The following is a 72089-nucleotide window of genomic DNA, read 5'->3' as shown; positions in this document are numbered from 1 at the left end:
CACCCTCCGTCGCATGGAATCCCTGATGCGCTGATGCAGTCGTGGAGAATGGCGTATTGTATCACAGCCGTCCACAATACGAGAACGAAGAGTCTCTACATTTGGTACCGGGGTTGCGTAGACAAGAGCTTTCAAATGCCCCCATATATGAAAGTCAAGGGGGTTGAGGTCAGGAGAGCGTGGAGGCCATGGAATTGGTCCGCCTCTACCAATCCATCGGTCACCGAATCTGTTGTTGAGAAGCGTACGAACACTTCGACTGAAATGTGCAGGAGCTCCATCGTGCATGAACCACATGTTGTGTCGTACTTGTAAAGGCACATGTTCTAGCAGTTCAGGTAGAGTATCCAGAATGAAATCATGGCGGTGAATCGAGGAAGTACAGTACATACTGACGAAACTAAAATGCGCTCTAACATGGAAATTAAGCGTTTCCGGACACATGTCCACATAACATCTTTTCTTTATTTGTGTCTGAGGAATGTTTCCTGAAAGTTTGGCCGTACCTTTTTGTAACACCTTCTATATGTCAATGCACTGAAAGCTGTGGGGATCTATTACAAAAATCTTTTCTTTAGATTTGAAATCGTATTTCATTAATAATATGAAGTAAGCAGCGGACTGTGTATCATAAAAATGATAATGAGAATATAATAAAAGCTATTTCGAATATCGTTTCGTATTCAATTTTTGAAATTAAATAGAAACAGAAATATTAACAACTTAAAATTTGTAAGGGTGCATGAAAATATCGGAAGTGAAATTCCTTGAGCGTGATAAAAATCTACCATCATATAAACATCATCATTGAAACTGTATAGAATTTAAATTGTGGATGAAAATAAAGATTCTATGGAAGCATAAGGAAACAACTTAAGGTAAATTAGTTTGGTAAAATTCTTTTTCATTATCACATCGACTTCATCAGACATTCCTGAATGTCGTGGAATGCTCCTGAATACCCTAGAATGTTGTGGAATGTTCTCAAATGCTCTGGAAATTTCTAGAAGGTGAAGCTTCCCAGACCTTATATCTTCAAAAGCGCTTCTTTCAGGTAAAAACGGGAACCTTCCTTATGGGTGGGGGATAGAGGGCTACCACGTCATATAACTTCCTTGATTGTACCGGGATTCATTTGTGAGTTTTAGCGGCACGCACGTTGTACACTTACTTTTATAATATTTATTGATTATTACTTCTCTTTTTAATACATGTGTAAACAGAACTTGGACGTTTAGCATCGAATACCGGTCCAGTACATAGTTTTAAACTGCGAGGAGGTTTCACAGCGGCGCACTCTTCTCTCCAAAAATGTGTTGATATTTTGTCGCCAGCACAAGGCCGTTTGTTGAGCGTTCATAAAAGAAGCCAGAAAGTCATAACGCGGTTTATTGCACCCTCGGTAGGTTTGACCCTCACATGTAATGGTCCACGCTTGATACGAGAAGTGAAAATGGAAATAATAGTTTTTCTTTCACAGAGTTTCGAAGAACCCAGCACCGTATTTTTGTGCCAAAGCCGGCAGAGAAGGACGTACGGTTTTTTCAGCTTGCCGAAATTGAAATTAGTCTAGAGCAGTGCTGTTGTTTTCTACGAGTATAATGTACAGCGTTAGTGTCGTCTGTTTAATCTGTGTTACGTTCTATTGCGTATTACGAGCTCCAAGTGTACTATAATGCGGAAATCAAGGCTCGGCAGCAACACAAATGGAGTGCTTACGGTATTTTTATCTCTGTCTTGGTACATGTAGCGCAGTTTTTTATGTTAGTGACAGGTTGCTTATACGTTGTTTGTGCACGTCTTTCCCTGGATAGCCTGGAAAATCTGGGAGACAAAACTTTTTGTTTCGTTTTAGACGATTTGGCACCAAGTACATCCATCCAGTGTTCCTGAAGGCATGTTCGCTGCTTCATATTCAACAATTAAAAAGTGGACATCTGACATCAAACGCTGCCATTACTGCTTCTGAAAACAGCTGAAAAAAGAGGGGTTGCACAAAAATGGTACTGGTGGACTGAAGCTGACAGCTGTATCAAACCGATGACGCCTCTGACGTAGCAGAAGAAAGATAGATACATTTTACATGAAGGTTTAGAGTATAAAAATCTTTATATAAGGTAGATGCGGCGTTTGTAGACTACTGACCGAAAAAAATTCCCAGAAATTTTTGGACGGTTTAAAACAAACGAAAATGATTTTGTGCACAGATTTTTTAATGTAAGATGGAAAATTGGTCCACAAATTCACGTCTGAAACGAAATGGCAATCAAAACAATGGAGTACGCTGTTAGGTCTGCACTAAACGATGAAGTCTATTGAATCCGATGGAACAAGCAAAAACTAGGGGTGGGGGAAACCGACCTCTTAAAACTGATACCAGAATTTTAGTTCTCAATAACCGGTGTTTTTTGATATGCGTTTGGTTTCGGTTACGACAGGCTTTTTTTTTTTTGGTAATAACCGAGAAAAAACCTGAATAACAATTAGTCATAGCAGCAGTAGTAACCAGTCTTTAAGTAAACCTTTTTTAAACGACGAGTAATTTTTAGTGGCAAGATTTCCACTGCTCGAAATATTGCGTTGTTATAGAAAATGGGAAAAGCGATTAGAGCTACTTTAATAACGATATATACAGAAACGAGCAACAAACACATGACATAAGAATTGGTACAGCATTGCTGAGACAATAATGTGCCTGTTATCTTGTGACATGACCTATCGGATGGTATACGTGTACATGCAATGTACGAGACTTGTCCCATCGTGTCTATACGGTAGTTTCTCGCTGTTGTAAGACATTAGTTGCATTACAGAATGGCACCATTCCTAGTCCGGAAGTTATTTTACGGAGTGCGGTATCGCTGAATTACAATCGAGCCACTACAAACTTGCGACCTCATTTAAGGAGAATACTTAAAAATTCATTAATAGTTTACAGTAAAAATAGAAAGTAGCTGATCTATTGCCTGTGTCTACATAACGTGATTTCATCTGCTTTTAGATTTTGAAAACAGACAAATTAACATGAAAAACAGAGTTCTTCAATCTCAGTTTTCGCCCTTTAGTACTGACTATATGTAATGCCCAAATAATGATATAATCCTTGGTTACAAGGTGATTTCTGAGCAAAGTTTCAAAAGATTATAATCAATAGAATATTGTAGGATATTTATGGTTTTTTTTTGTAGTAATCAACCGCGTATGACTTTTCGAGAACGGCAGCGAACAATGGGAGGACTAAGTTTTCTTTTATTAGCCCATTTAATTGAGTCTCTGTATCTTGAAACTGAGGTAGTAAAAAAAATTTTTTCCGATTTCTTTGTTTATCACAGGAAATAATAGGAATAAAAAATCGAAAATTGGTTTTATCAGGAACCGGTTATTTTGAGTGGCTTTAACAGTGATGTTAAAATGGCTTTGGAAAGAAACAATATAACTGAAAACCGATTGTTTCAGCAGCAACTTCCATCCCTAGCAGAAACAATGTTATCCTGTTGCTGCAAAACGTTCCGTGTCCAGTGGTTTTGATACTGGGGTCATTATTCTCATTCCTGAATTTGACGTGAAAAAATGTAATTAGCACTATTAAAATTATTATTATTATTATCATCATTATTATTAAAGACAGCCGGCCGAAGTGGCCGTGCGGTTAAAGGCGCTGCAGTCTGGAACCGCAAGACCGCTACGGTCGCAGGTTCGAATCCTGCCTCGGGCATGGATGTTTGTGATGTCCTTAGGTTAGTTAGGTTTAAGTAGTTCTAAGTTCTAGGGGACTTATGACCTAAGATGTTGAGTCCCATAGTGCTCAGAGCCATTTGAAGCCATATTAAAGACATTATTCGATACTCCCACCTTACTGCCGTAAATCATAACATCCACATAACTAGTTCGATCGCCGAGTACAGTGGACAGAGGTGATGATTAGCTTGTGTGGACTAGGACTGTTGATAAAATATCGATATATTGATCTATCGATATTTCTTCCAAAAGATTGTTAACGAAATGGCAATGTCGAGGGTCGATATTTTTATTTTGTATTATATTTTTTTCGCAATTTTCGGTAAATATTTGAAGCTGTTCTTTTAAAATTGTAATAGAACATAATTTTATTTTTACTCTATGGAGTCTAACTAAGTTTTGAGCTTTCATCACGTCAAATCTTTCTTTTTGACTATGTGAAGCAAGTATAGGTGACACAAAGAAGAAGTCTGAATGCACTGGAGGGTGGCGGAGTGAATGGAATAATAAGATTTCCGATGTGGAGAAATAGCACACCATTTGCGTTAAAAAGCAATTTTTAACGTGACTTGTGGTGTCACCGCTAGACACCACACTTGCTAGGTGGTAACTTAAATCGGCCGCGGTCCTGTAGTACATGTCGGACCCGCGTGTCGCCACTGTGTATTCGCAAACGTAGCGCCACCACAGGGCAGGTCACAAGACACGGACATGACCTCGCCCAGTTGTACGGACGACATAGCTTGCGACAAGACGTATCACGTCTTCCTCTCATTTGCCGAGAGACAGATTAAATAGCCTTCAGCTAGTCCATCGCTACTACCTAGCAAGGCGCCATGTGTATCATTGCTAATTGCTTACTACTATGCAAGAGATGTATTTCAACAAGAACAAGACTACATTAAAGTTAAGTATATTAACATCTCTCTTCTTTTCTTTATAGTTTTCATCCAGTCTCCTGTTTCAGAATTTACGCCCGTCTGCGTTAGTTTCGCGTGCACCTAGCCACTCATTGTGTCGAGACCTTAGGGAATCGACACAACATGACTAGTGTGCAATTTCTTCACATCAACATTCTTCAAAAACAGTTGCTGAAAATGATGAACAAAAATCGCTCTTTGCGGAGGGCGGAGACGTGTGAGGGGAATTGCTGACGTTATCAGCACTCGGCGCTACCAACAGATACTGCAGTGTTTAACTTCACCGCGCAATTACGACACAACAACTGCTAGAACGCTTGCGTTGGCAGAAATGGAAAATCAGGGATGTCGACTTGAAGAGTTCTAGAGAAATCTGATATGTGACGTAACCGAACGAAGGACCCATCGGACGCCTTTTATTGTGCCATTTATGTGCAGTTACCATTGTTAGCAAAGTGTTTAACGCTAAGCGTGAACGTGCATCGTTTTCCTTTCAATTCTTGCTCAAAGGAGGATAGTCAGGTTGGTAGTTTATTGGTGTACAGAATATCGAACGGTAATAAATATAATAAATACATACTTAAATACACAGCTCTGGAACTGGCAGTATATTTACAATGGGTGGCCGATGTGTTTATAGGCCGGTATGTTGATATTTTCCCGTCGATATATCGACACTTTTCGATTTACCGAGGACCGATGACGATACATTTTCAAATATCGATACATCCGTTTCCCGATATCACTAAAAACTATCAACTGTCCTAGTGTCCACAGTGGCGAGGGAAATCGTGATCAATGAGAGCCCGAACGATTCCACATCGTTCGTGTATGACTCTGCACTGAAAGACGAAGGTCTGTTGACGGTAATGACTACCGGAAATTTGCATTTCTCACACTAAGATGTGTAATAAAGGAAAGTAAAACCCACTATTGACCGCTCTCGAAACCACATGCGTTTCTGCAAACGCGAGTGGGCTTATTTTAAAGGCGCGCAGGAAATTAAGTAATGAATCTTTTTCTTAGGTCATCAGTCTTCGGACTAATTTGATGCAGCCCGCCAAGCGCCACGAATTCTTGATCTGTGCAACCTCTTTATCTGAGAGTAGCACTTGCTTCGTATGTCATGTGTTATTTTGCATCCAAGGTAGCAGATTTCCTAACTTTGTCTTCTTCGTGGCCCCTAATTTTGATGCTAAGTTGATCGTCATTTGTTGGACGTATTCCAATCTCTGTCTTATGCTATAGTTTTTACCCTCTAAAACTCTCTGTAATATCTTCAGTTTTCTTTTATTTTTATTCTTTTTTGGAGTCATCAGTGCTCTGGTTGGATGAGCCTATTAGGAATTCCTCTCTTGTGCCAACCTCTTCAGGTGAGAGTAGCACTTGCAGCCTGAGCCCTCAGTTACATATTGTATATATTCCAATATCTGTCTTCCCCTACAGGTTTTACCCTCTACAGCTCTCTCTGTTACCACGATGTCTTAACGCTCGTCTTATCATCCTGTCCCTTCTTCTTGTCATCGTTTTCTACATGTTTCTTTCTTTTCCGTTTCTGCCGGGAAACTTCTCATTCCTTATTATATCAGTCCATCTAATGTTAACATCTTTCTACAGCACCACATGTCAAACGCTTCAGAACTCGTCTTTTACGTTTTCCTCACAGTCCGTGGTTGACTACCGCACAATGCCGTACTCAAATCGCACATTGTCAATAATTTCTTCCACATATCAAGGCGGATGTTTGATACTAGTATACTTCTTTTGATCAGAAATGCCCTCTTATCCTGTACTAATCTGCATTTTATGTCCTCCTTGCTTCGTCCGTCATGTGTTAGATGGATCAGATGGCTCTGAGCCCTATGGGACTTAACATCTGAGGTCATCAGTCGCCTAGAACTTAGAACTACTTAAACCTAACTAACCTAAGGACATCACACACATCCATGACCGAGGCAGGATTCGAACCTGCGACCGTAGTGGTCGCGCGGTTCCAGACTGAAGCGCCTAGACCCGCTCAGCCACACCGGCCGGCCGTCATGTGTTATTTTGCTTCCAAAGTACCAGAATACTTTAACTTCGTCTGCTTTGTGACAGCCTACTTCGACAGTTAATGCTGTATCTAGGAATGACATGCAACGCACATAATTTTGTGTTGTCTTCCATTATAATGTAAAGACGGGAAGAACATATATCACCTACGACAACACATAAATTGCCAGTATTGTACTTTCGTCCATGTAATGGGCATAAAGGGAGGGGCGTGGGGTCAAAATCAGATACACGTCGGTGCTTAAAATGCTGTAAAATGGGAGAGAAAGGAAGAATAAATTACTGGAGAGTATGCGTCGAAGAAGAATCAAGCGAACCGTTAGAGATGACGGTTTCAAGCGAACATCAACAACGAACACATCAGAATTTGCGATTACGCCGTAACAGCAATAAATTCCCTCTTCCAAAATCACAGGTGGATAAGATATGCATCAGCAGGCACTGAAAGAGCTACTAGTGCAAGATATCTGCGACGTGCCTAGACAGATATCTGGCAATAAAATGCTGGACTGCAGAGCATGCTGGAGTAAATATGGATTCAGAAGAAAGCCTGCCAGGAAAGAACTGTAGCCTGAAATCAACACTAGCGAGGATCTTAGTATTTCTGTAAACCATCCTGCAGTTAGGCAGCTCTCGGTGAACTCTGATTTTTCTTGTTGTGCTAATGGGTATGGCGAGGGCGTTCACGACTTCTGTTTTTAAGAATTTACCAACATACGATAATCAGAAATGCGGCGGAATTTCATAGACAGTTATCGCGAAGCGAGGCCGTCCTTTTTAGAGCCCAAGAGGTCACGTACCTACGCTCGTGAGCCATAGCATTATGACCGTCTTCTTAATAGCCCGCGGGTCGGTCTTTGGAGCGCTGTACGACAGCGAATCAGTGTCCTTTGTCGGTTGCTGGAAGTGTGTGGAACCACATCGAGCAATTGCAGTAAATTACAGGCCTGTGCTGGCTGCGCGCGGGTCTTTCGTCCGGCAGCGACCCATATGTATGCAGATGGGTTCAGATCAAGTGAATTTATTGACCAAGACATCAAAGAGAAATCACTGTACCACGATTTTGGTCCTGTGACACGGAGAGTTATCCTACTGGAAGTTGCTACCATCGTCGAGGAAGAAGTCAAGCACGAAGTGATGCAAGTAGTCTGCAATAACATTGACGTACTCCATGGTGTCTTCTATTACTACCACAGAATCCACAGAAACTCTGGTGAGTGTCTCTCATAGCATAATATTGTTCCCTCCAACCTATGTCCATGGCGAGGCACATATTTCGAGCAGCTGTTCGTCTCGACGATGGCGCATCCCGATACGACCACGTTCCTAGTGTAATAAAAACCGTGACTCAGGCGAATAGGGGACACGTTTCCCCTAATTGCGGTCCAGTCTAGATGGTATACGAGGTGTGGCTAGAAAAAAACCGGACTAGTACTGCTGAAACAATAAAACGAATGCAATAAGGCTGAAAGTCGCGTGGCCTGTCACGTGACTCTCGCTCCGCCTACTGCTCGAGTTTCATCTGCCTCCTGCACTCAGTCTGCCCGTGGCGTCTGTTTTAAGTAGTTGACGTTTTGTCTGTGCGTCGGAAAATGTTGAGTGTACAGAAAGAACAGCGTGTTAACATCAAATTTTGTTTCAAACTAGGAAAATCTGCAAGTGAAACGTTTGTAATGTTACAACAAGTGTACGGCGATGATTGTTTATCGCGAACACAAGTGTTTGAGTGGTTTAAACGATTTAAAGATGGCCGCGAAGACACCAGTGATGACACTCGCACTGGCAGACCATTTTCAGCAAAAACTGATGCAAACATTGAAAAAATCGGTAAACTTGTTCGACAAGATCGCCGTTTAACAATCAGAGCAGTGTCTGAGTTAACAGGAGTTTCCAGGATGTCAGAACAAATCATTCTTCTGCGTTCCTTCTGTTCAATTGTGAGACACTTTGGAACCATTTTTGAACACACTTTGTTCATGTTGAAACTTTCATGAAGAATCTGCCTAACACTTTCCTTGTCAACTCCTGTTAACTCAGACACTGCTCTGATTGTTAAACGGCGATCTTGTCGAACAAGTTTACCGATTTTTTCAATGTTTGCATCAGTTTTTGCTGACAATGGTCTGCCAGTGCGAGTGTCATCACTGGTGTCTTCGCGGCCATCTTTAAATCGTTTAAACCACTCAAACACTTGTGTTCGCGATAAACAATCATCGCCGTACACTTGTTGTAACATTACAAACGTTTCATTTGCAGATTTTCCTAGTTTGAAACAAAATTTGATGTTAACACGCTGTTCTTTCTGTACACTCAACATTTTCCGACGCACAGACAAAACGTCAACTACTTAAAACAGACGCCACGGGCAGACTGAGTGCAGGAGGCAGATGAAACTCGAGCAGTAGGCGGAGCGAGAGTCACGTGACAGGCCACGCGACTTTCAGCCTTATTGCATTCGTTTTATTGTTTCACCAGTACTAGTCCGGTTTTTTTCTAGCCACACCTCGTAATGCCCGCTGCAATTCCAGATGACGATATGTGCTTTATCTGTTCTCGTCGACAGATCCTCCACAGATCGCCGTCTTTTTTTTTGGGGGGGGGGGGAGGGGGGGTCATCAGTCTTCTGACCGGTTTGATGCAGCCCGCCACGAATTCCTCTCTTGTGCCAACCTCTTCATCTCAGAGTAGCACTTGCAGCCTACGTCTTCGATTAATTGCTGGATGATGTATTCCAGTCTCTGTCTTCCTCTACAGCTTTTGCCCTCTACAACTCCCTCTAGTAGCATGGAAGTCATTCCCTTATGTCTTAAAAGATGTCCATCATCCTGTCCCTTCCCCTTATCTGGGTTTTCGATATATTCCTTTCCTCTCCGATTCTGCGCAGAACTTCGTCATTCCGTATCTTATCAGTCCACCTAATTTTCAACATTCGTCTGTAGCACCACAACTCAAATGCTTCGATACTCTTCTGTTCCTGTTTACCCACAGTCCATGTTTCACTGTCATACGATGCTGTACTCTACGCGTACATTTCTCAGAAATTTCTTCCTCAAATTAAGGCCTATGTTTGATGCTAGTGTAAGTAGGCTGTTTAGGTTTTTATGTTGGTAACGCCACGTAGCGCTCTGTTTGAAAATCACTGACTGTGCTGTGTGCAGTCTGTGGCTGGTTGGCATTGTTGGAATATTCGCTATTTTAGTGTTGGGCAGTCGGACGTGAACAGCGCGTAGCGTTGTGCAGTTGGAGGTGAGCCGCTAGCAGTGGTATGTGGAGAGAGAGATGCCAGAGTTTTGAGCAGACGATCTGGACGTGTGTTCGTCAGAAAAAGGAAATTTGTTTATATACTGGGTGATCAAAAAGTCAGTATAAATTTGAAAACTGAATAAATCACGGAATAATGTAGATAGAGAGTTACAAATTGACACACATGCTTGGAATGACATGGGGTTTTATTAGAACCAAAAAATACAAACGTTCAATAAATGTCCGACAGATGGCGCTTCATCTGATCAGAATAGCAACAATTAGCATAGCAAAGTAAGACAAAGCAAATATGATGTTCTTTACAGGAAATGCGCAATATGTCCACCATCATTCCTCAACAATAGCTGTAGTCGAGGAATAATGTTGTAAACAACACTGTAAAGCATATCCCGTGTTACGGTGAGGCATTGGCATCGGACATTGTCTTTCAGCATCCCTAGAGATGTCGGTCGATCACGATACACTTGCGACTTCAGGTAACCCCAAAGCCAATAATCGCACAGACTGAGGTCTGGGGACCTGGGAGGCCAAGCACACGATCATCATCAAACGATTCGCGCAAGAGATCTTTCACGCGTCTAGCAATATGGGGTGTTTTTTTTTTCTAATAAAACCCCATGTCATTCCAAGCATGTATGTCAATTTTTACCTCTCTATCTACATTATTCCGGTGTTTATTAAGTTTCTCAAATTTATACTGACTTTTTGACCACTATATATATATATATATATATATATATATATATATATATATATATATATATATATATATGATGACTTTTGAACATTATCAAGGTAAATACATTGTTTGTTCTCTGTCAAAATCTTTCAATTTCTAACTATGCCTATCAGTAGTTAGTGCCTTCAGTAGTTAGAATCTTTTATTTAGCTGGCAGTATTGGCGCTCGCTGTATTGCAATAGTTCGAGTAAAGAAGATTTTTGTGGGGTAAGTGATTCATGAAAGGTATAGGTTATTGTTAGTCAGGGCCATTCTTCTGTAGGGATTATAGAAAGTCAGATTGCGTCGCGCTAAAAAAAATATTGTGTGTCAGTTTAGTGATGATAAGAATAAGTAAAGAGAGAACGGTCTGAGTACGTTCGGTTTTACTTAGCTATCTTTGTATCAAATAACGTAGAAGTTTACCAGTACAGTAATTCATAATTTTTCTAAGGGGACGTTTCACTAGTAGACTTCTCTTTGCCAGGAATGCCCTATTTGCCAGTGCTAGTCTGCTGTTGATGTACTTACTTCGTATATCATTCGTTATTTTACTGCCCAGGTAGCAGAAGTCCTTCATCTAGCTCGTGACCACCAATCGTGATGTTAAGTTTCTCGCTGTTCTCATTTCTGCTACTTCTCATTACTTTCGTCTTCCTTCGATCTGCTCTCAATCCATATTCTGCACACATTAGATTGTTCATTCCAGTCAGAATCTCATGTAATTATTCTTCACTTTCACTCAGGATAGCAATGTCATCAGCGAATCGTATCATTGATATCCTTTCGCCCTGAGTTTTAATTCCACTCCTGAACCTTTCTTTTATTTCCATATCTGCTTCTTCGATGCACAGATTGAACAGTAGGGAGGAGAGACTACATCACTTTCTTACATCCTTTTGAATCCGAGCACTTAGTCCTTGGTCGTCCACTCTTATTATTCCCTCTTGGCTCTTGTACAAATTGCATATTACCCGTCTCTCCCTTCAGCTTACCCCTATTTTCCTCAGAATTCCGAACATCTTGCACCATTTTACATTGTCGAACGTTTTTTCCAGGTCGACAAATCCTATGAGAGTGTCTTGATTTTTCTTTAGTCTTGCTTCCATTATCAAGCGCAACGTCAGAATTGGGTCTCTCGTGCCTTTACCTTTTCTAAAGCCAAAACGATCATCTAGCACATCCTCAGATTTCTTTTCCGTTCTTCTGTATATTATTCTTGTCAGCAACTTGGATGCATGAGCTATTAAGCTGATTGTGCGATAGTTCTCGCACTTGTCAGTTCTTGCAGTCCTCGGAATTGTGTGGACGATATTTTTCCGAAAGTCAGACGGTATATTGCCAGACTCATGCATTCTAGACACCAACGTGAATAGTCGTTTTGTTGCCACTTCCCCTAATGATTTTAGAAATTCTGGTGGAATGTCATCGATCCCTTCTGCCCTAATTGATCTTAAGTTCTCCAAAGCACTCTTAAATTCTGATTCTAATACTGGATCCCCTATCTCTTCTAAATCGACTCCTGTTTCTTCTTCTATCACGTCAGACAAATCTTCTCCCTCATAGAGGCTCTCAATGTATTCTTTCCACCTATTCGCTCTATCTTCTGCATTTAACAGTGCAATTCCCGTTACACTCTTTGCTGTGTCTAGACAAGACAGTCTAGACACAAGGGAGGTAGCCGAAAGGGCACGCGTCAACTCAAGCCGTCTTGCGTTAAGTCTGGAACAGGATACGTTATGAATGCTATAAAAAAAAGAACGGAGCTTCTCGTATACTTAACTTTTATTCACTTCTGCGGTACATCGCTCTTGATAATACAAGTGAGACTCTCTCCAGATATGGTTAATGGCGCCTTGCTAGGTCGTAGCCATGGACTTAGCTGAAGGCTATTCTAACTGTCTCTCGGCAATTGAGAGAAAGCTTCGTACGTGTAGTCGCTAGCAATGTCGTCCGTACAACTGGGGCGAGTGCTAGTCAGTCTCTCGAGACCTGCCTTGTGGTGGCGCTCGGTCTGCGATCCTGACAGTGGCGCCACGCGGGTCCGACATGTACTAATGGACCGCGGCCGATTTAAGCTACCACCTAGCAAGTGTGGTGTCTGGCGGTGACACCACACTCTTAATGTTACAACTCTTGGTTTTAATGGCACTGAAGGTTGTTTTGACTTATAAGTTGACTCTTACACAGAAGATTACAGCAACCAGCCACTTTTTACAATGCTATTTATTTATTTAAACAGCGCCGTTACTGGTTACCAACCGATAGGTTCATCTTCAGACGGTTAGTTCACGTTTTACTTTACATTTCGTGATTTATTTCCCCACCTGACGAAACTTCCTTGGGGTGGCTATACCCTATACGTCGTTTTAATTGTAATTGTGCCTCACAACAATGTTAAGTGATGTAAACAAATTATTATTATTAAATGGAATTAATTAGTTACTTACAATGAAGAATTCGCGCCATTACGTTCCAGTGCAGGTTACTTATCATCTTGCAATATCCAAAACTGTATAATGCACTTTTGGTGTATACATCTGCACATCATGTAACACACTTAGAAGTTTCGTCACATGGAGGTATGCATACAAAGATGACAGTATTGCAAGCATAACAACGCCAAAGACTTCCACTCTCAGAGATATTTCATTATGTACATGTATGTGACAGTAGAAATTTACAAACTGTTAGTGTTACACAAGCTGCGACATCGTCGCGAAAGAACACACTGACCCGTATATGTAATAAGTTTCTTTAATTTACGTCTATGGTCACAATCTTTTTTGTTTAACAGGTTACGGGTTTCGGTCTTTAATGACCATCATCAGATCTGTTTCATAAAAAAAGTCCTAATGTACTGCAGCCATAGTGGCATTGTCAAATGTTAAATGCGGAATCAGCACCAGCATCGTCAAATATTTAACATTTGACAATGCCACTATGGCTGCAGTACATTAGGACTAAACAAAAAAGATTGTGACCATTGACGTAAATTAAAGAAACTTGTTAGTGTTACGTTACTTACTATCTACATTGAAAGAGAACTGATCAAAATTAAGATAAACAAACAAAGCAGTCAGTTACAAAGTGTTACTGCAGTGATATTACGTAAATATTATGGTATACATTGTTACAAAAGTTAATAATAGGGGCCAGACGTTCACAACCATGGACATATTATGGCAAACGTTGAAAGCACAGTAAGTGGGTTGGGATGGATGTGCATATATAAATATTGCAAATATTACAAAAGTGGACTTTTTTTAATTTTTAATTTTTTACTTTCAACTGGAAAGCAGGTGAATGAAATTTTAAAGAACGGCTGCGTTGCCTAATTCGGTTTGTTCTTTGAGGATATTTTGTAGTGATTTGCTTTTATGTACATACACTCCTGGAAATTGAAATAAGAACACCGTGAATTCATTGTCCCAGGAAGGGGAAACTTTATTGACACATTCCTGGGGTCAGATACATCACATGATCACACTGACAGAACCACAGGCACATAGACACAGGCAACAGAGCATGCACAATGTCGGCACTAGTACAGTGTATATCCACCTTTCGCAGCAATGCAGGCTGCTATTCTCCCATGGAGACGATCGTAGAGATGCTGGATGTAGTCCTGTGGAACGGTTTGCCATGCCATTTCCACCTGGCGCCTCAGTTGGACCAGCGTTCGTGCTGGACGTGCAGACCGCGTGAGACGACGCTTCATCCAGTCCCAAACATGCTCAATGGGGGACAGATCCGGAGATCTTGCTGGCCAGGGTAGTTGACTTACACCTTCTAGAGCACGTTGGGTGGCACGGGATACATGCGGACGTGCATTGTCCTGTTGGAACAGCAAGTTCCTTTGCCGGTCTAGGAATGGTAGAACGATGGGTTCGATGACGGTTTGGATGTACCGTGCACTATTCAGTGTCCCCTCGACGATCACCAGTGGTGTACGGCCAGTGTAGGAGATCGCTCCCCACACCATGATGCCGGTTGTTGGCCCTGTGTGCCTCGGTCGTATGCAGTCCTGATTCTGGCGCTCACCTGCACGGCGCCAAACACGCATACGACCATCATTGGCACCAAGGCAGAAGCGACTCTCATCGCTGAAGACGACACGTCTCCATTCGTCCCTCCATTCACGCCTGTCGCGACACCACTGGAGGCGGGCTGCACGATGTTGGGGCGTGAGCGGAAGACGGCCTAACGGTGTGCGGGACCGTAGCCCAGCTTCATGGAGACGGTTGCGAATGGTCCTCGCCGATACCCCAGGAGCAACAGTGTCCCTAATTTGCTGGGAAGTGGCGGTGCGGTCCCCTACGGCACTGCGTAGGATCCTACGGTCTTGGCGTGCATCCGTGCGTCGCTGCGGTCCGGTCCCAGGTCGACGGGCACGTGCACCTTCCGCCGACCACTGGCGACAACATCGATCGATGTACTGTGGAGACCTCACGCCCCACGTGTTGAGCAATTCGGCGGTACGTCCACCCGGCCTCCCGCATGCCCACTATACGCCCTCGCTCAAAGTCCGTCAACTGCACATACGGTTCACGTCCACGCTGTCGCGGCATGCTACCAGTGTTAAAGACTGCGATGGAGCTCCGTATGCCACGGCAAACTGGCTGACACTGACGGCGGCGGTGCACAAATGCTGCGCAGCTAGCGCCATTCGACGGCCAACACCGCGGTTCCTGGTGTGTCCGCTGTGCCGTGCGTGTGATCATTGCTTGTACAGCCCTCTCGCAGTGTCCGGAGCAAGTATGGTGGGTCTGACACACCGGTGTCAATGTGTTCTTTTTTCCATTTCCAGGAGTGTATATTTCAATCTCCTCAAGCAAATTCATAAGGCTACCTTTCTCAGCATGGTGCAATACTTGTACATGCTCTTCAATATTCTTTATTCCATGACTGTTCATAGTTGTGTGCATGGCTGTAATCTTCTGTGTAAGAAAATGGTTCAAATGGCTCTGAGCACTATGGGACTCAACTGCTGAGGTCATTAGTCCCCTAGAACTTAGAACTAGTTAAACCTAACTAACCTAAGGACATCACAAACATCCATGCCCGAGGCAGGATTCGAACCTGCGACCGTAGCGGTCTTGCGGTTCCAGACTGCAGCGCCTTTAACCGCACGGCCACTTCGGCCGGCTTCTGTGTAAGAGTCAGCCTATGTTTTGTACGCAGCCAAGGGCTCAATATGTCAGTTTTTGGCAAAATAGCATTGTTTTGACTTTCCTGTATGCTGAGTCTGTCCTTCCGACAGTCATTTCTTTTTCGATTTCTTTACATGTTTCATGGAGCCATTTCGTCGTAGCTTCTCTGCACTTCCTATTTGTTTCATTCCTTAGCGACTTGTAATCCTGTATTCCTGAGTTTCCCGGAACATTTTTGCACTTCCTTCTTTCATCTATCTACCGAAGTATTTCTTCCGTTATCCATTGGTTTCTTCACAGGTACCTTCTTCGTACCTACGTTTTTCTTTCCAACTTCAGTGATGGCCCTTTTTAGAGATGCCCATTCCTTTTCAACTGCACTGCCCACTGAGCTATTCCTTATGATTGTATCTAAGGTCTTAGAGAACTTCAAGCGTATCTCGACATTCCTTAGTACTTCCGTATCCCACTTCTTTGCGTATTGACTCTTCCTGATTAATGTCTTAAACTTGAGCCTACTCTTCATCACTACAACATTGTGATTTGATTCTCTATCTGCTACTGCGTAAACCTTACAGTCCAGTATCTGATTTCGGGATTTCTGTCTGACCATGATGTAATGTAACTGAAAACTTCACTCGGCCTTTTCCAAGTATACCTCCTCCGCTTGTGATTCTTGAACAGAGTATTCGCTATTGCTAGTTGAAATTTATTACATAACCCAATTAGTCTTTCTCCTCTCTCATTCCTTGTCCCAAGCCCATATTCTCTTGCAACCTTTTCTTCTACTCCTTCCCCTACAACTGCGTTCCAGGCCCCCGTGACTATTAGATTTTCATCTCCCTTTGCGTACTGTGTTAACCTTTCAACATTCTCATATACTTTATCTCTTCATCTTCAGCTTGCGACGTCGGTACGTGCACCCGAACTATCGTTGTCGGTGTTGGTTTTCTGTCGATTCTGGTAAGAACAACACTATCACTGAACTGTTCACAGTGACACACTCTCTGCCCTACCTTCCTGTTCATAAGAATCCTACTCCAGCTATACCATTTTCTGCTACTGTTGATGTTAGCCTATACTCACCTGACCAGAAATTCTTGTCATCTTTCCAGTTCACTTCACTGACCCCCACAACATTTAGATTGAGCCTTTCATTTCCCTTTTCAGATTTTCTAGTTTCCTCACCACGTTCAAGCTTCTGATATTTCATGCCCCGACTCGTAGAACGTTATCCTTTCGTTGATTGTTCAGTTTTTTTCTCATGGTCCCCTCCCCCTCGGGAGTGCCCTCCCGGAGATACGAATGGGGGACTATTCTGGAGGCTTTTGCCAATGGAGAGATCAGCAGAATCACATTTTTTCCAGTTACAGGCCACATATCCTGTAGATACACGTTAAGTGTCTTTAATGCAGTGGTTTTCATTGCTTTCTGCATCCTCATGACGTTGATCGTTGCTGATTCTTCCGTCTATAGGGGCAGTTTACAACTCCAGGGACAAGAGAACGCCCTGAAACTGTCTGTTCCTCCGCCCTCTTGACAAGGCCGTTGGCAGAATGAAGGTGACTCCTTATGCCGGAAGCCTTCGGCCGCCAATGCTGACTATTAATGAGGCATCTTATCCACATGGCTGTAACGGATCGTGCAGCCACATCTCGATCCCTGAGTCAATAGATGGGGACGTTTGCAGGACAACATCCATCTGCACGAACAGTTCGACAACGTTTGCAGCAGCATGGACTATCAGCTCGGAGACCATGGCTGCGGTTACCCTTGACGCTGCATCACAGACAGGAGCGCCTGAGATGGTGTACTCAACGACGAACGTGAGTGCACGAATGGCAAAACGTCATTTTTTCGGATGAATCCAGGTTCTGTTTACAACATCACGATGGTCGCATCCGTGTTTGGCGACATCGCGGTGAACGCACATTGGAAGCGTGTATTCGTCATCGCCATACTGGCGTATCACCCGGCGTGATGGTACGGGGTGCCATTGGTTACACGTATCGGTCACCTCTTGTTCGCATTGACGGCACTTAGAACAGTGGACGTTACATTTCAGACGTGTCACGACCCGTGGCTCTACCCTTCATTCGATCCCTGCGAAACCCTACATTTCAGCAGGATAATGCACGACCGCATGTAGCAGGTCCTGTACGGGCCTTTCTGGATACAGAAAATGTTCGACTGCTGCCCTGGCCAGCACATTCTCCAGATCTCTTTCCAACTGAAAAGTCTGGTCAGTGGTGGCCGAGCAACTGGCTCGTCACAATACGCCAGTCACTACTCTTGATGAACTGTGGTATCGTGTTGAAGCTGCATGGGCAGCTGTACCTGTACACGCCATCCAAGCTCTGTTTGACTCAATGCCTGGGCGTATCAAGGCCGTTATTACGGCCAGAGGTGGTTGTTCTGGGCACTGATTTCTCAGGATCTATGCACCCAAATTTCGTGAAAATGTAATCACATGTCAGTTCTAGTATAATATGTTTGTCCAATGAATACCCGTTTATAATCAGCATCTCTTCTTGGTGTAGCAATTATAATGGCTAGTAGTGTATTTTCCATAGATGCCCACGGCAGTAGCACATGAGCATTAACCAGCTGGTCGCTCCTAGGCTTCCTCGCCATAGCTATCTACCCTTTGTGAAGACCTCTTACGACAATGGGTTTGTTGCCCGTATCACCGCTAGTATGATTCCACATTCGCCTCTGGTCTCCCTGTGTAGTTTCTTTAGCGCATCTTGTGTCCGAAGTGCCACTAGGCAGTATTCAGTGCCACGGTGGGCAGTGTTTACACTATTTTCGCTCATCGGAATATGTTGGGAGGAAGAAAGGCACATATTATCCAACGCTTTTTAAAAGTAGTATATATTTTCGGCGAAACACTGTCGGCACAGTACAGAATGATGTCTTTTCTGAGCATCTGTTTCTTCTGATCACTGCATTTTGACCTGTTTTATAGTACCCATTCTCCAGAAAAACAATTAATAAGTGACTAAATTCTTCTCGTAAATGAACCTGATACCAGGTGACTCTAGCTCTATGAGCGAGTGACCTCAGCACTTTACTGAGACGGATGGAGACGACTTGTCACGTGCGGTTGTAGAGTGCAAGTGGTTCCTGTAAACTTACCTCTGTAGAAGTAAATCCAAAATAATACCCCTCATATCGTCCATACTGAAATGATCAAGGTAATTAATGCGAAGCAGAAATAAATCTAACTTAACTCTATTCTTATGACCAGGCTACAAGAATGTCATCCAGGCTACGAATTAAAAAAAAAGTGAAAAAAGTACGTGGTTAAATGATTGATTTAAGTAATACAACGGCTTACATAAACGTTTGGCGCACCTTTGTGTGATGCTCGAAATCACGTACATCAAATGTATCTCTAATCAATTTTAGTCCTTATTTTTGTATAATTCAGTCCAGAAACATTTGAGTGGTTTTTAAAAATTCTTTATTTTCAAGTTTTGCTAAGAAAGTATGAAATATAACATATTAAAATATTTTTCGGAATTCTGCTGTCGTTACGAGTACCGGTATATAGATTAAGAGAAAGGAGAGATTCCCAGTTATGTTGAAATTTGATATTTAGTTTATTTTTCAACATGACAGAGAGAATCCCACAATTTTCAAACCAGTGTAACTTTGTATGCGTAAAATAACTAGACCTTGAAGAGCGCCTTCGTATACACAGTTAGCAGCAGTCATTCGTAAAACATTTCAATTTTCCCTCAAGTGACTTATTAAGTTTCTCTTAATTACCCTGATTGCTTTCACACAATTAAATTTGTTTTTACAAAACTAGTCCTCACACTGCTCAATATGATACCACTTTTATCTATTTCCCGCTCTTTGTTTGACTATAAAAATTCCGATAAAATTTTTCACTAAAATCACTTATTAAACTATTCTTAATTCGCTTCATTACTTTCCGTAATTTGAACCTGTTTTTGGAAAACTAGATTTCACATTGGTTGGTTTTATACCCTATTTTTTCACTTCCTACTCTATGTTTGGCTACGAAAACTGGGAAAAAATCAGTTGGATAATTACTGTGGTGTTTTGGTTTAGCTACGTTCAAACATATGACAAAAAACCCTCTGAAACACTCTAAATCCGTCAGATGAACTCTTCGATGTGCATTTGCAACAGCGTCCTGTGATACAATTCCTCACTGCGGAGAGCGTAACGCCCTTTTGTCACGGAAGTCTGCAGAATATTTATAGAGACGCAGCAGTGGCTGTGTGCAGTGTTTTGTCATTCGGCATGGCACTGTTGCAAAAGAGGGTGGGGAAACCTCCGACACAAAGCAGAAGGGCCTCCTAGATCTCCACCAGCATCTTTGCACTGCGAATCATTGTAACGTACGTGGCAGAGAGTACTTCTTACTGTGACACATACACTGACGGAAGAAAATAACAACACCAAAAATTGTTAATGCAGAATAATGAAATTTTGGGAACACATTTGTCTAGGTAACATATTTACAGGGTAAGTGCTTAACATTGCAAGACCATAGCTTAATGTGAGCGCCAGATAAGCCATTGCAAATCTGAAATGTGGGTACGTTAATAACAGGTGTAACCGCCACTGTTGAATGAAGCAATGCATAGTGTTGTACAGGTGCCAGATGTCATTTTGTGGGATGGTGTTCCTTGTCTGCTGCATTTGGTAGATCAATACAGAGCCGGTAAATGCTGTTTGTGGATGACGGTGGAGTTATCGTCTGATGATGCCCTGTACATCATCGATTGGAGACATATCTGGTGTCCGAGCAGGCCAAGGTAACGTGTCGACACACTGTAGAGCATTTTGTGTTACACCAGCGGTAAGCGTTCGAGCGTTATCCTGTTGGAAAACACCACCTGAAATGCAGTTCACGAATGGCAGCACGACAGGTGGAATCAAAGATTGACGTACAGATTTTCAGTCAGGGTATGTGTAACACTCACGAGAGTGCTCCAGGTTTCATACGAAATCGCACCCTAGATCATAATTCCAGATGCAGGTCTAGCATGCACACAGGCTGATTGTAGGTCCTCAAGTCGCCTCCTACTAGCCAACATACATCCGTCACTCGCACTGAGGCAGAACCAGATTTCATCAGAAAACACACAGACATCCGTCCTGCCCTCCAACGAACTCTCGCTTGACACAACTGAAGTCGCAAATGGCAGTGGTTTGGGGTCAGTGGAATGCACGCTACAGAGCGGCCGGGGTCAGAGCTGTCCTTGAAGTAGCCCATTTGTGACAGTTCGTTGTATCACTTTGGTACTAACTGCTACTCAGATTTCTGGTGCAGATGCAGCACGATGGCCAGAGCCATACGCCGAAAACGATGGTTTTCTTGCACTTAAGAGCCACATGACATTCCGGAGCCTGATCTTGTTGCGACCGTACATTCTCATGACCGCCGCTGTCAGCAATCACGTACAGTGACTACGTTTCTGCCAAGTATTTCTGCAATATAGCAGAAGGATCATCCAGCTTCTTGTAACTCTGGTACATGACCTCGTTCAAACTCAGTGAGGTGTTGACAATGGCGTGTTCCTCGGCTTAAAGGTATTGTTGACTAACATCAGCTGACCACTTCCAGTCTCAAAAGTAAATAACGCTCATGATCGCTACAGCGTGTATTTAAAATAAATCTGATATTCATCCCCATAGTGGCGCTACTAGCGACACTCTTATGTGACTTGGAATAGACATCATATATCAGATGTAGAAACAAGCCTACAAAATTTCCTTTATGTCACATCACACCTTCATTGTGTTGCGAGTTTTTTCTATCAGTGTTTTAAGAATTCTTTCTATTACATTAATGGGTGGAAGTTCCGAAGAATGACTAGTTCTATGCTCGTGAGTGAACTGCTATTTACCAAAATTTTTTTGCACTATACCTACGTGGTACATACGCAGGAGGTTGAAAAATGTTTGTGGTCAGTGTTGTGGTAAATGGTTCTCGCAGCTTCGATAGCAGGATCTTACGAGATGTACGGCACGTTTCGTTGAATGTATGCCAGTGCAAGTTTTCCAGCATTTCTATTATATTCTCTCGCCTGTATAATAAGGCTATGACCATTAGCACCGTTATTCTCTTGCTTACGCCCCCGTTTCAAAATGGTTCAAATGGCTCTGAGCACTATGGGACTCAACATCTTAGGTCATAAGTCCCCTAGAACTTAGAACTACTTAAACCTAACTAACCTAAGGACATCACACACACCCATGCCCGAGGCAGGATTCGAACCTGCGACCGTAGCAGTCGCGCGGCTCCGGACTGCGCGCCTAGAACCGCGAGACCACCGCGGCCGGCCGCCCCCGTTTCTGCTAGTCCGACCTCATACGGCCCCACACACTTCAGCATGAAAGTTTTTTTGTAAGCGGTCTCTTTTGCAGACAAACTGCGGTTTCCCAGTATCATACTTTTGCATTTCCCTACATTGAGAGCTGATTGCCAATCTTTTCCACGTGACCTTAATTCCATCAATGTGGAATAACATGAAGCAAATGGACGTAGGAACGACAAATTTTTATTTGATTTTCAGGTAATACGTCCTACAGATTTTCGGTGTCAATATTTATTTAAAGTACGTATCTAAGAAATATTTTATTTTAAATTCAATTTTGCATTACCTGCAGTATGAGGAACTTTGTTGTAATCATCAGTAATGAATGAGTAAGGGAATACAGAAAATACACTGACTGACAACAAAAGTCAAGCGTTCTGAATTGGAGGAGGAAACGAAGTGATACTTCACGAGTTGAGAGCATACATGATATTAAAACGATTACAAAATGAAGTGAAAATTACACAGAACTTGGCGGTGTGAGCGCATTCATCAGTGTGACGTTGCACAATGTTTACCTTGGATGCATGTACTACACTACTGGCCATTAAAATTGCTACACCACGAAGATGACGTGCTACAGACGCGAAATTTAACCGACAGGAAAAAGATGCTGTGATATGCAAATGATTACCTTTTGAGAGCATTCACAAAAGGTTGGCGCCAGTGGCGTCACCTACAACGTGCTGATATGAGGGAAGTTTTTCTCATACACAACAGCAGTTGACCGGCGTTGCCTGGTGAAACGTTGTTGTGATGCCTCGTGTAAGGAGGAGAAATGCGTACCATCACGTTTCCGACTTTGATAAAGGTCGGATTTTAACCTATCACGATTGCGGTTTATCGTATCGCGACATTGCTCCTCGCGTTGGTCGAGATCCAATGACTGTTAGCAGAATATGGAATCGGTGGGTTCAGGAGGGTAATACGGAACGCCCTGCTGGATCCCAACGGCCTCGTACAGGGTGTCCAGAAAAGGGCTCCCTGATTTCAAAATTAAATATCTCGAAAACAAAGATCGATAGAGGAATGCAGTAAACGGTATGTTTATTGTGAAAGCTGTAAGAAGTTTATACAGCAGTTTGAAATAATAGTTACAAAAGCTGCTAACAGATGGCGATGTACGCTGTACAGCTCATATCAGCATACATAAGTGAAATAATCGTATGAAAACAATCTTTGCAAACAATCACATCACAATGTTTTCAAAATGTTCACCATTGGCACTACATTTCGTAGTGTCTCAACCGAAATGGATTCACATGCCACAGAGATCGCCGATTCAAGCTCGTCCAGCGTGGCGGGATGCTTCGGGTAGGCCATGTCTTTCACTGTGCCCCACAAAAAAAAGTCACAGAGAGTCAAATCTGGCGAATATGGAGGCCAATCCATGCCTGCACCAGTAAATTTGGGATATTCCAGAGCAATGACTCGATTCCCGAAGTATTCCTCACGAAAGCAAAACACTTGTTCGATCCGATGTGGTCAGGCTCCATCTTGTATAAACCATTCAGTACCTGGTCGATCCTCAAACGCTTGCTGTGTGGCGACAAATTGTTCCAAAATTGCAACGTAACGTGGACCAGTGACCGTTTCTCGAATAGAAAAGGGCTAATAATGCCTCTGCTGCATACTGCAGCCCACACAGTAACTTTAGGAGAATACAGGGGTTTCGCTTCAGACCAATATGGCTTTTCGGAACACCAAAATCGCCAGTTGTGCTTATTCACGTATCCATTCAGGTGGAAGTGTGCTTCATCTGTAAACCAGATGCAGCCAACATCAAATCCTTCACTATCAATCATTGTGAGCATCTGATTAGCAAAGGCAACCCTTTGTTGCACTGCTCGTACGGGTATGGCCTGGTGCGTTTGAATTTTGAATGGAAACGTGTAGGCTCTTTCTCAGTATTTTCTGCGTGCTGGAACGCTTCAAACCAGTCTCAGATGCAATTCTACGGACGGATGACATTGGATTTAGCTGAATAATTCCAGAAACTGTGGCGATATTTTCGGGAGTAACTGCGGTTTGCTTGCGGCCAACATGCCCCACTAGATCGTCAGTTACGCTGCCTGTTCGTCGAAATTTTGCGAAGAGCGTACGAATGGTTTTCGCATCGGGTCCTTTTGGAACATTAAACCGTGCTTGAAAACTTCGCCTTGTTGCCGTAGGACTCTCTTCTAACCTGTGGTAATCTAGCACCAGAAAAACGCGTTGTTCAATGGAGTACATGGTTTTAATCTCTTCATTCGGTACGCTAAATTCCTTTCACGTTTCAATAGTGGAACTGATCGCTCTGGGCTTCGGATCACTATTTATACTAGGCATTACGTATGGCGATTACAGCGCCATCTGTTAGCAGCTTTTGTAACTATTATTTCAAATTGCTGTATAAACTTCTTACAGCTTTCACAATAAACAAAACATTTACTGCATTCCTCTATCGATCTTTGTTTTCGAGATATTTAATTTTGAAATCAGGGAGTCCTTTTCTGGACATCCTGTATCACTAGCAGTCGAGATGACAGGCATCTTATCCGCATGGCTGTAACGGATCGTGCAGCCACGTCTCGATCCCTGGTTCAACAGATGGGGTCGTTTGCAAGACAACAACCATCTGCACGAACAGTTCGACAACGTTTGCAGCAGCATGGACTATCAGCTCGGAGACCATGGGTGCGGTTATCCTTGACGCTGCATCACAGACAGGAGCGCCTGCGATGGTGTACTCTACGACGAACCTGGGTGCACGAATGGCAAAACGTCATTTTTTCGGATAAATCCAGGTTCTGTTTACAACATCACGATGGTCGCATCCGTGTTTGGCGACATCGCGGTGAACGCACATTGGAAGCGTGTATTCGTCATCGCCATACTGGCGTATCACCCGGCGTGATGGTATGTGCTGCCATTGGTTACACGTCTCGGTCACCTCTTGTTCGCATTGACGGCACTTTGAACTGTGGACGTTACATTTCAGATGTGTTACGACCCGTGGCTCTACCCTTCATTCGATCCCTGCGAAACCCTACATTTCAGCAGGATAATGCACGACCGCATGTAGCAGGTCCTGTACGGGCCTTTCTGGATACAGAAAATGTTCGACTGCTGCCCTGGCCAGCACATTCTCCAGATCTCTCTCCAATTGAAAACGTCTGGTGAATGGTGGCCGAGCAACTGGCTCGTCACAATACGCCAGTCACTACTCTTGATGAACTGTGGTATCGTGTTGAAGCTGCGTGGGCAGCTGTGCCTGTACACGCCATCCAAGCTGTGTTTGACTCAATACCCAGGCGTATCAAGGCCGTTATTACGGCTAGAGGTGGTTGTTCTGGGTATTGATTTCCCTGGATCTATGCACCCAAATTTCGTGAAAATGTAATCACATGTCAGTTCTAGTATAATATATTTGTCCAATGAATATTCGTTTATCATCTGCATTTCTTCTTGGTGTAGTAATTTTAATGGCCAGTAGTGTAATTCGGTTAGGAAGCATTGTGTCCTCTTCTGTGTACAAACTAGCCCACAGCTGTTTCAACTGGTTCTTGATATCCTGGACACTAGCACTGGGACAGAGTAGACATCCAAGCTGGTCCCCCTCATGTTTTTTGAGGGAGAGATGTGGGGATCTCGCTGACCGCGGAAGTACCTTCACATCACGCAGACAGTTCACAGAGAATGGTATCCCTTTTGAAAAATGGCGCCATAGTACTGTCGCATGAGAGGTAACATATGAAGATTGAAAATGTCCCATCATAGTTCCCTCACTCATTACCATCCGTGAATCACACCCGATGATTCCACACACCATGACGCCGATAATAACACCGCTGTGCATCTCCAAAACATTGGAAGTATGGAAGCTCTCCCCACGTTGTCACCACACTCGCTGACGAAGGTCGCTGGGATAGTGCAGGAAATCGATACATCGCTGAAAGCAGTGCGACACCATGGATGAGCAGGCCAATCTTCCCGGTCCTAGCACCACTCCAAACGCAGTCGTCTGCTGTGTGTTGTCAACGGCAGCCCACGCATGGGACGGTAAATCCCTAGTGTCGCTGCTCCTAGTGTCCGACCAATGGACTGTGATGACACAGAATGTTGCACGTAGTCCATTACTTGTTCCTAGATGGCAAGTGCAGATGCGAAGGGGTTATGATATGTGTGTCTGGTGCACAACACGGCGATCCTCCCTTATTGTGGTCAGACGTGGCCTACCGGATCCTTGACTAGGAGAACACTGGAGGACCCCTATATGAGCCATTTCACCATGTTTTGCTCATGTTAGTTTGAATTGCAGAATCATTAGCACCTCATATTTTTGGTGCATTTAGTAAATCATGACACCATAAAAAGGGAGCAGTTCAATGCGTCTTCATCAGCCATCGTCTCACATAGTTTCTGCAGCTATGCCTGTTTTGTAACTGGTTTACTGGTATTATGTAATTCATTAAGTTTCTGTGTTTCCTCTACCTTCACCACCCCTATTTATGACGTTTTAATCGTGTTTTTCTTATGTTTCTTTCCCATTCTTCCCCCCTTTGAATGACAGAGTGAGTGAATGTGTCTGTGTACTGCATTTCCAAAGGGTTTCTCTGTGGTTGTAGGTTTCATCTGCTGTTGTGAACTTTAACCAATTCTTATGTAAACCTTAATGACCCATCTGGTCGAACTGCTATTCTTTTTACGTTGACATGGTGTGGAAAGGGTTTCTCTGCGGACTTCCGCTACCTGCGACGTAGAGCCTAATTTTGTTGGTGTGCAATGATGCAGCAGTTTAAGTATGGTGATTGTGTAAGTGTCAGTCTAGCTCAAACGTTAATCAAGCCTTTTACAGCTTTAGGTCTTGCTAATCATGTGGTATAGTTTATTCAACATAAAGTGAACTAGGACTTTTGTTATTATTCGATTTTGATGCGTAGTTACTTCATTCAGTCAACTTAGAGGATTGTGGAAGCATGGTGGGCGAACCACGCTTGCTTTCGTCTAGTACTCTTGTCTCCTCATTGTGAATGTACGTGTATTTCTATTTCTTGCGTTATAATTCTTTGTTTTTCACTAGTTTCATTTTACTGTGCATTTTATATATGTTTCGTACGTGAGCTCTTGTCTGTTCGATTTTACGTTGGTTCATTGGTTGGTTTGGGAGAGCGGACCAAACAGCGCGGTCACTGATCCCATCGGATTAGAGAAGGATGGGGAAGGAAGTCGGCCGCGCCCTTTCGAAGGAACCCTTCTAGCATTTGCCTGAAGCGATTTAGGGAAATCACGGAAAACCTAAATCAGGATGATCGGACGCAGATTTGAACCGTCGTCCTCCCGAATGCGAGTCCGGTGTGCTAACCACTGCGCCACCTCGCTCGGTCGATTTTACGTGTACATGTATGGTTCACTTATCTGTCTGTTTTCTTTTGTCACTACCTTGCAGTTATTTTCTTATGTTCACAGATTTTTTTCTGGGACAACCAGTTTTCGGACACGGACAGGTCCATAATAGACTGGATAGAATTAGTGGAACAGCTGTTTCTCTTTGTTAGATAGACGGAAACTTGTAACGAGCATTTTTTGGCCGATTCGGCACTCACTCTCGCGTGCTTTTCTATCCTAACTCTCTTTCCGTTTCTCTCCTGCCTCACACAATCTCCTGAGTGCGAGGTCAACAACTTGTTGGTGTTGTTCTCGAGTTCGCTGGGGAAAATTTACAACTTCATGGATGAGGTCTGTGGGTTGCCTGTCCTTGAGAACTGTTACTGGTGCTATTTTGTAGACACCGTGTGGCAACTCGTTCATCACGTCCTGGAAGTCATGTAGGAAAACATCCCAGGTGGGGTGACGTTTCGTGCAGTAGATACGGAAGAGGTTTTCCAGACTTTTCATCGCTCTCTCTGCAGGCGACGATTATGGATGTCGTATGGAAGCGAATATGAATCTGATTCTGTGTTTCCGCAAATCTCTTTCCACTTCTCTGACCGGAACTGAGGTCCATGTCGGAGATGATCCTATCGACGGCCGCAGCGCGGTCTCAGGCGCCTTACACGGTCCTTGCGGCTCCCCCCGTCATTGGTTCCAGTCTTGCCTCGGGCATGGGTGTGTGTGTTGTTCATAGTTGTTCATAGTTAGTTTAAGTTAGATTAAGTAGTGTGTAGGCTTATGGACCGATGACCTCAGCAGTTTGGTCCCATAAGACCTTACCACAAATTTTCGATTTTTTTCCTGTCGACATGGTCGACTTGCGTGAGGAAATTCTTGCAGAATGCTCTACATACTGATTGCACAGTTGCTTTCTTGAGCGGCGTTAAAGTGACATACTTGGATGTCAGCTCTACTACCACAAGGATGTAGCAGTATCCTCTATTTGTTCGCACTAAATCTGTTGTTGCAAGGTGCTTCAACTTTGGTGGGATGATAGGATATAGAGGTGCTTGCGTTGCCACAGTGACGTGTTTTCACTTCTGACATGCTCCTCCGGATTCTTCTATCCATATTCTTGAAATGGCACAGTGTGCGTAATTTTAAGTAGCACTTCCTGGGTCCAAAATGTGCGTAACTCAGGTGCGTGTGCCATACGACCTTGTTCACTAGTTCATCTGGAATGCAAACGCGCCAGGGCGCCCCTTCGCCGTCACTTCGAAAGAACAGAATGCCTTTTCGTACCAAGTAAAACTGCCTCAGTTTTGATTCCCTCTTGTCTTTCACCCTCTGTTTTAGAGCAAATAGACCTGGATCCTTGTCCTGTTCCTTGCTGATGTCCTTGAGGCTCGAGGTTACATAATTCTCAAATGCAACCTTCTTCATATAGAACAAGCTGTAGTGTTCATCTTCCAGTGGGTTGGCCTCACTTGTTTCTAGCCTCAGAGGTGAACGTGACAGCGCATTCGCAATGATGTTCCCCTTCCCTGGTAATTGTGTGATCGAAAAGTCATACTCCTGGAGCAAGAGTGCCTATCTCGTTAGACGTTTGTTTCGGAGTTTCTCTGTGAGTTGGTTTTCTAAGGCTTTGTGGTCGATGTATACTCTTGTTTTCCTCCCATACAAGAAAAAACGAAATTTCTCGTAGCCGAAAACAACCGCCAAAGCTTCTAACTCAGTCACCGAATAATTTCTTTCTTACTTGCTGAGGACTCGGCTTCCAAAAGCAATGCTTTTGTGCACCAAGTTTCCCCCTTGCTGATATCGCTGGAAAATCACCGCAGCAATCCCAGAGTAGGAACTGTCTGACGCCATGCAAAAGTCCTCCTCCAGGTTGGGGTGCGAAAGAATTGGCGCATTAATCAGCGCGGTTTTGAGACCTTGGAATTCATCTTCCGCCGCATCGTCCCATTCCCACGGCGTCTTTTTTCCTGTGAGCTAGAGAGTAGAGAGTAGATATTATTGGCGCGTGCAGGACTCCCATGAATCATTGTTCGAATTTGAAGAACAGGTTCGGGAGGCAGTATCGGCACTGCGTATGGATGTTTCCGAGGCGAATTTAGTTGATAATGTCTTGAAAGAGATCCAGCCTGAAGATAGGTCTCGGGTCGCACTCTTTCCTCGTCCGGCCGCTCCTCATGAATTAGAGAATAACCAGCGAAATGAGTTAACCGGGGGACATCAAAGCTTATTTAACTCCGGTCCAGAGGGTAGCACGGTAGGTAGAGCGCGCAGGTCAATAAAATCAGGGGCTTGTCTTAGGTGGTGCACGTGACCATTTAGTACGAGGATGGCCGGTTGCAAGGACGCCTCGCACTGAGAAATGACGCCAGGCGGCGAAGAGGGTGGGGGGGTGGGTGAGGAGGGGGGTTGCATCCTCGGAGACAGGGGTGGTGTAGTCGTATACAGGCAGTCACCACGCATACCTTACCATTTGTTTGTGTGGCTATAGGGCATGAACCGTTGTGTGGTTTACTAGATTCAGGCAGCTCTGTGTCACTCCTTAACTACGAGTGCTTTACTGAATACGGACTCTGATGTACATTATCTCCTGCACATCTCCCGATTGGGAGATGTCAGGTGGCCAATGGCCAAGATTTACCTCTGTGTGAGAATTTTGATGGCCTGTCAAGTTTTTATTAGTTGAGAGACTGGTGCCTGATTAAATTCTAGGGCATGATTTCATCCATAATACCGGTATGGTGTTAGATTTTGGTACCCGGACCTTTTATTTCAAATTTTGCCCCAACGACCGAATGGCCTTTTGTTCATGCGCTCATGTGGTGATGGGATGTGACACCAGTGGTAACAAATACCTGCTTGGGGCAGGCCACCTCTCTAGGCACCTAGGGAAACAGTTAAGTGAACTTTTGGGAGAATTTTCTGACGTACTTTGTGACAGGTTGGAAGTCATAGACATCATTAGGTACCATATTCGTGTCGTGGATGACGTGCTGGTTCGTCAGTCTCCATATCGCTCGTCACTATCTAAGATAAAGATATTGCGGCACAAAATTGAGGCCTTGTTAAAATACTGAGTCATAAGACCGTCCACCTCCCCCTATGCTTCCCCCATTTTGTTAGTACCAAAAGATCAGGAGCAGGATTTACGACCTGTGATTGATTACAGGCTTATCAATAAAAAGGTGATCCTGGAATCGGTGCCGTTGCCTGACCTCCACAACTGTTTCACCTGGTGTTCTGGAGCATCTTGGTTTACAGTGTTAGATCTTAATCAGGCTTATTACCAGATACCCCTGACGGAGGAGTCGAAGCATCTCACAGCCTTCGCCACAGATTGGAATTTATATGAATTCAACCGAGTTCCGTTTTGTTTGTCAACAGGTGCAGCAGTTGTATCCCGTTTATTGGATAAAATTTTAGGTGATTTAAAGTTTAAATATGTCTTCAATTATTTGGACGATATGGTCATATTTAATGCCTCCTTTGAAGAGCGGAAGGTACTATCCAGGCTCACGGATGCGGGGCTGACTGTGAAACCCTCAAAGATAACCTTAGCTAAGTGCCAAGTGTCATTTTTGGGTCACTTGGTGTCCGGGAACGGAATTAGCATTGGTCAGGAAAGCGCTAAGGCGTTGAGGAATTCTCCGCAGCCACGAAATAAGGGGGAGGTTCCCAGATTTGTAGGAATGATTTCCGCAGATTTGTCTCAAACTTTGCGCAACTTGCAGCTCCGTTAAATCTGTTATACAGAAATAATGCGCAATTCGTTTGGGCTGAAAGACAAATGGTTCAAATGGCTCTGAGCACTATGGGACTTAACATCTGAGGTCATGGACATCACATACATCCATGCCCGAGGCAGGATTCGAACCTGCCACCGTAGCGGTCGCGCGGTTCCAGACTGAAGCGCCTAGAACCGCTGGGCCACAACGGGCGGCGGCTGAAAGTCAACAGACAGCCTTTGAAGTAATTAAAATTCCGATTGTCAACCAAACGGTTTTAGCAGTGCCTGACTTTAAGAAAAGATTTGTGGTCCAGACTGATGCTTGAAATACAGGTGTGGCGGCAGTTCTTTTACAGGAAGATCAAGACAGCAGGCGTCCAATAGCATTCGCTTCCCGTCGTCTAGAGGGACCTGAGCTCAGTTACTCTGTATATGATTGCGAAGCGTTAGCTGTGTTATTTGCCCTGGAAAAATTTCGGTTCTATCTCGAACATCGTGAATTTGACCTAGAGACGGATAATCAGGCCCTTAGTTGGGTCCTAGCTCGACCGAGGAAGACAGGGCGTATCGTGAGATGGGCGGACCGCATTTCGGCCTTCCATTTTAAGGTTCGGCGCGTTAATGTATCTGATAATCAGGTTGCATCAGGTTGCTGACACCCTTAGCAGGATGTTCCAACAGCACGAGCTTGATGAGGAAACGCCGGACAGTCATATAGTATGTATGATTCTTACCGAGGTACCCCAGCTGTTTAAAAATTTGAAAACTGAACAAGAACAATACTCATTGTTGGGGGGGGGGGGGCTCAGAAATACGGGATGGACAGGAATACAGTGACTATTTTCTGAAGAATTGCATTCTGTGTAACCACAGGGGTAGGTCTGGGAAAGCTAGAATTTGCCTCCCACGAACCTCAGTGACTCCAGTCTTCCGGTACTTCCATGTCTCTCCAGTAGGAGGGTATTTAGGCCTTTATAAAACCTTAGAGAAGGCCAAGGAGCAGTTGACCTGGCCGTCACTTTATAAAGATATTAGAGGTTTAGTCAAAGAATGCCGAGATTGTAAGAAGGGAAAACCTAGTAACTCCCTGGCGAGGGGATTGCTGCATTCGGAGCGGGAAAAGCATCCGTTGGACAAATTGTTGATTATGTGGGCCCGTTTCCACGGACGAAAAAGGGCGATTCGTATATTCACGTATTGGTGGACGCCTTCTCCAAGTTTGTTTGATTGATATCTAGCCGGGGTATGACCGGTCTTATTACCATCTCTCATCTTACTATTTAGGTGGTACAGGCCACCGCGGGTATTGGTTACGGATAATGATCCTGGCTGGCAAGGTAGTTTAGACAATTCTGTTTTGGTAATGGGATAAAACATGTTACCACCACAGCTTATTATCCTCAGGGTTCCTTTGCCGAAAAGATTAACTGCAGCTTGAAGTCAGCATTAATTATTTACCACCACAAATCACGCAAGAAATGGGATACCATCTTACCCTGGCTAAACTTAGCGTTTAACTCCGTGCGGCATGAAGCATCCCAAGCCACTCCAGCTAGCCTAATGCTCGCATATCCCATAAATTCCCTGCTTCCAATTTATGGGAGATAAATGATCTTTTACCTCCACCTATCACTCCGGAGGTTCTTAGGGAAAAATGGGGGCGAGCTCGGGCAAATATTAGGAACGCCCACAATTGCCAGGCCTGTCGCTATAACAGAAACAAGCGCCCCTTTCGAGGGAAGATAGGGGAACTTGTCTACATCAGGAACGTTCCTCGGCGGACTTCTCGGGATAAACGCATAGGAAAACTTGCCCCCTATTTCCTAGGTCCATATTCCGTTATCAAAATTTTAAGCCCAGTCAAACTTTCGGTCAAGTACCCGGAAAAGAGAAAGCTCTTCCGGGTTAATCTCAGTCAGATTAAACATTCCAGTGGAATGAGGGGTTCTTAGCCAGGGGAGAGGCTTGTTCAGCTTTGAGAGGGGGAGGTTGAGCCGTGGCGCCATTAAATTAGTAGACTGTTCTGTCTGGCGCCACTAGCTCAAGGGTAGTATTGACTATCCCTTTTGCGGCCCCGTTGCCAATATCTATGAGGAAGAGTTGGTATCTCTGGGTGGTGTCCTCAGAAGCTCTTTGCTTGCCTATATATATATATATATATATATATATATATATATATATATATATATATATATATATATATAATGTGTGATCTTAGGCTTTCCTGGCGAATTAACTGTTTGTACTTTTCTCGGGTCTCCAGCGAGGTGCAGTCGTTTTCAAACCACGATATTTCGACAGCGTTCCTTGCCTTCACCTTCAGGTGATACCTGCAGACTGAGCGTCTCTGCTGAATCTCCTCTCCTTTATACTATGATCGCTCCCCACCCCTTTACCCGCGTCCTGCCGCACGCGGCGCTGCGTGGAGTGGTGGTGGGGAGGGGCGGGCTGCTGGCTGCTGGATACGAACTGTGGACCATCAGATGTCCTGTGGCCTTCGTAGGGCGCAGAAGTCGCTTTGGGTCGGCGCTGTGCTTTTAGTTGGCTGAGTGCTGGGTCCCAGACTTTGCTGAGGTTGAAAAAAATGGTTCAAATGGCTCTGAGCACTATGGGACTTAACTTCTGAGGTCATCAGTCCCCTAGCACTTAGAACTACTTAAACGTAACTAACCTAAGGACATCACACACATCCATGCCCGAGGCAGGATTCGAACCTGCGACCGTAGCGGTCGCGCGGTTCCAGACTGAAGCGCCTATAACCGCTCGGCCACCAACGGCTGGCGCTGAGGTTGAACCCGGCGTCTCTGTTGATCAGCCCATCAGCTACACGTATTTCAATCGCCTCCTTCAGAACACAGTCCCAAAAAGACGAGGCCTGCCGTAAAACTTCCGTTTTCGCGTACTCCATAGTATCTGCAGTATACATGTAATGTTCCGCAACCGCAGATTTTGTAGGCTGCTTCAGTTCAGTGTGCCTTCTGTGTTCCTGGCCTCTTTCTCCGATTGTCCGTACAGTTTGCCCGATGTATGCCTTACCGCATTTACACGGAATACGGTAAACACCCGGTTTGCGGAGCCCCAGGTCATCTTTTACTGTACCTAACAGGGCACGCGTTTTCGGAGGTGGGTGGAAGACACATTTGATGTTACGCCGAGCCAGAATTCTGCCGATTTTGTTCGATACTTTGCCGGCGTAAGGCAGGTACGCCATTGTCTTCTCGTCCTCTTCGTTCTCTCTCTGCTGGGATTGTGCATTCTGCCTGAAAGCACGTTGAATTTGACTCTCGTTATGACCGTTCTTCTTGAAAACGTCCATAAGGTGGTTAAGTTCTCCCTGTAGGCTTTCCTCATCCGAAATTGCTCGGGCCCTGCGTACCAGTGTTCGCAGTACACCCTAACGCTGTGAAGGATGATGGCAGCTGGTAGCGTGGAGATACAGATCAGTGTGGGTTTCTTTCCTGTATACATTGTGTTCCAAGGTGCCATCCGCTTTGCGCTTGACTAGGACGTCCAGAAACGGGAGTTCACCATTCTCTTCCACCTCCATGGTGAATTTGATGTTAGGATGCAGAGAATTCAGATGTTGGGGAAACTCTTTTTCTCTTCCGTGTGGCCATATCACAAATGTGTTATCAACATATCTGCAAAAACACATAGGCTTCAGTGCTGCAGTTTCCAGGGCTTTCTCTTCGAAGTCCTCCATAAACCAAGTTTGCTACCACTGGTGACAGGGGACACACCATGGCAACACCATCCGTTTGTTCGTAATAGTTTCCATCGAAGAGAAAGAATGTTAATGTGAGGACAAATTCGAAATGATTAATCATTGTCGAGTTGAATTTCTCCCTAATCAACTTAAGAGTGTCATCAAGCGGCACTCTGGTGAAAAGCGAGACCACATCGAAGCTCACCGTGAGGTTCTGGTTACGGAGGCGCAACTCCTGCAGCCGTTGAATGAAATGTACAGAATTCCTGATGTGATGCTGACATTTCCCGACGTGAGGGCTTAATTCCGCCGTTAAATATTTGGCTAGTTGGTACGGTGGAGCGCCTATGTTGCTGACGATAGGGCGCAAAGGAACATCTTTTTTGTGCACCTTTGGTAACACATAGAGCCTTGGGGGTGCAGCAGCTCGAGGTCGAACCCGCACCGCTGTACTAGGTAAGGTCCTAGTGGAAGTGGTTTGCCATTGTCTTCCTCCGACCGTAAAGGGGATGAATGATGATGATGAAGACGACACAACAACAGCCAGTCATCTCGAGACAATAAAAGTCCCCGATCCCCCCGGGAATCGAACCCGGGACCCCGTGCGCGGAAAGCGAGAACGCGACCGCAAGACCACGAGCAGATCTGATCAATATACACATGAAGAAATTTTGAACATTCTGTTTTACTAGTTTCCTTTCTTCATTCTCTATTGTTGTTGATAAATGATACATTTTTCCCTAAAAAGAATTGAGTGAACTGTGTTTTTTCTGTAAGGTAATTGGTATTTCATTTACCAAGGACGAAACAATATTTTTTCGGAATATTTCATTTGTTGTTCCTTCTGTTGTTATATCTCTGTTAAATAGCAAATCCAATACTGAACTCCGTAGAGCTTCGGTAGTAATTTGTTTTCCCTAAGAAGAACAATGCATGAACTAGTGTCACAGTAAGCTTCTCATCAGTTAAACAGAAAGTGAACCACTAGCCTATTGTACCACGGCAGCCATATGGTAACTTACTACAAAATAATGTTGTTTAGAGGGTTGGTTCAAATGGCTCTGAGCACTATGGGACTCAACTGCTGAGGTCATTAGTCCCCTAGAACTTAGAACTAGTTAAACCTAACTAACCTAAGGACATCACAAACATCCATGCCCGAGGCAGGATTCGAACCTGCGACCGTAGCGGCCTTGCGGTTCCAGACTGCAGCGCCTTTAGCCGCACGGCCACTTCGGCCGGCTGTTTAGAGGGTCCAGTACGTTGACGGACCACATAAAATCTCAATAGACGAAAATTTATCATACATAGGTTGTAACAGGGAGCGCATGAAGCGCTGTATTTGCAAAGGCCCTTCTAGAATCCATATTATAAGTGACTAAGAGTCTCAACCCTGCACATTCGCTCAACTATTCCTAACCACACTATCTTTTGGAAAACTTTTTAGCAGTAAATTAATACTGAAAGTGGTTCATACTTAGTGGTATCTGTTCTAGTAAGTTTCTCAAAGAGTGGTCTAATAATAATGTATTTTAATCTTATCAGAAGGTACCTCGTGAAAGTTGTGGATAATACGAGTATATGGCTGAGTACAGTAGCTGTATCAAGACAACATGAATTATTTGGTTGTTGCTGATGTATTCAGATTCTGGATCTTGTTGCTTGTCAGACTTCAAAGTTTTCTTTCCACCACTCTCCATAGACCTCTAACTTTACTTCCAGATTTTACAGTTTCTCACATAATATCCTAGAATTTGATTTCTTATAATTCTTTTCAATAATAAATAATACCTTTTATAATATGAAACCATTTTCACGTCTGTGCTTATGCTGACTACTTTCTACACTTCTATATTTATAATGCGTGATACCTTAATGCCTTTGTCATCCAGTTTCTTTTGTACACTATTGATGCCAATGTTCTGAGTTTTAACTGGAAAACAGCAGCTAAAACTGTAGAGTTATATACTTAGAAATCCGTTAAATTTTGTATTACCTTTCGTTGTCTTATACATCTCGCTACGGTTCAGGATTCTTCCGCAGTCGTCTATTGAGAGAGCATTAAATGTTCAGTTTTTCTAGTTAACACTTGGTTTCGTGTTGTCACATTCTGTTATGGCTAACTGGCAATCATGGTCCGAAATCTTACCTATATTACCATTCAGTGGTTATCCCTGTTCATGAGTCATGATCCCAGTTGCAGGTTGCATAGCTTGGGACTTCCAGGGGGCAACGAAAGTTTTATTTTTCATATTTGATATAATTACTGACCGAATTTAAAAATTTTAAAATGTTGCCATGGTCTACACATTAAGAGTTATAAAATTACGGTAAAGATTAACACAATAAAACAATTAGTACAGTTATTAACTGTGTATATGTCTCGAGACAGCGTAATTCTCCGCGAGAAAATACCCAGATCATATTCTTCCAGTACTTGAGAATGAGAGCACTTAATGCCTTGTAACAGAGTTTACACATATTTACAAACCTTTACGAAACTCTCTATAGCACTATCTTTCTACACTCCACAAAATGAATAAAGGAAAAAAATATTTATCTATTTCTACATTTGTGCTGTGCGTGCAGTAGAACTCCTACATTAGGCATTACGATTTAATCTGTTACGTCTTTGCTACTAACTCTATTCGCAACACATTTTACAATGCTCATATACACTATGTGCTGGAATTCAGTATGGTGTTGGCACACCCTTATCCTTGATGACAGCTTCCACTCTCCCAGGCATACGTTCAATCAGATGCTGGAAGGTTTCTTGGAGAATGGCAGCCTATTCTTCACGGAGTGTTGCACTGAGGAGAGGTATCGTCGGTCGGTGAGGCCTTGCACCAAGTCGGTGTTCCAAATCATCCCAAAGGTGTTCTGTAGGATTCAGGTCAGGACTCTGAGCAGGCCAGTACTTTACAGGGATGTTATTGTCTTGTAACAACTCCGCCACAGGCTGTGCATTATGGACAGGTGCTCGATCGTGTTGAAATATGCATTTGCCATCCCCGAATTGCCCTTCAACAGTGGGAAGGAAGAAGGTGCTTAAACATCAATGTATGCCTGTGCTGTGATAGTGCCGCGCAAAACAACAACCGGTGCAAGCCCCCTCCATGAAAAGCAAGACCACACCATAAAATCACCGCCTCCGAATTTTACTGTTGGCACTACACACGCTGGAAGATGTGGTTCACCGGGTATTCGCCAGACCCATACCCTGCCATCGGATCGCAACATTGTATACCGTGATTCGTCACTCCATACAACTTTTTTCCACTGTTCAATCGTCCAATGTTTACGCTCCTTACACCAATCGAAGCGTCGTTTGGCATTTACCGGCGTGATGTGTGGCTTATGAGCAGCCGCTCGACCATGAAATCCAAGTTTTCTCACCTCCCGCCTAACTGTCATAGTCCTTGCAGTGGGTCCTGATGCAGTTTAGAATTCCTGTGTGAGGGTCGGGATAGATGCCTGCCTCTTACACAGTACGACCCTTTTCAACTGTCGGCGGTCTCTGTCATTTAACAGACGAGTTCGACCTGTACGCTTTTGTGCTGTACGCGTCCCTTCACGTTTCCACTTCACTGTAACATCGGAAACAGTGGACCTAGAGATGTTTAGGAGTGTGGAAACCTCGCGTACAGACGTATGACACAAGTGACACCCAATCACCTGACCACGTTCGAAGTCCGTGAGTTCCGCGGAGTTCCACATTCTGCTCTCTCACGATGTCTAATGACTACTGAGGTCGCTGATATGCAGTATCTAGCAGTAGGTGGCAGCACAATGCACCTAATATGAAAAACGTATTTTTTGGGAGTGTCCGTATACTTTTGATCACATAGTGTATACTACTAAATTTTCCTGCAAAATTATATCACTGTGCGACGCATAGCGCAGGTGATATGAAGTTACAAACTTTGAGATGTGTGACAAACCAGCTCTTGCTTACACCGGATTGGAAATTTCTCGGACTGCGCTAGTGCAGTGTTTGATAGTTACAGCGCTTAGCAAAGTTCCAACAAACTGGAAACATAATTTGAAATCTTTTCTGAACTTTTACGTGCTTAACGTCAAATATTTAACACATTAATTAATTTGTAAAGTAATCGGAACTTTGAAGCTGTTGTACACGAGTACAACGGTGTTTCTATTCTTTAAAGAATCGGTGGGTCATCGGTTTAAAATTGAATGAATATTACTTCGCTGACTATATTTTCAAACAGAAAAAAGGTTTTCTATTAACGTGCCAGTGTCCTGCACAGTTCTGATGAGAAAATATTTTCATATTCTCGCTCGGACACCTGCTAATAATTATCGCGCAGATGATTAATTGTTCGTTTCCGTATTGCTGCTGCGATAGAGCTCTGCTAATTTGTAATCCGCTGTTTCCTCGTGTGCATTCAGATTGATGTCTGCTATTTAAACCAAATATTTTCATTGATATCGTATTTCGAACATTTCAGTCGCAGTGACCTTTCCAAGCGGCACCACGTTCTTTCAATTCTGTCTTACACTTTCGTCATTGGACATATTATTGCTTGGTGTGAGGTTTGTGATGGTGGGTGCGAGATCATCATACTGCGTTCACGGGCTGAATAGCTGTATTCTGCACCAATTATCTTCATAATTTAGTCTGAGTGAAAAATCAACAATGAAGACGCAGAGTGAACACACTCGCATTAAAGTTTTCGTGTAGATCGTAGTAGAGCGCTCGTCTAATTTCTAACTCCCCTAATCTCAGCTGCCTCCAAACAAATCGTCTATTACAATATTCCTACTTTCTAACAATTTTTTTCTCTGCTTAGTGATTTTCATTAATCAGCTTCACCTTATGTGCTTCTGTGATTTATCTTGAAACGCTGTGATTCCGGAACAAATATAATAGCAAATAAGGATCCGGATAAACTGTAGCCAAATCCATTTTACATGTGCGCGTCTTCCAATAAAACGGTTAATAATCGTACAAAACTCGTCTTTATCGGTTTTTGTGTGACTCACGTGAAATTGACCTTTCAAGATGGCTGCCATCAAACAGTTGCCGGTCACATATATATGTAAGAGGTTAGTAACTGGCATCACGACATAACCTATAACTTTAACTCGATAAGCATTTTCAGGTACTGTAAGTACGTGAGGTCATAGTATAAATAGGTAAGCCCGCATCTCGTGGTCGTGCGGTAGCGTTCTCGCTTCCCACGCCCGGGTTCCCGGGTTCGATTCCCGGCGGGGTCAGGGATTTTCTCTGCCTCGTGATGGCTGGGTGTTGTGTGATGTCCTTAGGTTAGTTAGGTTTAAGTAGTTCTAAGTTCTAGGGGACTGATGACCATAGATGTTAAGTCCCATAGTGCTCAGAGCCATTTGAACCATTTTTTATAAATAGGTAAAACACAATTTAAGGCGACAGTGACAAATACGTTTGTCGTTCCGGATAGTATATTCGTTTAAAAAGTAAAATTGTATACGACGGTCAAAGATAATGGACTACCGCAGTGGTCACAGTTATTATCTATGACAATGCTGTACACAAATTATGCAGCTAGTAAGTAGTTTAAAACGTATAACTTGATATTCCTAATAAGGTAATATGAAAGGGAGTCTCTTATTCGTGATTAATAAGTTAGATTCTTCAAAATACACGTGTGAATCTTGGCATCCGTGATGCCCTTTGGGCTATTATACTGAAACGTCTCTTTCATGTTAGGATTTTCCACGCACAATATGTTGTAGCGCAAAATCGGTATACAGTCTCAGAAGCAGGTTAAAAAACATTTCAAACGATATCTTCTTCATCCGTGTACAATTGGTGCGTGTTAAGAAAAAGGAGGGATGTTGGCTTGAGAAATAATATATATCATTAATATCTACGACTAAATTCTACAGATATATTAACAGAAAAATCACAAAGGACAGAAAGCAAGAAGATTGAAATGAAAGTAAATAACCGGTTCGAATCTTGTTGTCGAAGAAACTTTCATCGTTAGTAGCCTATCTTACCGGAAATCGAAGGAGACGCGATATTTTAAATGTCCTTATCATGAGACTTTGCCCCAAAGTCTTGGATTAAATTCCAAACCCCTCTTCAGTGTTTTATGGAGTGAGGGCTTGTGACCCTGCTGACGGTGGTCAATCCATCGGATGAGAAACTCTTCGGCGCTGTTGGTGCTGTTCGGGAGGAATAGGTTGTGTGCTGGCACTGAGCTTCGTTCCAGTCTACATATATTAATTACATCTACCTGTAGTAAACAAATATACTTAAAACTCAGGTCACACTGTTTGTGAAGGGAAGGTGTCATTGTGCATGGAGGCCGAATACACCTGTCGTGGTCTTGCAGCCAACCATGATGTATGACTTTATTTGAGTTTGTCAATAGAAATGTCAGAAACGAAAAGTGATAGAGAAAATCCTACCTTCGAATGTATTTGTTTCCCAGCGTTTATCCAACTGGCAAGAACTATCGTTAGCAGTACTGGCACAGTTGAACAATAATTTTGGTTTATGCCGTGAAATAGCGTCTTCACAGCACGTTTGATTCCTTGCTCGCCCAGCACTTCACCCCAGAGTAGCTCATGCACCGCTGCGCGCTAGTAAACGTATTTGCTTGCCAGTGACGGAAGCGCCGCGGCAAGACGAGAAGCGTCGTGCTGGCAGAGTGAAGTTGGTCTGAAGCACCAAACCACAGCTACCACGTCAACTTGGGGCCAACACTGCTCCACCACGAACAGCTGCGCTCAAGACTCGGTTCGAGGCCAGGACCACATGGGGCGTGCCAGCTGGTCTTGCTTCTGTTGGGATTGGCCGGTGTCGACTACGAAAGAAGCAGCACCGGGGATGAAGTTTGTGTTCTGAAAGCCGGGGTAAGTCTGGCCACACCAGCAGTGTCTGGAAACAAGCACTTGAGAGCTGTCATGTGCAACACACGGTGTTTGCTGCGGCTCCACAGTGGACCAGAATACTGAAAAAGTGTCTACAAATTAAAGAAAAAAATATTCGGGGTTAAGATGTTTCGTTTAGTACGTTGGCTCGAGTAATGTTGATGCTATTGAATCACTATCTTAGAAGCGCCAGCTGTTTCTTCCGAAGGTTCAGTTTCAAGTCCAACGTGCCATTCATTTGTGAGCGGAGCACCGAACAAGCTGGGATGGGAAAGTATTGCGTCGTCCGGATGAAATATTTTAATTCAGTGAAATCCGACCATTTTTTTTCCTAAATGGAGACTTTCCCACAAGGAATGTACTTAATTACAAACCCTCATTTCATTATTTAATCATTAAGTAACAGCTGTTTTTGTTAATTAACTTCTTACAGGAATCCAAGCAGACACCGTAAAACGCGAGCGAAAGAAGGGAGGAATTTTAAATTTCACCACATTCTGCCCCTTTTTTCATCCTGTCTTTAAGTATGTACTGTATGTATCTTTGCGGACCAGCCTTAAAATCCATTAAAAGTCGCAACTCCAGCCTTGTGCTATTTAAGCAGCAGTTGCAAAATGCCATTATTTACACTAAGAAAATGGAACTGAAAATTTTACTAAAATAGGAACAAAACATATACATACACAGAATAACACAACTGTTATTTCTATAACATCGTTAATAAGCTGTTACAAAATAAAAATATAATTAGGCCTACTACGGTTTTACCGATCGGTCAGCTTTCGGAAGATGAGCAGTGACCAACACACAAACCAATAAGGCAGTATCGCCTAAGCCTTGCCCGAAAGTCTTCCCGCGTGAAAAATACGGAGGATGTCTCGCGCAGATTTCTGCCAACAGCCGCTCTCCATATTTCTTCTTTGGGGAAACCATCTCCGAGCAAAGTGAATACTTTATCGTCGGAAGCTCTTGCCTTCTTGGTACCTGCTGCGGAGGATGACGATCCATCAGATGCTGAGGATGTTCAAGGGGATGCAAACGTCAGTGAAAAAGAAATGAAGAAGGAAATGAAGCCGAAGAACAAGAAGCACAAGAGGAATAAGACTGAGTAAGACTTATGAAACTTTGAATTTTTGTTAATAACATATATTTATGTAATAAAGACAGTAATAGAGGTAGTTTTGTAATGAAGTTTGCCATTAAAATTATGAATGTTGTAACGTCCCTTCCCTCCTTCTTCACTCGCCGGCAGGAGACGCGACTCGTAACGATGTTCGTCCCCGTCGGTATGACGTGGAACAGCACCTGTAACTCTCGTGAGAACACGACTCCTTGCGTGGTTTAGAAATTTTCTGCTATCTGTCCGCAACAGTCTTCTCAGCTTGTGCGAACTGGTAAACTGCAATCGTTTATTTTTATTTTATGCCCGGTCAGTTCCGTGATGAAATAAAATCTTGATTCTTGATTTCATCATTACGGTCGTTTTTCACATCATACACAGCAAAGATGAAATTTTGCCGTCTACTATTCCGTTGCTATGCCGTTGCTACGTCCAGTTATTGACAATGGTCCGACGTAACTCCAGAGATAACTTATGTTGGAGTAAATGTTCTTTTAATACGCCGTAATATTGGTTTAAACTACTCGCTCTTCACTGTCCATTATTCATGTACTCACATAGTCACTTAAAATGTTTAAAGAGTCAATCAACTTGCATTAATACACATGGTATTGTCCGTTTAACGAGTTAGGCGACTAATAAGATTTACCTTTTGACTCAGATTTTATTGTTCTTTCTGTAGTTAATTGTTTGTCCCGACAACACACGCACACCGATATGTCATTCAAGATTAACTTATGTTCAGTTCAGTAATCGTGACGCTGACGACAACTTTTGACTAATCGGCGTACTTGTCTTTCTTCGTGTCTTCGTTTTATTGTGTCCTACTCAACTCTACGAATTGTTTTTCTGTCGTTGATCCATTGCTCTCAAGGTTTGTAACTGTTCATCAGTACGAAGGCTAAGTCCGATAAACCAATATCACTCAATTGAAGTCTAACAGTCGTCTTACTATACCGTCGCGTTGAGAACGGTAAAGATTAATTTTCTTCAGTCGAATGACTGAGCAATACTTCAATCTCTATCTCACGAATTATCAAACTTCCAAAACTGAAACAATATAATAGCGTTTGCATCCAGACAACTGTCGCAAAAGTACTCTAGAGCGACTCAAGAGCAACTAACTAACTGAACATTTCCATATCCGAGTTGCATTGTAGTCGCATTGACTTCCCTTTCGATGCGGCTACAACTCTCTTCCATGGTAAATGTTATCTTTGACTGAATTACTTTCTTGGATTTAACCTTCGTTCATATGATTTTGAATTTATTCAATAGATGTTTGATAAAGAATCTATGAAAATCCTTTCCTTTTATCTCCCCTTTTTGTACGCTTTTCTCAGTATTTGAATGATATAAGTGTTAATCAACATATAACCAGCGTAGATTTTTATCGTCAATAGTTACCGTCACTGTCAAGATGACTCACTTCCCTACTTTAAGCTTCCACAAAGTTTGTTAATTGGGGTTTTCTGTTCTTGGGGCGTTACAATGTATATCTAAAACAGTTTTTGTATACTTCGTTAATTTTATCCACATACTTTTCGCCAAAGTGTATCTGCCGTTTTCAGTTTTTCAATTCAGATGCAGAAATCGTTATCAGAATGATCAAAAACCTCATTACACCCATTTATTTAGCGATATTTGGGCCGATTTTGAAATTCTGATCAGGTTTTGAGGGTTCTGATTCACTGTGCGACGCTGAGGTCCTAACATGGGCGCACCAGCGGAGCCTGTTTTATAACACAGGGTGTATCAAAAAGAATCATCCGATTTGGAACGTCTATATTTCTGAAACTAATAAACATATATAGTGAATTTTGTTGTCTGATGAACGGGAAACTCAAAAAGATTTTTTTCGTTCCTTTTCATAGGTGTTCAATACGCCCATGAGGTGCACGGCATATGTCAATGCGGCATTGAAATTGTCCCCACATTGCAACGTGCATGTCTTCAGTTACAGCTATCACAGCTACTGTTATGCGATATCTCATTTCGTTCATTGTTGTTGGTAACGTAGACACATAATCAGAGTCCTTTATAAACCTCCACAAGAAATAATTACATACAGTCAGGTCCGATGACCTCGGAGGCCAGTAATGTAAGGCTGAATCATTTGGTCCAGTGCGACCGATCCATCGTTCAGTAATCCTTTGATTTAAAAATTCCGCACTTACAGATACCAGTGCGGCGGTGTCTCATCCTGTTGGTAAATGAAGTCGTTGGAATCAGCCTGCAACTGTGGGAAAGGAAAATTCTCAAGCATGTCGAGATATGTACTTCCCGTAACAGTGTTCTCGGCAAAGAAAAATGGACTATACACCTTTTCCCGTGAACCTGCACAAAACACATTAAATTTTGAAGAGTAAAACTCGACAGTTTGCTCTCTCCAACAGTACACTGTTCACCCCCATATCTCAAATAACGTAATAGTTATGATTTTATATAAAAATCTGATGACTCTTTCTGATACACCCTGCACATCGGCATGGCTGACCCAGGGAGCTACAGGTGTGAGAGTTTCTCTCGATAGTCAGAGGAAACGCGAATGTCGCTATAAGACAGGAGGCGCGACTGGGAAAGCAGTGAGCTGGGATACGCCGGCGGAAGTATACGGACCCTAGACACGCCGAACTTTGCCGTGGAGTCGCAGACACCATGGAGGTTGCAGTGCAGTCAACACTGGGTGTGGACTGCTGTATGGCCAAAAGGAAGTTTCCATTTTGACGATTGGCCAGCAGAGCGTAAGAGTGATTTGTGCTGGTGAGTGGTGCTCAGAACTGCATTTCTGCTTGTGTCAGTGAATGACGAAGAGCTGAATTTTCGACAAACCATGGGGCCGTTGTTGTGCCTGCGTTGACAGGACAGTGCCTTATATAAGTGTACTTAAATTGAAAAGTCACAGCAAGACTGTCATGGGCTCTGATTGTATTATACCTGTACTTGATTTGATAAAGCATTTGTATCCCAGTTATAAGCTTTAGTGAGTCTTTTGCCTTCATAGTTGTTTGTCCCAAAGCAACTGGAAAAAAGTGCAGGGGACTCCCGTATATAAGATGGGTAAACGAACGAACCAGCAAATTACAGACCAGCATCCTTAACATCGGTTTGCTGCGCAATTCTAGAACATATTCTGGGTTAGAATATAATAAATTTCCTAGGGACCGAAAAGGTTACGTCCACGAATCAGCACAGTTTTAGAAAGCATAGCTCGTGTGAAACTCAGCTCGCGCTTTTGGAAATTTATGGTAAGTTCCTATGGGACCAAACTGCTGAGGTCATCGGTCCATAGGCTTACATACTACTTAATATAACTTAAACTAACTTACGCCAAGGTCAACACACACACCCATACCCGAGGGAGGACTCGAACCTCCGACAGGGGAAGCCGCGCGAACCGTGGCAAGGCGCCTCAGACCGCACGGCTATCCACCGCGGCTCTCCCTTTCCCTATATGATTTACTGCAATCTATGGATGAAGGACAACAGGCGGATTCCATATTCCTAGATTTCTATAATGCAGTGGACTTGGTACCATACTGCAGACTGTTAATGAAGGTACGAGCATATGGTATAGTTCCTAGATATATGAGTGGCTCAAACACTTCTTAAGTAACAGAACTCGACGGTGAGTGTTCTCAGACCCAAGGGTACCGTTAGGAGTGCCCTACGGGAGTGTGATAGGACCGCTGTTATTTTCTGTATACATAAATGATATGGCAGATAGGGTAAACAGCAGTCTGCGACTCTTTCCTGATGATGCTGCCTTGTATGGGAAGGTATCGTCAGTGAGTGACTGCAGGAGGATACAAGACGACTTACACAAAATTTCTAGTTGGTGGGATCAATGATGGCTAGCTCTGTACCTAGAAAAATGTAAGTTAATGCAGATGAGTAGGAAAAACAAACCCATAATATTCGAATACAGCATTGGTAGCGCGCTGCTCGTGACAGTCACGTTGGTTAAATATCTAGGTGTAGCGTTGTAAAGCAGTGAGAAATGGAACGAGCATGTAAGGATTGTAGTAAGAAAGACGAATGATCGGCATCGGTTTATTGGGAGAATTTTAGAAAACTGTTGTTCATCTCTAAAGGAGACTGCATATAGGACACTGTTTCGACTCGCTGTTGAGTACTGTTCGAATGTTTGGGATCCACACCAGGTGGGACAAAAAGAAGAAATCAAAGCAATTTAGAGGGGGCTGCTAGATTTGTTACCGGAAGATTCGAACAACAGGCATGATTACGAATATGGTTCGGTAACTGAAATGGGAATCACTGGAGAAAAGGCGACGTTCTTTTCAAGGAACACTATTGAGAAAATTTAGAGAACCGCGCATTAGAGGCCGACTGCAGAACGATTCTACTGCCGCCAACGTACATTTCGTATTTGGATAATGAAGATAATATTAGAGAGGTTAAGGCTCGTACAGAAGGATACAGACAAGAGTTTTTCTCTCGTTCTATTTGCGAGTGGAACAGGGAAGTAAATGACTAGTAGTGGCATGGTGTACTCTCCGCCACGCACCATACGGTCACTTGCGGGATACACTTGTAGATACGTTAGTTTGTGGTATCAATGTTGATTCTGCTGTTCGTATGCGTTGTCGGTCAGTGTGTGATTAAGTTGTTGTTTGTGAACTAGTTTTATTGTTGCAGAATCTTTTCAGCGCCCCCTTCATTAACCTAGTTTCGGTGGGGTGAAGCAATATTTCTTAATATGGCATGTATACTTATGTCGTTGGTTACGTTCCCTATTGTAAATTCTTTGGTGCAGTTTTGAAGTTTTGATGATTTTATTGCTGTGAGGCGAGCAATTATTTTTAGTAAAATTACATTGTTTGTCAGAAGTTATCTAATTTGAAAATATGACTGCAATGGACTGCCTTGTGTTTTTATTCATGTGCTCTGGCACTGTTAAGTTCTTGTTAATAAACCAAAGTACGCTTGCTCGATCGTGAGCCAGACTGCGCTCGTACCTAGATTCTGCCCTCCAGGTGCTTTCATATAAATTGAGATGGTTAACTTGTAAGTAGGCTGTTTAGGTTTTTATATTGGTAACGCCACGTAGCACTCTGTATGAAAATCACTGGCTGCACAGTGTGCAGTCTGTGGCTGGTTTGCATTGTTGGAATTTGCTATTGTAGTGTTGGGCAGTTGGCTGTTAACAGCGCGTAGCGTTGCGCAGTTGGAGGTGAGCCGTCAGCAGTGCTGGATGTGGGGAGAGAGATGGCGGAGTTTCGAGAGCGGATGATCTGGACGTGTGTCAATCAGAGACAGTAAATTTGTACGACTGGATGTCATGAACTGAGTGAGGTGAGGTGAGTCACCTAACGTTACCGCTGGATATATTTCGTAAACCACATCAAATACTGACGAACCGATTCCACAGACCGAACGTGAGGAGAGGGGCTAGTGTAATTGTTCAATACAAACCATAAAAAAAATGCACGGAAGTATGTTTTTAACACAAACCTACGTTTTTTAAATGGAACCCCGTTCGTTTTGTTAGTACATATGAATATATAAACAAATACGTAATCAGTGCCGTTTGTTGCATTGTAAAATGTTAATTACATCCGGAGATATTGTAACCTAAAGTTGACGCTTGAAACCTCCGACGTTCAGTTGCGTGTTGTAACAAACACGGGCCACGGTCGGCGAGCAGCATCTGCAGGGACATGTTTACGATGACGACCGTGTTTACGAGTGTGGCTGTAGTGCACTGTTGTGGTTTGGTCTAGCTGTCGCAGTGTCCGCATGTAGCGCTTGCTGCTATTGTTATTCTGCATTCGTCTCCGCACGCACACCAACTGTAGTACACCGTGTTACCAGACGTCTGTGATAGTGTGGTGTTGTAGGAACAGTGACCATGGTGTATTAGAACTCTGAAAAGGCGGAGATGATACTCATCTATGGCGAGTGCCGACGAAATGCAGCTGAAGCCTGCAGGGTGTATGCAGAACGGTAACCGGACAGAGAGCATCCAACGTGCCGTACATTGCAAAACATCTACCGCCAACTGTATGCAACAGGTATGGTCGTAGCACGCAAACGGGTCCGTAACAGGCCCGTCACAGGAGAAGCGGGTGCAGTTGGTGTGTTAGCTGCTGTTGCCACGAACCCACACGTGAGTACACGGGACATTGCGAGAGCCGGTGGACTGAGTCAAAGTAGTGTCATGCGCATACTGCATCGTCACCGCTTTCACCCGTTTCATGTGTCGCTAAACCAGCAATTACATGGTGATGACTTTAATCATCGAGTGCAATTCTGTCAATGGGCATTAACAGAGAATGCGTTGCAGTTCTACCTGTTTACCGATGAAGCGGGTTTCACAAACCAAGGGGCAGTGAATCTACGGAACATGCATTACTGGTCCGTGGACAATCCTCGCTGGCTCAGACAGGTAGAGCGACAGTGACCGTGGACTGTAAATGTATGGTGCGGAATAATTGGCGACCACCTCATTGGTCCTCACTTCATTGCAGGGGCCCAAACAGCTGCAACATACATCGCGTTTCTACAGAATGATCTGCCAACGTTGCTCGAAAATGTCCCACTCGAAACGCGTCGACGTATGTGGTATCAGCATGATGGTGCACCTGCACATTCCGCAATTAACACTAGGCTGACCCTTGACAGGATGTTCGACGGGCGTTTCATAGGACGTGGAGGACGCATAAAGTGGCCAGCCCGTTCTCCTGATCTTACACCTCGGGACTTCCATCTGTGGGGTATAAAGGAGAATGTGTACCGTGATGTGCCTACAACCCCAGAGGATATGAAACAACGTATTGTGGCAGCCTGCGGCGACATTACACCAGATGTACTGCGGCGTGTACGACATTCATTACGCCAGAGATTGCAATTGTGTGCAGCAAATGATGGCCACCACACTGAACATCTATTGGCCTGCCATGTCGGGACACACTCTATTCCACTCCGTAATTGAAAACGGAAACCACGTGTGTACGTGTACCTCACCCCTCATGGTAATTTACATGTGCGTCAGTGAAAAAGACCAATAAAAAGGTGTTAGCATGTGGACGTAATTTGCTGTTCCAGTCTCTTCTGTACCTAAGGTCCATAACCGTTCCCTTTGCATCCTTACGTAATTTGGTGCTCTCCGATACACACGATCGAACAGCGGAGGAGTGGTACTCAAGCGTCAACTTTAAGTTACAATATCTCCGGATGTAATTAACATTTTACAATGCAACAAACGGCACTGATTACGTATTTGTTTATATGTTCAGATGTGCTAAAAAAACTAAAGGGGTTCCATTTAAAAAAACGTAGGTTTGTGTTAAAAAACATACTTCCGTGCATTTTTTTATGGTTTGTATTAACCAATTACACTAGCACCTCTCCTCACGTTCGGTCTGTGGAATCGATTCGTCACTATTTGATGTGGTTTACGAAATATATCCAGCGGTAATGTTAGGTAACTGACCCTATATATATATATATATATATATATATATATATATATATATATATATATAACGACATTTGAACACTATTAAGGTAAATACATTGTTCTTTATCAAAATCTTTCATTTGCTAACTATGCCTATCAGTAGTTAGTGCCTTCAGTAGTTTGAATCTCTTATTTAGCTGGCAGTATTGGCGCTCGCGCTCTATTGCAGTAGTTCGAGTAACGAAGATTTTTGTGAGGTAAGTGATTCATGAAAAGTATAGGTTATTGTTAGTCAGGGCCATTCTTTTGTAGAGATTATTAAAAGTCAGATTGCGTTGCGCCAAAAATATTGTGTGTCAGTTTAGTGTTGATCAGAATAAGTAAAGAGAGAAATGTCTGAGTACGTTCAGTTCTGCTCAGTTGTTTGAAAATCAAATAACGTAAGAGGTTTACCAGCACAGTAGTTCATATATTTTTCCAAGGGGACGTTGTTTCAAACTGAAGTGACCTGTCTGCTTTTTTCAGAGAGTTATTTAACGAGTTATTTAGAATTTCTAACTACCACACAACTGTAACTCAATCTGAGATAAGCAGTGTGTTTCATACTTCAAGAAAGCACGTACTTGGCACTAGTAAATTATTCGCAGCCTTTAATTAAGTGTGCCTTCTAATCACTCAGTAAGGACGCCACATCGTGAGAGAGCGAGTGGTCTCAAAATTCCCCTCGACAGTCTTCTGTTTCGCTTCTCTTATTCGCCGCCTCTCCTCTGTTTTTACCTCTCCATTTATCCAGGCCTCTTTCTAACGCCTGGATGGTAGACTAACGCCCCGACGCAGGCGTGTCACGCGTGGCGGATACGGCCGAGGCGAGTTGGCAAATCCCGCCGCTTGCAGACTTTGAGACGGACTCCGGCGCGGCGAGCTATTAATTCGTAATTAGAGGGGACGCGCGCCAAGTATGGAAACACGAGGCTGTCGGAATTATTCAGTCGGCACGGTGGGAGCTTTGTCGCGTGTTGTGCAGGCAGGCAGCGAGGCTGGATTTTGCGGACGCAGCGTGCGAGAGCCGCGGCGTTAACGAGTCTCCTGGGAGCCGTCTGCTCACAAAGGCTTGGTGGGGGCGGGCGGTGAGGGTGGGGGCAGGCGTCACTCCAGCTCCAGGTGACGAGTCCCCATTGCCGCGGCGGACTGCCGGACAACGGCGGTGTCTGCAGAGTGCTGCTCCATTCACAGCACAGTGGCTGATTATGTGAGGCTACCAGGTGCAGCACGTCACTAGCGAATTTGTTTTCATTTACTCTCAAAGCCAGGAAACGTGCAACTAACCAACACTACGGTGCAAAAACTGGCTGCCTAGCCATCATCGTTGGCTCAAATTGTGTCTCTCTGACAGGCAATGAACAGCATCAGTAGGAAAGAACATTGGATTAAGCTGTCAGTCATCATTCAACAGGGAACCATATCTACATCTACATGGATACTCTGCAAATCACATTTAAGTGCCTGGCAGAGGGTTCATCGAACCACCTTTACAATTCTCTATTATTCCAATCTCGTATACCGCATGGAAAGAACGAACACCTATATCTTTCCTTGTGGGCTCTGATTTCACTTGTATCACGGTGATCGTTTCTCCCTATGTAGGTCGGCGTCAACAACATATTTTCGCTTTCGAAAGAGAAAGTTGGTGATTGCAGTTTCGTGAGAAAATTCCTCCGCAACGAAAAGCGCCTTTGTTTTAATTATGTTCATCCCAAATCCTGTATCGTTTCAGCGACCCTCTCTCCCCTATTTCGCGATAATACAAAACGCGTTGCCCTTATTTGAACTTTTTCGAAGTGCTCCGTCACTCCTATCTCCTATCTGGTAAGGATCCCACACTGCGCAGCAGTATTCTAAAAGAGGACGGACAAACGTAGTGTAAACAGTCTCCTTAGGAAAAAAAAAAAATTGTTCAAATGGCTCTGAGCACTATGGGACTTAACTTCTGAGGTCATCAGTCCCCTAGAACTTAGAACTACTTAAACCTAACTAACCTAAGGACACCACACACATCCATGTCCGAGGCAGGATTCGAACCTGCGACCGTAGCGGTCGCGCGGTTCCAGACTGTAGCGCCTAGAACCGCTGGGTCATCCCAGCCGGCTCTCCTTAGTAGGTCTGTTACATTTTCTAAGTGTCCTGCCAATAAAACGCAGTCTTCGGTTAGCATTCCCCACAACATTTTCTATGTGTTCCTTCCAGTTCAAGTTTTTCGTAATAGTAATTCTTAGTATTTAGTTGAACTACATGTGGTACCCACTAAGGTTTCATCTTAGGACCCTTATTCTCTCTTGTGTATGTTAATGATGTATCGTCAGTAACATTATCAGGCGCTAAGTTTGTTTTGTTTGCAGCTGATGCAATACGTAGCAAATCACGTACAATTTTAGAAATTTTTATGGACATTAATAAATAGTTGATAATCAATTCTTTCTCTCTAATGTTCCAAAAAATACACAGTGTGTTGTTCAGGACTGGTAAAATGAGAGTTGGATATATTTGATCGTGTATTCTTTTTACTACGCTGTAAAACACCATGCGTAAAATGCCCGTATTTGCTATTCCTTCTTGCGTTGCAGTTTTAATGAGAGCAGTGTAGATAATGAATTCGAACTTGTATTTTTTCTGTCTTTCGATCCCAGTCACTATTTAGAGATTCAACATATCTCACAATCAATGGCGGCCAAAGATTTCCAGTACAATGAGTCATCCTTACTCAAGCAACGGCCTTGTCGAAAGAAGGCTGTGAAACGGATAGTAGTTCGAACACTTTTTGCCATTCGGGTAGGGGACAGTCCCTAATTACAGAAGAATTAGCGGCAGTCAATGGCATGAGAAAACTGAAGGCAACGGGTAGTAGTGCCTTTAAGACACATTATGTGTTTCCACGGAAAATGTGACGTTCAGCTGAAAGCAGTCTGTATGAGACCAGTCAGAAAGCTGACAAATCCCCGGTCCGACTAACCCGTGTTTTCCTACAAAACTATTTCAGCTCAGATGACATCTCGAACAGTAATTCTGTGATGTGGCTCTTCACCCTCTCTCCGCTTCATTCATGACGAAATAGTTCACTCGTGTACTGTATCGTCAGTAATTCTGTATCTACGCCAATTAAATCTATACTTACACAAGTACAAAGTATTACTCCATGAAGCGCCAGTCTAATGATTATCAAACTTTGTGGAGATGTTTATTACATAATGGGTAGTAAAAGACTAAATTTTGATGCCATTCGGGACTGATGATTGTTATCGATATCAGTATTAAGTGTCACCAAGATGGGCAGTAATAAAGTATTCTATTCATTTACATATACATCAAATACCGTAGACCCCCTAACGGTGTGTGACGGAGGGTACTTTTTGTATCACTGACTGAGCTCTCCAACCTTGTTCCACTAGCGAATAGCGCACGGGAAGAATGATTGTCGGTAAGCGTCTGTATTGGCTATAATTTCTTGAATTTTCTTCTCATGGTCATTACGCGAGACGTACAGGGGGAGGGAGGGGGAGGGGGAGAGTAATCGTTCTCCGACTCTTCCCGGAAAGTGCTCTCTCTCTCTGTGCTTCACAACGCCTCTCTTGTAACGTCTGCCAATAGAGTTCGTTGAGTTTTACCTCAATGCTCTTGCGCCGGCTAAGAGCGCGCTCGTCATTGGATCTTCTCTCTCTCTTCTGTCAGTCCTACCACATGTATATGAACAGTGCTTAAGAATCGGTCGAACAAGCGCATTATAAGTCACTTCCTTCGTGGATAACTTACATTTCCTTTCCTCCTACGAATCTGAATCTGGCATCTGCTTTTCCTACTATATGTTTTATGTGGCCGTTCCACGTAAGGTCGCTCTGGATAGTAGTCACACGTTAGCGTATTTCTTTCCCTATGTATCGCAGTAAGTTACATTTACTTGCCTGCAGGGTCAACTGCCAGAGCCTCCACCAATCATCAATTCTCTGGAGCTCATTATGCAAATCGTCACTATCTTCAGACGTTGCTACTTTGTTATAGACAACCGCATCGTCTGCGAGCAGCCTTAGAGAGCATTCGACGCTTTCCACTAGATCGTTTATATATATTGTGACGTAGAAGAAGGTCTAATTAGATGAATGACGAACACTAATTTCCCTTAACGACGGTTTATTCAGCACTTGTATAGACAAGAGCGCGGAGCGAACAGCCTCCGGCCAGAACACATACGGTATATATACAGTTACAGAACATTCCAGTACAATGATTCTTGACATTTGTGGAAACTTCTAGAATGTACGTGAACCGAATATAGAAATTAAAAATTCACAGTTCAGGTGAGTCTTGAACTCACGACACTCCGTGCAATAGTCTAGTATAATAACCACTACACCACGGTGACTGTGCTAGTCAGCTTCTTCTGCGACATTGCTCCCTCCTTAAGAGAACCGCGTATTGGTGTAACGTCGCCCTAGTCCGGAAAAGAGTCATCGGTCCGGCATACTCCGACTCCGATGACTGATGTTCGCCCTGGCAGTGATGTTCTTAGAACTTCCTTTGCCGCTACGCTCTTCGTCACCTTTCCGGTTGTTGCCTTGTAACGCCGGAAATGCATATCCTCCTATGTCCATCTATTGTACTATAATTTTTTTTCCTTATTTTGTTCCCTGAAGATATGACGTTTCCGTGTCTTTGTATATTGTAATTGTTTTGCTATTTGTATATATATGCATTTATGTCGATGTATAATTGGTTTGTTTTGTAAATATTATTTGTATTTTTACGCTGGGTCTTGCCTAGGGAAAACTATGCCCTGCTGGTAGACAACAGGGCGGTGGCTCACGTCATACCTTCGGCGATCGTTTTCTTGGGCCTGCAGCCTGCTTAGGAGACCTAACTGCCGATCTTCCTCTGCTCTGGTGAACACCTGGCCGATGTAATCGTTGTCCATGTCATCAGGATGTAACGGAAACACAGTGTCCATCGTAGTAGTTGCTTGACGCCCATGAACCAGGAAAAACTGCGTATATCCTGTGGTGTCTTGTTTGGCGGTGTTGTAAGCAAACGTCACGAATGGTAGCACCTCATGCCAGTTGCTCTGCTCAACAAAGACAAACACTGATAGCATGTCGGCCAAGGTCTTATTAAGGCGTTCAGTAACCCCGTTAGTTTGCGAATGGTAGGCAGTCGTCATGTGATGAATAATGTTGCACCGACTGTTTATCTCTGTCACATGATTCGATTGAAAAACTTTCCCTCGATCCGTAATTAACGACCTTGGGGCACCGTTTTTTTTATAAAAATGTCTTCTACGATGAATTTGGCTACCTCGAATGCTTCGGCTGTTTACACGGCTTTTGTAATGGCATATCGTGTCAGATAATCAGCGCAAACAATAATCCATCTATTGACTCTAGCAGACGTTGGAAATCGTCCGAGGAGATCAATCCCAACACGCTGGATAGGCGTTTGGGCTGGTGGAATTGGTATGCGTCGGCCAGGTGGTTTCCGAGTAACTGTCTTTCTCCTCTGGCAATCTCGACAGTGCGACACGTAGTAACAGACTCTCCTAAATAAACCTGGCCAGAAAAATCTCTTGTGGATCCTATCGTATATCTTAATAAATCCTAAATGTCCGGCCTCAAGTGTGTCATGGAATCTCTATAGGACATCTAAGGACATGTGTTTAGGTATCACTGGTAGGCCACCTCATTCCAAACGGATCAAAGTTTTTCTTGTAAAGTAATCCATTAACTACCCTAAATTGTCCTTTCACATCATCTGACCAATTCAAGGCAAGCATAATTTGAGATAGCTGGCCGTAGTGGCCGTGCGGTTCTAGGCGCTACAATCTGGAGCCGAGCGACCGCTACGGTCGCAGGTTCGAATCCTGCCTCGGGCTTGGATGTTTGTGCTGTCCTTAGGTTAGTTAGGTTTAATTAGTTCTAAGTTCTAGACGACTGATGACCGCAGAAGTTAAGTCGCATAGTGCTCAGAGCCATTTGAACCAGCCATAATTTGAGATATCTTGGCGTCCTTCTTCCGCTCAGCAAAGAGATCCTGGAGTGCAGCGAGACAGTCAATATCTTCATCAAAGTCTTGATGGTGTTGCCCAGGGTTTCTTGACAGACAGTCGGCATCTTGGTGTTTTCTTCCACTTTTGTACACTATTGTAATGTCATACTCAAGCAGACGTAGTGCCCACCTGGCAAGTCGTCCTGTTGAATCCTTAAGACCCGTCAACCAAAAAAGTGAATGATGGTCTGTAACAACTGTAAATGGCTTACCATAGAGATACTGTTGAAATCTGCACATGGACCGGATCACAGCAAGATATTCTCATTCTGTAGTTGAGTAGTTTCTCTCGGCTTTTGTAAGTGTCCTAAAAGCATAGGCTATAACCTTCTCTTTTCCATCCCAAATTTGCACCAGAACAGCACCGATCACATACCCACTGGCATCTGTGTGTAGTTATGTAGGTGCTCACTCAATATATAGACCAAGTACAGGGGCCAGTCGTCAGAGCTTTTCGCAACACATCGAAAGAATCTTGTTTAGCGCCACCCCAGATAAATTTAGCATCGGCTTTTAACAACTCTTGGAGTGGCCTGGCTTTGATAAAACGACGGTAATAATAACATAGTCCGAGGAAGTTTCTCATATCTCTAATAATTATAGGAATAGGAAATTCCATTATAGATCTCATCTTTTCTGGGTCTTGCCGCACACCTTCGTTTGAACAAAGTTTCCAAGTATTTTGATTTCTTTTGCTCCAAAGAGACACTTTCTTGGATTAAGTTTTCTGTCCGCTTTGTTGGAGACGCTTCAGAACGGCCTTCAAACTTTTTATATGTTCATCAATGTCTCTGAGAACACTATAATGTCATATAAATAACAAATACACATCGTCCATTTCAGGTGACGTATAAGATTATCCATCATTCGTTCAAACGTTTCTGGTGCATTACAGAAACCAAACGGCATTACCTTCAACTCATACAGGCCCTCAGGGGTGATGAATGCAGTTTTCTCACGATCAGCCTCATCTACTTCGATCTGGCAGTATCCCGATTTCATGTCCATGGTTGAGAGAAACTTAGCCCCCTTCAGACAATTTAGTGTATCGTAAATTCGTGGAAGAGGGTAAACCTTTTTAGTTATCTTATTAAGCATCCTGTAGTCAACAGAAAATCGCTAACTGCCATCCTTCTTCCTGATGAGGACTACTGGTGACGACCATGGGCTCTGCGAAGGCTGAAAGATATTCTTCATCATTTTCTCTACTTCGTCGCGAATCATTCGACGTTCCATTGCTGACACACGGTATGCTCTCTGGCTTATTGGTTGATGTTCTCCAGTGCTAATCCGGTGCTTCACCGTCGAATTGTTTAATTTTCCCTTCACCTGTGGACTGAAACATTCGGAGAACTTTTGAAGAATGGCAAGTAGCAGACTCGGTGTGGGAGGTTTCTATGAAGCTCAGCTGTTCTTCAATTAACGGCTCAGCGTTTGCTACGCACATGCGTCTTGTAAGGTTCTGCGGTTCTCGGCGACAGTTAACTATCCAGAATTCACCGAATCCGCTCTTAAACGAGACGACAGAGGCTGGGATGACCAAGTTATTCTTCAGTGGTATGCTTCTTTTACATTCCACCACAAGATCAATGGGTTGATGCATGGCATGACACGTGACAGTTACCTTTCTAGCGCTGACTGCAGGAATGATCACTTCATCCTGCACAAATAGTCTCCACACACTCAGTTGCGCATCTACCTGTCCACAGTACCTCATCTCGTCTAGCATAATCTTCGAGCGACCACAATCTATAATCGCCTGAGAAGCTTTCAAAAAGTCCCATCCGAGAATGTCGTCATGACTAGACTCAAGTAAGGCAGTGAATTCTAAGGGCTGTGTATGGCCACCTATACCCACACGAATGACACATCTTCCTGTAGGTTTGACATATTTCCCATTAGCCACCTTCAACAGACATGTTTTGCTGCCGACGAATACGATTTTCTGCAAATGGTGACGGTACTTCTCCGAATTGACTGAATATGATGTTCCAGAGTCCACAAGAGCTTGGTCTGGTCGGCCGTCCATGAGGGTGTCGACGTAGTTTCCTGTTATTTTTGTAGAGGTCGACGGCGGAGGATTTTTCTCTTTGGTGGCCTCAGGTCCAAGGAAGGTCGCACCCTTTAGTTTTTCAGGTTGCGGCGTCTAGGTGATCAGCTGGAGCTTCTAAAAAGTGATGGAGACCTTGATCGGCGTGTTGGAGAGCGTCCTCTCCAGCGGCTAGCTTGCGGCGATGGTGACCGACGTCGTTCTGCACCCACATCTTCTTGTTCATCTTCGTCGTCCCGGAGTTGGCGTCGGGTAAGATCAGTCTTCTGTCTTCTGGCGCGGGCATCATCAAATATCCTCCGCCTTTCTCGACAATAGCGCACCACATGTCCCGGTCGTCCCCAATGGAAACATAGTGGTTGGTTATCCTGCGTCCTCCAGACGTCAGTCTTCCTTGGTGCCCAAACAGTTTCCTCATGCGGCATTGTGGGAACGTAACTTCGCCTGCGTCTCGACTTTTTCACCGTCTTAAAGGGAAATGAAGGACAAGAGATTGGGTTCAATGACTACTTTCTCCCTTATGATCTCTTGCGGCGTCTCGGTTTTTTGCTCACCTTGAAATCCAAGTGCCTTCTGAACTTCCTCTCTCACTATCTGACGAAGAACACTTGTGAAATCAGTTCTTTCCTCCATCACAGACATCGATACGACGTTTGGAAGCCGTTCAAACCTTTTACGTGTAATTCCTTTTTGATGCATTGTCTCGATATACTGGCACCATTTTGAGAAGTCGTCTGCTGTCGAAACCTCCTTCAGAAGTAGGCCTTGATGCATGTCCTCAGCAACACCCTTCATGAGATGTGCAACCGTATCTTCCTCTTTCATTCTAGGATCCACTATTTTACACAGCTCCAAGACGTCTTGAATGTAGGATGCTGTAGTTTCTCCTTGACGCTGTGCCCTGCACTTTAATTTCTCTTCAGCCTTGCATTTCTGTCGTTGTGTGTCGCCGAAATACTTGCGCAGTTCCACGTGGAATACCTCCCAGCTTGTGAACTTCTCCTCGTTGTTCTCATACTATTGCTTGGTTACCGCCCTCGAAGTAGAAAAATACGTTAGCCAAACACACGGTGTCATCCCATTTGTTAAATTTGGCTATAAGCTCATATAACTTCAGCCACTTTTTTGGATCTTGGCCATCATCACCATAGAACCCGGAAGGATGTCTCTTGTGGTGGCACACAGTTGCTGTCATCGTAACTTCCTCTTCTCCTTCTGTCTCCGATAGATTGCGATCTGTTGATATGGCTGGAACTCGGGTTTCTCGCCACGTAAACGGCGGCTCTGTCGTGGCCTGATGGGAGCCACTGTGTCGCCGATAATGTGCGGTATCACAAGTTCCAATACCCAGCGTCTCCACCACAATAATGTCACATAGAAGAAGGTGTAATTAGATGAATGATGAACACTAACTTCACTTAACGAAGGTTTATTCAGCACTTGCACAAACAAGAGCGCGGAGCGAACAGCCTCCGGCCAGAACACATACGGTATATATACAGTTACAGAGTATTCCAGTACAATGATTCTTAACATTTGTGGATATTTCTAGAATGTACGTGAACAGAATACAGAAATGAAAGTTTTACAGTTCAGGTGAGTTTTGAACTCACGACCCTCAATGCAACAGTCTAGTATCATAACCACTACACCAAGATGACCGTGCTACTCAGTTTCTTTTGCGACAATATTGTTAACAGTAATGCACCTATCATACTTCCTTGGGGTACTCAGGAAATTAGTTTTATATCTATTGATTTAGTTTCGTTAAGAGCGACGTTTTGAGTTCTGTCTGCGAGGAAGTCTTGAATCCAGTCGCATATGTGCTCCGATACTCGTTAAGCTCATATTTTTTTCAATAAATTGCAGTGCAGGACGGTGTCAGATGTCTTCCTGAAGGTGAGAAACACGGCATCAACCTGAGATTCGTTGTTTACGGCGCTTTTGGATCACATGGAGGAACAGAGTGAGCCGATTTTCGCAGGGTCTCTGTTTGCGGAATCCATGTTAATTGTTATAGAGGAGATGTCCCTTCTCCAAGAACGTCATAAATCTTAAGCATAAACATGTTCCATAATCTTACAGCAGAGTGACGTTATCGATGTAGGTCTGTAATTGTGTGCATCTGTTGTACGGCCCTTCGTAAAACCCAGACTGACCTGCGCTTTCTTGCAGTCTTTAAGTACCTTTCGTTGCCCAAGCAATCTAGAAGAGGAGCAAATTCTTTAACGTGGTCTTATTAGAGTCTTATAGGTATCTCATTCGGTCATGACGTCTTTCCACTACTAAGCAACTGTAATTGTTTTTCTATTCCGTAATCAGTTATCTCAATGAGAATGAGATTTTCACTCTGCAGCGGAGTGTGCGCTGATATGAAACTTACTGGCAGATTAAAACTGAGTGCCGGACCGAGACTCGAACTCGGGACCTTTGCCTTTCGCGGGCAAGTGCTCTCCCAACTGAGCTACCCAAGCACGACTCACGCCCCGTCCTCACAGGCAAAGGTCCCGAGTTCGAGTCTCGGTCCGGCACACAGTTTTAATCTGCCAGGAAGTTTCATATCAGTGCACACTCCGCTGCAGAGTGAAAATCTCATTCTGGAAACATCTCCCAGGCTGTGGCTAAGCCAGGTCTCTGCAATATCCTTTATTTCAGGAGTGCTAGTTCTGCAAGGTTCGCAGGAGAGCTTCGTTAAGTTTGGAAGGTAGGAGACGAGGTACTGGCAGAAGTAAAGCTGTGACGACGGGGCGTGGGAAAACACGTGACAGTTATGTTGTGTGGGCTGCATGAATTCAGGCTGTACCACTGAGCAGGCACCTCACACTTGGCGGGAGAATCTATTCTTCTGTGTATCTGTATGTGCTCACTGTGTGCTCATAACTGGAAAGTATAATGTGACGCAATTGAGGGGCATACTGGTGATATTCCACAACACATACGTGCAAAGTTTCATCTGTTTTAATTTCGCGATCGACAGGAGATTGAAAAAAAGAAACAAAAATGTTGTCCTATAGCAACAAGGCTTATTATTTTTGCCATATACTGGCGATCATTCAGCTTCAGTCTGCCTTCAACAATTATCAAAGCAGCCTTGTTGACATATCTATCACCTTTCCAAACAATGATTCCAGGAGCTGGACAGTTAAGGGTCTTGAGACTTGTGACCTTTTAGCAACTCGTCTATGGACTCTTTGGCATCAACCTGACCGCCCCAAAGTGAAGAGATACTTGTAGCTGACCGCCGCAGGAAGCTATGCAATATCCAGAGTATGTCTGGCTATCAATCATACAAGTCCCTGTTGTAAGTGATATGGTTCAAAATGGTGCAAACGGCTCTGAGCCCTATGGGACTTAACTTCTGAGGTGACCAGTCACCTAGAACTTATAACTACTTAAACCTAACTAACCTAAGGACATCACACACATCCATGCCCGAGGCAGGATTCGAACCTGCGACCGCAGCGATCGCGAGGTTCCAGACTGTAGCGCCTAGAACCGCTCGGCCACCCCGGCCGGCTAAGTGATATGGTGTCAGGGGCACGTGACACGTAGCACTAGAGATGTCAGTTCAGTTTCCAGTGATCTGTACCCACTCTTATTGTAGTCCTCAGTCCACATTGTCACCACTAGTTCTGCAATCAATGCGCTACAGCCGACTGTGTGTGTGAACGGCAGTAAGACGCTATCATGTTCCTCGTGCCGATGTTTCGATCTTCCTCAGTGTCTGAAAGTTGGCGATAAGCAGCACATGCATGTCGTCTGAGCATGCTGTGTTACGATTTCTACCACAAAAGTTCCAGTAACGTCAGACACAACGAATAGCCATCACATACTCGCACCATTGTTCATTTTAGAAATGGCTTTTTCCTGCACAAGGATGTAATTACAAGGTCTTCTATATACTTTTACCAAATTAGCTGCAAATAATTTATTTCTTGTTGTTTTTACATACGTTCACGACAAGCTTGTATCGGAATTTGTGCCATTTTCAAGTGTTCCTGTTGAAATTACGTTTATAAAGCATTTTATTCCACATCTATGCAACAGTACTATGGGATTGTTACCTTAGATTACACTTACGTGTAGGTGGAGTGACGTCCATGAAATTACATAGGTATGTCCAACAGAACAGACACTACACACACACATGGAAAAATTCCTGTAGTAGTTGGTGTTAGAGCTGTACCTTTTTCAGACTGAAGTCACCTGATAGCTATACCTGCTTACAGGAAGTCCCTCAACTTCAGAGGACGTAATGTTTCCAAGTAGAGAAGGAATTAGCATATTTCATCATAATATAAGAGGTATTAAAGATAGAGTTAGTGAACTGCTTGTAGATGTTGACTCTGAAATTATTAATAGATAGGAGCACCACTTAAATAACTTGACAATTCAGAGGTTTTCTTTACCAGGATACAGATTAGCTGGCTGTTTTTCAAGGAGTTTCTTGTGTGGTGGCGGAGTGGCTATGTATGTAAAAACAGTATTCCATTTGAGTCCATAGACGTATCACGGCACTGCACTGAACAGGTATTTGAATGTTGTGCGGGGGCAGTTGAATTTAGTGAAACTAAACTTCTAACTCTGACTTCAGAGCATTTCTGCTCAAGTTAGAGAAAAGCATATCTGCTCAAGCTAGAGAGGGTTCTTGATTCACTTTGTAGGAAGTATCAGAAATTAGTTACATGTGGTAACTTTAATATAAATTTTGTACACGATGGTGCAAGAAAAAAGATATTGATAGATCTCATAAATTCGTATGATCTGGTGCAGACGGTGTTTTTTCCAAATAGGGTGCAGGGGAACAGTAGCACAGTCATAGAAGATATTTTTATTCATTCTTCATTACTAAAAGGGCATCTGTTAGTAAAAGGGTGAATGGCCTTTCAGACCATGATGCACAAATTTTAACACTAAAAGGCTTTTATATGTGACATTTGTCACATATAATTTCAAACGATGTCGGAAAGTTAATCCAACTGCAATAGAGAGTTTTTTAAACCTTGTCAAGGAACAAGAGTGGTAGAATGTTTATAGTACCGATAACATAGATGATAAATATAACGCTTTTCTTAATACATTTCTCATGCTATTTGAGAGTTGCTTCCCATTAGAGCGTTCTAAACGGGGTACTAGCAGTAATAGGCAGTCCTAGTGGCTGACGAGTGGAATAAGTATATCATGTAGGAAAAAAGTGGGAATTGTATCAAAATGTCAGAAGTAGTCACAATGAAGCTGCAGTAGCCCATTACAAACAGTATTGTAAGGTGCTTAAACATGTTATTAGGAAGGCAAAGAGTATGTGGTCTGCAAATAGAATAGCTAAGTCACAGGATAAAATTAAAACCATATTGTCAGTTGTGAAGGAAGTGTCTGGTCAGCAGCACAAGGGCGACAATATAAACTCAGTTCATAGTAAAAATATTTCTGTTACTGATAAATCAGATATATGTACAGTATTTAACAATCATTTTCTGAGCTTTGCTGGGGAATTAAACAAAAATTTAGTTTCTACAGGGAATCTTATAACTTCCTTGGCAAATGCGTTTCCGAGATTGGTGTCTGAAATACTCCTCTGTGATACAGACAAGGGGGAGATGGAGTCAATAATTAAGTCACTGAAGACTAAAAACTCTCATGGATATGATGGAGTGCCTAGTAGAATATTAAAGTACTGTGCTGCATATATTAGCCCTGTATTTAGACACATTTGTTATTTTTCCTTCAGGAATAGTCAGTTTCCTGAACGATTGAAGTACTCAGTAGCAAAGCTGCTTTATAAAAAGTGAGAAAGGGATAATGTAGTCAATTTTAGATCTATTTGTATGCCATCAATGTTTTGCTAAATTTATTGAAAAGGCTGTGTATGTATGGATAATTGATCATTTTATATCGCTCGATTTGCTATCAAATGTACAGTTCGGCTTTAGAAGTAGTTTAACAACTGAAAATGCTATATTCTCCTTTTTCTGTGAGGTGCTGGATGGGTTAAACAAAAGGTTTCGAACGCTAAGAATATTTTTTGATTTAACTAAGGCGTTTGATTGTGTTGATCACAAAATATTGCTCCAGAAGTTGGACTATTACAGAATACGGGGAGTAGCTCACAATTGGTTCACCTCTTACTTTAGGAATAGACAGCAATAGGTCATTATTTACAATGTTGAGAATGGCTGTGACGTGGGATCTGAGTGGGGTACAGTCAAGTGGAGGGTGCCCCAGGGATCACTGTTGGGGCCACTCCTGTTCCCTATTTATATAAATGATATGCCTTCTAATATTACGGGTAACTCTAAAATATTTTTGTTTGCTGATGACACTAGGTTGGTAGTAACCGATGTTGTGTGGAACACTGGCTCGGTTTCAAATAGTGCAGTTCATGACCTAAGTTCATGGCGAGTGGAAAATAAACTAACGCTAAATCACAGTAAGACGCAGTTTTTTCAGTTTATAACACACAGTTCAACAAAACCTGACGTTTTAATTTCACAGAATGGGTATATGATTAGTGAAACTGAACAGTTCAAATTTCTAGGTGTTCAGATAGATAGTAAACTGTCGTGGAAAGCCCACGTTCAGAATCTTGTTCAAAGACTTAATGCTGCCATTTTTACTATCTGAAGTGAGTGATCGTTCGATACGAAAATTAGTCTGCTGTGCTTATTTTCATTCGCTTATGTCGTATGGTATTATGTATTGTGGTAACTATTCCCACTCTGAAAGGACATTTTTGGCTCAGAAACGGGCGGTTCGGGCAATAAGTGGTGTAAATTCACAAACCTCTTGTCTACCCCTGTTCATGAGTCTGGGTATTTTGACATTGGCCTCTCAATACATATATTCCTTACTGTCATTTCTTGTTAGCAATGTTGGCTTATTCCGAAGAATAACTAACTTTCACTCAGTTAATACTCGGCTGAAATCATAACCTGCAATTGGATCGCACTTCCTTAACTCTTGTGCAGAAAGATGTGCAGTAAACTGCTGCATCCGTATGCAATAAGCTACCATTCGAATTCAAAGGTATTAGCAGTAATCCACGCGCTTTCAAATCGAAACTGAAGAATTTTCTCATAGGTCACTCCTTCTAATCTGTCGAGGATTCCCTTGAAAAATTAAGCTGTTTCTAGGGAACGAAGGTTTTTGCGACGGCACTTATATATAAAACATTCTCGGTATTCTTGCCGCGTCCGTTCTGGATAAAATCTCGAGCTTTCGACGATTACCTCCATCGTCGTCGTCAGGAGCTGACAGTCGTCACTGCTGATGTAGCAGCCTCTATATAGCCCGAAGACGGCTTCTGATTGGTCGGCTTATGATTGGTCGGCGATTACGTACTGCTGTCGCAGACGGTGTCACTGTGTGCGCCGGTGGCGCCACCGTTTCCGTTTGAACGTAAACCTTGGAAGGAACGTCTCTGCTGCTTCTCTGCATCAAGCGCTCGTTTCCATGCACAGCTCAGATGGTATCCGCTATGGCGGTTCAAGTTCTTTTGGCTCATTCTTTTTTCAACAGCCTCCTTAATAACAGAATCCCAGTACGTGGAGGCATGGGACAGAATTTTAGTTTCATCGAACAATATTTTATGTTTGTTCGTGAGGCTGTGCTCCGCAATTGCCGATTTCTCCAGTTCTCTATTTTTAACATGGCGTTGGTGTTCTGCGCAGCGGTCGGAAGCGGTACGAATCGTCTGACCTATATAATTGCTTCTACACTCTCAGGGTATATTATAAACTCCAGGGACCCTGAGGCCGAGATCGTCCTTAACAGGGCGCATCATCTCTTTAATTTTCTTAGGAGGACAAAAAATCGATCTTATACCTCGTCTACGCAGGACTCTTCCTATTTTGCTGGAAATCGCGCCACAAAAAGGAAGAACCACAATCGGTGTTTCATCCTGTGAGGTTGCAGCATTTTCATGTTTCCTTCTTTTGGAGAACGCTGCCTTTATATCACGTGCACCATAGCCATTCTTTCGGAACACCTTCTTCAGATGGTTAATCTCAGACTTTAAGTGGTCCTAGTCAGAAACAGTTTTGGCTCTATATACCAACGTTTTCAAAACGGCTCTCTTCTGAGCAGGATGATGGAAACTCTGTGCATTCAGGTATAAATCGGTATGCGTCGGCTTACGGTATACAGAGTGCCCAAGACGCCCGTCCGCCTGTCGTTGTACTAAAACGTCTAAGAAAGGCGGTCTCCCTTCTTTCTCCATCTCTACAGTGAACTGGATGTTCGAATGTATGCTGTTCATGTGTTCCATGAATTGTTCGAGAGCTTCTGCGCCGTGTGGCCAGGTCATAAATGTATCGTCAACGTAACGATAAAATAAAGATAGACAGAGGGGAGCCGAATTTAATGCACGTTCTTCAAAATTCTCCATAAAAAAGTTAGCCAGTGATGTAGACAACGGAGAGCCCATCGCCATACCGTCTGTCATTTCGTAAATTTTGTTACCATACAAGAAGTAGGTGGTCGTCATCACGTGCCGGAACAACTTTATAGTTTCAGGAGGAAAAAGATCGGCCAGCATTTTCAAAGTGTCCTCCACAGGAACTTTTGTGAACAGCGATACCACATCGAGGCTGACTAAAATGTCATTTGGACCAACTCTAATCTCTTTGATTTTCTCAACGAACATCTGGGAGTTTTTGATGTGATGTTCACACTGGCCGACTATAGGAGTCATCAACTTTGTTAGGTATTTGGCCAGCTTATAAGTAGGAGAACCAATTGCACTGACAATAGGTCTCATGGGAACATTATCCTTGTGGATCTTCGGTAGTCCGTACAACCTGGGCGGTCTAGGAGCTGGGATTTCGAGATTTTTTGTAACATCGTGTGGCAGCCCGGAATTCTTCAGTAACCTCATGGTTTTTCTGCTGTACGTCAATCAAAGTTGTGTCCCGTTTAAGACATTTATACGTACTGTCCTCCAATAGTGATGTCCTTTTTCTATGATATTCGGTAGTATTAAGGACCACGGTGGCATTTCCTTTGCCATCTGGTAATATGACAAGATCTTCATCCTTCCTAAGTAAACGGAGCTGGTAATATGACAAGATCTTCGTCCTTCCTAAGTAGACGGAACCCCTCCCTCTCCTCTCTACTGATCTGGGAGGCTTATCTGAGGCCAAAAAGCGACTGGTAACAAGTCGCACTTCGTCGGCGTCGTCCTGTGCAAGATGCCGCACAGCCTGTTCTACTGCACTGATGAGATCCACGCTGGGTATAGTACGTGGTGTAGGAGCAAAATTCAAACCTTCATTAAGGGCCGAGATCAGAGTCATCGTACGAAACAGCACGCACTGTCGTCAACCTGTCGGGCAAGAACCTGGACAAAGGAGCCATCTCGGCCCTTAATAAAGGTTCGATGAAACTAAAATTCTGTCCCATGCCTCCACGTACTGGGATTCTGTTATTAAGGAGGCTGTTGAAATAAGAACGAGCCAAAAGAACTTTAACCGTGATAGCGGATACCATCTGAGCTGTACATGGAAACGAGCCCGTGATGCAGAGAAGCAGCAGAGACGTTTCTTCCAGTGTTCACGTTCAAACGGAAGTGGTGGCGCCACCGGCGCACACAGTGACACCGTCTGCGACAGCAGTACGTAATCGCCGACCAATCATAAGCCGACCAATCAGAAGCCGTCTTCGGGCTATATAGAGGCTACAACAGCAGCAGTGAAGATAGTCAGCTCCTGACGACGACGATGGAGGTAATCGTCGAAAGCTCGAGATTTTATCCAGAACGGACGCGGCAAGAATACCGAGAATGTTTTATATATAAGCTGTTTCTTGTTGTATTGTTGTTTGTGTTTACTGAAACTTATGGACTGACTTTTTTCGGATTCATGAACATTTTATTTTTATCTGTTATTACTTTCATGTTGTAATTTCATGTACTGACACGATCTATAACCTTGAAGATTTGCTCCTGAATTTGGAATTACGGAACTTGACGTGTAAATAAAAATAAATAAAAACTAAACACACACACACACACACACACACACACACACACACACGCACCCACACATCTATATACAGAAGAAACGAAGACGAGAAAGCCAGTGATCTCTTCAGTGCAGATGCATAGCAGGCTCGAACTCTTAGGGGAATCGGTGAAATGCCGTGAGTAATGAGGATAATGACAAGGGACACTACATTGCTAGTGTGTGGATAAGCTGAGAATTTTAATCTGACGTGAGGCGTTCTACGTTAGTCCGTGCAGTTGCGAAGACTACTGCGTCCGGGATGGCTTAGTGGTAAGCACGTTTGCGTAGTAAGCAGGAGACCATGGTTCAAATCCCGGTGTGGCAAAAATTTCGAACTTTCACCATTGATTTCAGTCAATTCTTACTCGCAACCCATGTCTGTAATTCCTTTGTCTCTTAAAAGAAATTTACGGTCCAAGATGTTTCATAGACGTTACTCTGCCTAGACGTCAGTATAAGATGAAAATCTCATACCGCTGTTACACAGACGTAGAATTAAATGCTTTATAAACGTAATATAAACATGAACACTAGAAAATGCAAAAATGTTAAAACAAGCTAGTGGCGAACCTATGTAAAGACAACAAGAAATTAACTATGTGCAGCTAATTTTGTAATAGTTTAAAGAAGATGTCATATTATGACTTTATGCAACCCTCTGGCCCAGCAGAGATAAAGTTATTTAAAATTACGAAATGTTAATCAGCACATCCCATAGCATACCAATGTTTGAGTGTATTTAGTTACCTGCATTCAAGGCATTTATGTAGCTGACTTTACATTTCCGTCACTATATTACACAAAAAATACCAACGGGGGACCCATTTAGTTACTGTTGTAGCACAAGTGAAATACGAGGGGCGTTCAGAAAGTAAGCTCCGATCGGTCGCGAAATGGAAACGACTATGAAAATCCGATAAAGCTTTGCACGTATGTGTTGGGTAGTGTCTCTAGTATAACCCCAGTTAGCATCACGTCGCTCTTCTCATTTCTGAGCTCGCAGCGAGTGCTTAAAGATGTCTAGAAAATAGTGTCTGCCGCCAAGTACGAGGGCCTGGTGAGAAATTTCGCCTGAAGCTATGCAGCTAACATTACATAACTGTCGTGCTGTTTCTTCTTCAAGACAATTCTAAGCCGCATTCTGCAGGGGCAATGAAGATGCTCCTGCATCGTTTTCAAATGGAAATGTGAGATTACCCACAATACAGTCCGCAATTGTCTCCCCCTGAGTTTCATCTCTGGTCACATGAACCGCTGTCTTTGAAGACAACATTTTGACACAGACAACGAGGTGTAGGCCAGCGTGGAGAATTGGCGGAAAGCACTGGCGGCTGCCTTCTATGATGAGGCTATTGAAAAGTTGGTACAACGCTATGACAAAAGTCTAAGTCAGAACGGCGACTACGTAGAGAAGTAGCTGAAAGGTGTAGCTAATTGTTACAAGTAAAACATTTCTGATGTTCACTGTGGTTTCAATTTGGCAATCAATCGGAGCTTACTTTCTGAACAGGCCTCGTATAATGATCAGTGAACCCCACTGCAACCAGCAGCTCTCTGGTTTGCGATACAGGAAGGTGATCCAGACGAAAAACTAAGAACTACGGCGGATTAACCCTTAATCTGAAACATAGAACGATACTAAACAATTAGAAGTTACGGGTCTGCGAGATTTGATATTTCCTCCTCCATATTTTGTTTATAGATTTATCGTTTCCAATTATTTATTTATATGGTTTGGGCAATATTTTTGTTCTTTTCGTATAACAAATGAAGTAGACTATTATTTAAGTTTTATTTATTAAAAATTAACTGAGGCTTCATTTACTGAAGATTAGTATTGCAACTGCTTATGACAACCAGCGGTTAGTCATTTCTGAGTGCACATCTGGTGCAGACGTTCCTGCTACACTCCTTACGTATCGGCTTGTTCCATTGTATACGCGCGTAAAAAGTCTTATAGTCTCAAAAAGATGGACACTTAGAGCCGGTCTTCCTCTTCTCAAATTTATCGCATGGAAGTCTACCATCGCCTCTAGCAACATATTTCTCTTCATGGATTTCTTGCCATATGAGCTCCTTGTTATCATGGTGCAGACTGGGAATGGCAAGCCGTCGTCTGATGTTTTGTTCTATCAGAGAGTGGGCCAATGTTGGGCCAGTGTTTTGATGAACCCCATTCTTTTGACAATAGGGTTTTGTAGATAGCACACCTAGGGTATGAAACTGTTTACACAACTAATGTGTATAATTTTGTAAAAAAAAAAAAAAAAGAGCTAATAGCTATCTCCTGCATCTCCAATTTTGGTTCTGTTTAGGTCTGACAGGAACACGCATTTCGTCATCTGTCACATTCTCACTAAGGCAATACATCAGTTGGGAATTATACGTGAACTTGTTGAATTCAGAGCTTGCAGCTGCACAGTCACTTTATTTCCTCGCCTCACGTGTGGTAGAATCACGAAACCATAGGAAGAAGATCAGTATTTCAGATCGTTTGACAGACATCGTTGTTCTAAATGTTGGTCTTCCGGTCATATCTTTGGCAAACAGAAAAATCACATGTTCATGTCCCCTTATTTGAAAATGGATGAGAACATTAGAATACCAATGAGGGTATGAATTTCTACAAAATCAGCGTTGCAATAATTAGATCTTTTGTTGTGTCATTCAAGTTGGTTCTCACTGAAAAAAGTTTGCTATTCGTATGTAAAACAATACAGTCAATCACAAATGGTTCAAATGGTTCTGAGCACTATGGGACTTAACTGCTGTGGTCATCAGCTCCTAGAACTTAGAACTACTTAAACCTAACTAACCTAAGGACATCACACACATCCATGCCCGACGCAGGATTCGAACCTGCGCCCGTAGCGGTCGCGCGGTTCCAGACTGTAGCGCCTAGAACCGCTCGGCCACTCCGGCTGGCTACAGTCAATCACAGCTTGGTCAAACAAACACTCCCAAATTGCAGGAATGTTCGGAGTAACTAAGATAGTAGCTTTCCTAGTCAGTCCAGGTAATTGTCCCACTACCTCATGACTTGGTGTTCTTTTTGGTTCCATGGTTTTCCATTCAAAATATTTTTTGTGCTTTTTTACAACAGAAATATCTGGCATGCTGCCTTGTTTTCCATGTGTATTGCCAGTAACTATTTCTTGTTCATCTTCCAGTATATTGTTGCAGTCGTCATCATCATCATCTCACTACTTTCACTTACTACCACCGTATTGTCATCTGCTTTTCTTCTCTGATCGTTTTCTCCCGCATCAGTAACTATAAAGTCCGAATCGACATTGGAGTAATCATTTTTCACATCGGATTCATCACTTGTCTCCTGTAACGACTCCGTACGTTTCTTCTCAAAATTGGCATCACTTCCCCATATTTTCTCATTTCTTCAGCCTCTTGTAGATTTATGAGCACACCCTGAAGTATTATCCAACGTGGGGTCTCCTCAAACATTCAAAAAACTCACCACAAAAGAAAAGGAGGGACAGAAATAAATAAAGTTGTAAGTAGGC

This window comes from Schistocerca nitens, chromosome 4, assembly GCF_023898315.1.
Source record: "Schistocerca nitens isolate TAMUIC-IGC-003100 chromosome 4, iqSchNite1.1, whole genome shotgun sequence".
NCBI classification, from domain to species: Eukaryota; Metazoa; Arthropoda; class Insecta; order Orthoptera; family Acrididae; genus Schistocerca; species Schistocerca nitens.
Note: the sequence above shows the minus strand (reverse complement) of the source record.